Source organism: Schistocerca piceifrons, chromosome X (genome assembly GCF_021461385.2).
Source record: "Schistocerca piceifrons isolate TAMUIC-IGC-003096 chromosome X, iqSchPice1.1, whole genome shotgun sequence".
Taxonomy (NCBI): Eukaryota; Metazoa; Arthropoda; class Insecta; order Orthoptera; family Acrididae; genus Schistocerca; species Schistocerca piceifrons.
Genome location: NC_060149.1, coordinates 951,385,546 through 951,455,496, shown reverse-complemented (window position 1 = coordinate 951,455,496; position 69,951 = coordinate 951,385,546). Strand labels below are relative to the sequence as shown.

Sequence of the window (69,951 nt, the reverse complement as noted above, 5' to 3'; positions counted from 1 at the left end):
TTGAAATTATTCACAGTGCCATAGGGAGAACTGAGTTTATGTGTTTTATAGAGTCAGATACACGCTGTGGCACAGGGTGCTGTCCATTATTCTCCTGACTATGATGTCCAGGAATGGTAGTCTTCCTTCTTCTTTGGTCTCCATAGTGAATTTGATTTTGTGGCGTGTGGAGTTCAGATGTACAAAGAAGTCAAGAAGTTTGTCTCTTCCATGAGGCCAGATGATAAGTGTGTTATCCACATAACAGAAGAAGAAGAAGAAGAAGAAGAAGAAGAAGATGGATTTCCATTTGGATGACATCAGCGCCTCTTCCCCGAAGTGCACCGTAAACATATTCACAATCTCTGGTCAGAGTGGGCTGCCTATTGCGACTCCATCTGTTTGCGGGAGGGGGGTGTGCCACGAGTCAGTGAAGTGGGAAAGTTGACCAAGTAATATACGTGACGTGTCATACCTCGACCGATATTGAGAACAGAATAAATAATTCAGAGGCATTACTTTTCAGCACTCCCATGCATATTCTGTATGCAAGAAAAAGCTTATGGAGCAGGTTTCTCATTCAGAAATTCTATTTCAGTGTTGGTTGTTTACACGAAGTCCGTGTTAAGCATAATGGAAGAAGGAGAAATGTTTATAAGCATTCCAGATTTGGCAGTGGCAGGCTCATGGTCTGCTGAGACTCTGGTTTATTGTTTCACTATATTGCTGCTTGCATTGCTCAGAATCTCATTTTGTGCGAACATAAAATTGGTAGGTTCAGGAGGGCCATGCTAAATGCCTTGCAGGGCCTCAGTAGTGCCACCCAACTAGCACCTGAGAGGGCAGACAAGTGTTCTCTCATGCATACGTGATCCTGCAGTGAAGTTGTGTACATTTAGTCAGGAAGTGGGCTTGTATACAGTGAGACAAGTATCCACACAGACAATGTGATGGCATCTGGAGCAGCACAGACTGTCAAGCCCTTAATGCAGCTCTAGAGAGAGGTGAACTGACAGCGGTGCAACTGACAACAATGCCAGACACAGGAATGGCACTGTGTCATCGTATCAGATGAGTCTCGGTTCTGCAACATCGTCACAATTGATGTACTCGTGTGTGGAGGCTCTGATGCCAACAGACCTGGCCAGATTGTACCTGTCATTCTCATGCGGATCCAGCATGTGATGTTATGGTATGGGGTGCAACTGGATACATGTCACAACCTCTGGTTCACATAGCCAGTAATTTGGACAGCAGCCATTGCATTTATGTTTTGTTAAGGCCTATCGCTGTGCCCTATTCTCAAAGGCTCCGTGATGTTATCTTTTAACAAGATAATGCAAGACTACACATCACCTGAGCTGTACTGAGCTACCTCGATACAGAGAGTGTTCCACTGTTGCCGTATCCAGCATTTTCTTCAAATCTGTCACCTGTGTAGAACGTCTGTTCACTGGATGCCAAGAGATGGCTATGCCACCAGTCGCTAGCCACCAGTCGCCAGCCACTACAGTTGATGAACTCTGACATATGACATACAGTTGAGTAGCATGAAATGATGTACCCATGGCTGTAATCCAACCTCGATTTGATATCCAGTGTGATGAGAGCTGTTCTGCTGTTCCAGTTTCAATACTGAAATTCATATATTATTTTTATGCTATCCTAACCAGATTGGACTGTGGTGTCATACAGCATAAAATATCTTACAACATGTTGAATCAGTGATGAGAAGTGTAGAACAGCCAGCAGGGGAAAGATGTTGGCAATGAGACAGCTTTTATGTAGAACAGCAGTACAGTGTTTCACAGTGCATAATGCTTCCGCAGATTGAGAACAAAATGTGTGGTTTGCTTTCATCCATTTTCACAAACATAGCCTTGAAAAATAATGTTGACATTACTGTGCATTCACTCTGAGGCATATTGCACTCTGAGAATGTTCATCGAATTCAGTTACTTTGTATTATATTTCAGTAACAGTGACATAATAGCAAATTGGACTGTATGAGTTTTTATGGATTTTTTTTCCAGAGACACCCTACCATTTCTTCAGATTTATTTAATTTGGGTATAAATCCTTTCCAGCATATATGCTGTACACAAAATGTTGAACATAAAATGTAGCTATCTGCTGATTTAACATCTTGCTGAGTATACCAGTACAATGTTTTTTTGTAACAAATAGTTCAATGTATTTTACACACTTATAAACTTATTTATACATTTATAGTAATTTATACCATTACATTAATGTTGTACCTTAATGTTCTGGAAGACGATATTATAAGGAGCCTCATACTTTTCCTGGATGATAGAGTTGTCTATAATGAATTATTGCCTGAAAAAAATCTGCACAAATTTGAGTCAGATCATAACATTTCAAATTGGTCCAAAGATAGGCAACTGAGTTTAAGTTTTCAGAAATGTAAATTGGAGCACATCACAAAACAAATAAAAGACAGTATTGTATGACTACATTATCAAATAATCACAGTTTTAATTGGTCAACTCATACAAATATCTGGATGAAATGAAATGGTGACATAGACTCACTTGTAGGCAAAGCAGAATGCAGACTTCAATTCATTGGTAAGATACTGGAAAAAGTAATCAGTCTATAGAGGACATTGCTTACAAAATACTTGTGTGGCCCATTCTAGAATATTGCTTAAGTATGACCCATAACAAATAAGGCTAATGGCAGACATTGAATGTATACAAAATAGTGTAGCATGATTGATCATAGATTTATTTGATGCATGGGAGAGCATCAAGAAGCTACTACAAATTGGAAATGCCAGGCAAGTGAAGATAGATGCCAAATATATGACAAAACCCAACTTATGAAATTTCAGGAACCTGTATTAAGTGAGGTATTTAGGGATTATACAATAACCGCATATGTATCACTCCTATAGGGACCATGAAGGCAAGATTAATTACAACATGCACAGAACCATTTAAAGAATCATTCTTCCCACACTCCACATGAGCATTGAATGGGGAAAAACCATAATGTGTGGTACAACAATGTACTTTGTCGTACAACCCACAGTGGTTTATACAGTGTGCATGGAGACATGGAATCAGTTGACAGTAGCTGGGTAATGGTTCATATTGATTCCCATTTCCCTGTTGCTGTAGGTGATCTCATGCCTCTAATTATTTTTTCATTGCTATCTTAACTTGCATTCTTCAATTCAGTTTATTAACCCTTCTTATCTCTTTGTATTAGGGCAAATGTACAGTTAACTTTTAAGGAATTTGTATTTTCAATTTATCAACTGAAGTTTTGTTTTATATGCAGCAGCAATGTTACAAATTATTTGTTTCAGTTTCTTTAGAATAAATTGCTGTTTCACAGGTGCCTTGAAGAAAATAAAAGATCTCGAAAGTGTCTTAATGACAACCGATGGCTTCATGTTGACAAGACAGCTGGTTGCCTTGCAGAGGGCAGGGCTTGATGGTCTGAACATCAGCTTAGACACCCGGCAGTCCCAATGCTACAACCAGATCACGAGGAGGAAAGGCTGGGAGCATGTCATGGCTGGCATAGATCTAGCCTTGCAACTTGAATACGACCCTGTGAAGGTATTACTAGTGCAGCTGTCATCGCATGCAGACTTTCATAAGCAAAAGATATAAATCTGTTGTTAAGAATATCAATACAAGAATCACCATTTTAAAGCAGTACGCCCTCACCCTCGCCCCCATCACCGCTCCCACCCTCACCCCTGTCTCCACACTGCAGCTGTAAGTGAAGGAAGGTATATTAAGACAGAAGAAGTAAATTTTAGCTGACGATGCTAACAGTTTCATAGTTTATACAACATAAAAAAGTATGCCTTGCAAGTTTACCAATTAAATATCTTATATTTTCCTCCCAAGAGAGTCTTATGAGACTCAAGATCTTTACAGTTTCTCTTTTTTTCTTTTGTGTCTTTAGTTTAAAATAAGTTTCCTCTATTGTGGTGTTGTTTTGAAAAAATACTCGATTGTTTGGAAAAATTATTCTTAATTCTGTAGTCACACTTTTGTTGTGTCTAAGTACTACTGGTTTCAGTAGCAAGTACCAGCATCAGTTCATCTTATTATCAAAAATTTCTTTGCAAAATAAAAGCTGACCACTGTGGCCAAGCGGTTCTAGGTACTTCAGTCTGGAACCGTGCTGCTGCTACGGTCGCGGGTTCGAATCCTGCCTTAGGCAGGGATGTCCTTAGGTTAGTTAGGTTTAAGTAGTTCTAAGTCTGGGGGACTGATGACCTCAGACGTTAAGTCCCATACTGCTTAGAGCCATTTGAACCATTTTGCAAAATAAAAAGCTTCTGTACAACTGCAAACTAGACATACCATTTTCAGGGTGCAGTTCACATCTATTGAAAGCACAACAGTGACCTTTACTTTTAGTAGATAAGACACCTACTGGGGTAAGTGACTTGATGAGTACACACAAGAAGTTGTCATTTATTCCATATGTAGCTACCATGCAGACTCATATTTTGTATTAGTTTGTCCTTACTCTTCCAAAAGGTTAAACCTTGTCTCTGCAGCCACAGCTTCCTCTCTTCAGCAGTTGTCTTCATCTCCATGTGTGAAGAAAATCCCATTCATTGATCATGTTGTTTAAGTAGGATGTTCTCAGTCATCCCCTTGTTTTCTTACCTACGATCTTGCCTTCAGAAATGTTTTTTTAAAAGATTATCATCTCCAGTTAAGTGTCCAGTGTATTTTGCTTTCCCTGGCCTATAACTTTCAGTGGTTCTTTCTTCTCTCCTATTTCCTTTAATTTTTCTGTCAATGCAGCTAGTTCTTGTACTTCTCCTCCAGAACCACATTTCAGCAGGTTTGAGGTGAGCTTCCTTTGGCTTTTCTAATGTACAGATTTTGCATCTGTGTGTCAGAACACTCCACACAAAGGTCTTTACAAATATTTTCTTAATGTGGAAGCTGATATGTTTATTCAGTTGCAGCTTCTTCTTATTTTGGAAGGAACTCTTCACCTGTGCTTTTCTTTTCTTGAATGCCTTGAAATATTGATAGTTTTCTTGCAAAATGCTACTGAGATAGTGAATTTCAGTTCCTTTCTTGAGTTGCTCATTGCCTGTTCTTGTGTCAGTCCTACCTCCACCTCCTTTCTTGTCTGTAGCCATAACTTTTGTCTTCTTTGTATTCATTTTTAGCTTTAGTTTTACCACTTCTTGATTTAGGGCCTGAAACATTTTATTTAGTTCCTACTCTGATTTACTATTGCGATGTCGTCAGTCTGCAGTGTATATGCATGCAATTAAGTTTCCATATCGACATCATGCTCCAAAAACCACTTAACTGTGTGTGGCAGGGGGTACGTCTCATGCCACCAACTGATCCCCTCTGCCTTGTTCCACTTGTGAACAGTGCTTGGGAAGAGTGACTGTCAGTACGCTTCTGTATTATCTCTAACTTCTCAAATTTTCTTCTTATGATCATTTCGTGAATTGTATATGAGAGAAAGTATTATGTTGTCAGACTCTTCTCGGAAACTACTCTCTCGAAATTTGGGTAGTAAATCTTTCCGTGATGCACAACTGCTCTCTTATTGCATCTACCACTGGAGTTGCTGAGCATATCTGTAATGATGTCACAGCGACTAAATGATCCTGTGACAAAACACTCCGCACTTCATTGGATCTTCTTTCTCTCTTCTGTCAGTCCTACTGGGTAAGGACACAGGTAATTTACATTCACTTAAGATTCTTCCTGTGAATCTTAGTCTGGCATCTGCTTTTCTATTGCTGTTTTATGTGGTCATTCCACTTTAAGGTTGCTCTGGATAGTTACTTCTAGATATTTTATGGTAGATTCTGTTTCCAGCAATTTGTCATTAATAGTGTAGTTGTACAGTATTGGCAGTATTGGATTTCTTTTCCTGTGTGTGTGTGTGTGTGTGTGTGTGATATGTTACATTTATTTATGTGCAGGGTCAACTGCCAGAGCCTGCATCATTCACCAATCCTCTGCAGGTCATTGTGCAAATTGATACTGTCTTCTGTTGTTGCTACTTTCTGATGGACAAGTGTAGTACCTGTGAACAATATTAAGAAGCCTCTGACACTTTCTACTGGGTCATTTATATACATTGTAAATGTAATGGTCCTATCGCATTTCCTTGGAGTATTCCAGAAATTACCTTTTGATTCTTGTCATCTTTTCTTTGTTGTTGTTATTACTTCCTTGATGAACATATTATGGAAGTAAGGTGATAGAAGGCACCCGTCTCTCACTGCCCTTCTGGTTTTCCTTCTTTCATATCCAGTTCAGCACTCTGACTTTTGTATACACTCAAAATTAATCATCTGTCCTTCCACTTTGGACATTACTTTAAGGAATGATGATATAATGGTAATCTGTTTATTAAACAATATTTTAAAGATACACTATGCTTTCTGATCATATAGTGGCTTGATGATGGAATTTGATACTGAAATTAGTAATCATTAGACAAAATAAAAGTGAAGCTATAATAAAAGAAAGTAATATTTTGGATCATGTCAGTTGTTGTTCCAAACAACAGCACGTCAGGAATAGGTTCAAATGGCTCTGAGCACTATGCGACTTAACTTCTGAGGTCATCAGTCGCCTAGAACTTAGAACTAATTAAATCTAACTAACCTAAGGACATCACACACATCCATGCCCGAGGCAGGATTCGAACCTGCGAACGTAGCGGTCATTCGGTTCCAGACTGTAGCGCCTAGAACCGCACGGCCACTCCGGCTGTCCAGGAATAGGTACTAAATTATTTGTCCGCTGATGACCTCACAGCTTAGAACACTAAAACACAAATGTTAATTGTTTGTTATGTGCCCTGGTAGAGTTTACAACTGTTTACAGTTCACGATTGGCTGTTGGAGATTGGGCGTTAATCACATAGTGTATTTAGTGCACAGTGCAGAAAAAGGCAGTGTCCAGAAAAGTAAACAAGTGTAAAGGCAAAAGTTTCATGACAGGATATTGTGTCACCATACTTGGAAGACAATTATAGCCAAAGACAGAAATTTAAAAGAAACTGGCTCATTTGAGCTGCGGAGACCTAGTCGAGGATTCTTAGTAGATAATTGTTAGCACAGTAGAATTTACAAAGAGACAATGTCAGTTCGTGTGAGGGAAGGTTGATTGGTAAGTACCTATCAGCTTTCTCATAAAACTCACAATTTGAAGAATACACATCAAGGAAAAGGTAGAAGTCCAACAGTGTCAAATATAGACAATAATATGGATCATCCAACAATTTTGCAAAATCCCCAGTTGTACTTACTTTACTTACTTACTTACTTACTTACTAACTTACTCAGATTTGCTGTGTACCATACAAGGAACTGGTTTCCACTAGTTCACTCGATCAGCTGCCACGTTCTCACCTTCCTCTAAGTTTGTGTCCATGCATTGAAGATTCATTGCAAAAGTTCCAAGTGTTAGAAGGACTTGCTGTACATCTGTATCTGTCCATTGATTTCCACAACAGTGTTGATTTTGGGATTCTTCCACCTTACATGCGTAGAACATAACCTGCAATCTTCAGTCTTCTTTCAACAATAATTTTGTGCAGGCTGTTTAGACGTCGTATTCTCAGCACTTCATCGTTTGTAACTTGGTTGGGTTAACATCTTCAGAATTCATCTCTAGCATTGTTGGTGAAAAATATGGAGACTGTGTGCTGATTTTACTGACATTTTCCAAGTCTCACACATATAAACGATAAAGGAGTACAGTCAAAGCTTTGTTGACATATTACAGACCTAATTGCCATATGGACTGATTTTCCAGTTCTGCTGGTGATTTCTGCATCTGTGACCTCATTATTACATATAAAGCTACCGAGATATGGAAATCTGTCAACATCTTGTAGTATCTTCTATTGCACTGTAATCGGGGAAGAGACGAGTAATTTCCACTTACTTTGCACATTCTGTTTGCCTTATCTCTATTAATTTTCAGCCCTACACAATAGGGCATTTAATGAGAAAGCAGATAAAAATTAACTTGATGCCTTCCAAGGAGACGGTCTCTACTAAGTCTCTAGTCCTTCAAGTCTGACTATGTAAGTGTAGACCAGACATGGTTTAAATTCAGAGAAATAGTATCGACATCAATTATGAGATATATACCAAATAAATTGAAAGGATACCAAATAAATTAAAAGGGTGGTGCACAAAATATGTCAAAACTCAGCTGCGGAAGCAATGAAAAAAAGCATGTCAAAATTTAAAAGAATGCAAAATCTCCAAGATTAGTGATGTTTTACTGAAGCTCGAAACTTAGGGTGGGTTTCAGTGCAAGATGTGTTTAATAGTTCCCATAGTGAAACTTCGTTTTGAAATCTGGAAGAAAATCCAAAGAGGTTCTGGTTGCATGTGTAGTACACCAATGGCAAGACACAACCAATACCTTCACTGCGCAATAGCTGTGGTAATGTTACTGATGACAGTGCTACTAAAGCAGGGTTACTAAACACGGATTTCTGAAATTTCTTCACCAAAGACAACAAAGTAAATATTGCAGTATTCAAATCAAGAACAACTGCAACTGTGAGTAACTTAGTAGTAGCTCTCCTCAGTGTCATAAAGCAGTTATGTTTCTTTCAGAGAATGCTGATACAATAGCTCCATTAGAAATCATATATAGCCGCTCATTTGATAAAGATCCATACCTAGAGACTGAAAAGTTGCTCAGGTCACACCAATGCTCAAGAAAGAAAAGAGGAGTAATCTACTAAATAATGGACTCATATCACTAATGTTGATTTGCATTAGGATTTTGGAACATATATTGTGTTTGAATATTATGAATTATCTCAAAGATAATGATTCATTGATAAATAGCCAAGATAGATTCAGAAATATCGACCTTTTAAAACACAGCTAGCTCTTTAGCCACACAAAGTAATAAGTGCTGTCGACTGGGGATCTCAAATTGATTCCATATTTGTAGATTTCCAGAAGACTTTTTGAAACAGTTCCTCACAAGCATTTTCTAATCATATGGTGTATTGTCTCAGTTGTGCAACTGGATGTGTGGTTTCCTGTCAGAAAGGTCACAGTTCATAGTAATTGATGGAAAATCGTCAAGTAAAACAGAAGTGATATCTGACATTCCTCAAGGAAGTGTTATAGACCACCTGCTGTTGCTGATCTACGTTAACAATTTAAGAGAGGATCTGAGCAGTCCTCTTAGATGATGCTATCATTTACAGTCTTGCAAATCATTTACTGTCTTGTAAAGTGATCCGATGATCAAAATGAACTGCAAAATGATTTAGGCTACCTATCCATATGATGCAAAAAGTAGTAATAAAAATTGTTATGTCATCCGCATGAGTAGTAAAAGGCATCTACTAAATTTTGGTTACATGATAATTCACGCAGATCTAAAGGCTGTGAAGTCTACTGAATACTTAGGAATTACATTTACAGATAACTTAAATTGGAATGCTCATATAGATAATGCGGTGAGAAAGCAAACAAAAGACTGTGATTTAATAGTAAAACATTTAGAAGATTAGGATTACTAAAGAGACTATCTACAACTATACTTGTCTGTCCTCTTTTGGAGCATTCTGCATGGTGTGGGATCCTTACCAGATAGGACTGACAGAGGACATCATTTAAAAGTTCAAAGAAGGGCAGCTCATTTTGTATTATTGGGAAACAGGAAAGTGCATGCCACAGATATCGCATGTGAATTGGGGTGGCAGTCATTAAAGCAAAAGCATTTTGCTGGAGCAGGTTCTTAAAATTTCAATCATCAACTTTCTCCTCCGAATGTGAAAATATTTTGTTAGAGCCCTCTTATATAGAGAGAAATGATCTTGTAATAAAATAAGAGAAATCAGAGCTTGTACGGAAATATTGAAGTGTTTGGTTTTCCTCAAATGCTGTAGGGGAGTGGAATGGTAGATAAATAGGTTGAGGGTGGTTCTCTGAACCCTCTGCCAGCATTTAATTGTGAATTACAGACTAGTCATGCAGATATAGATAATGTAAATAGGCTTTCAATATTGCGCACTGATTCTCTAATGTTATACATTGCTCAAATACTTTCGTGGTGCTTTGGAGTGACCCCTTTAAAATAACACTTTACCAGTCTTCTTAATATGTATTTTGGTAACCAGGTTGATAAGAAGTTACAACAATACTCTCTTATTACTCCCCAGTTTTGGGTTTTATTAATGAACAAAATCGACACAGTGTTCCATATCAATTACTGGCTGAAGTTTCCTGCTGATGGAACCAATATGATTTTCTGTGTTTCTGAGCATACAGGTTGTGTACGCTGTTTGGAGTCTGGTGTATGCTGAATCAAATGTTTTTATTGTTGTGATCTTCCATCTGAAGATTGGTTTCATGGAGTTGCCCATGCTAGCCTATCCTGTGTGACCCTCTTCACCTCTGCATAACTACTGCAGCGTACAGTAATTTGAACTTGCTTACTGCAGTCAGTTTTTGGTCTCCTACAGTTGTTAACCCCATTATATTCACAGATGACCACATATTGTGGAAATTGCATACTGTAATGTAGGATGCAATAATAACGTATGGAAGGTTTCTGTTGAAAATTACAAATTATTTAGGAATAAAGGAGATGGCTCACCAAAAGGCAGAAGCACTGTCTCATCGATAGGCACACGAACAAAAGGTATGTAGAATGAGATTTTCACTGTGCAGTGGAGTGTGCACTGATATGAAACTTCCTGGCAGATAAACACCGTGTGCTGGACCAAGAGTCGAACTTGGGACCTTTGCCGTTCGTGGGCAAGTGCTCTACCATCTGAGCTATCCATGCACGACTCACGACCCGTCCTCACAGCTTTACTTCCACCAGTACCTCGCCTTCTACCTTCCAAACAAAGGTACGTTGCTTGGCGAGCTTCCAGAATGCACTTTCTTTTTCTAGCTGTAGGGAAAACATGCGTGCGCGCGCACGCGTGCGCGCACACTCACACACACACACACACACATTCTCACATGCGCATGCATGTCTCCTTATGCTGTGGTCGCTCAACTGCCAGCTCTTTACTGGCCCACGGTGAGTGTTCTGGAGTGAGGTGGGGCTTTAGAGTGGGGTAGGATGGGGTGGGTTGAGGCAATGTGAGAGATGGAGAGAGATGGGAGGGGTTTGGAGGGAAGCATTTAGTGGCTCGTGGGAGAGTGGGGAGCCATCTGTGGGCTAGTTAGGGGTGCAGGTAGAGGGGTCAGGCGACAGACAGCTGGGCACTCATAGACTAGGGTGTGACGTGAGATAACAGCACACAACTAGCTGATTTGGGGGGGGAGAGGGGGGGAGTGGCGTGTGTGTGGGGGGGGGGGGAGGCAGGGGGGCTGGGAGTTAACTTGGATTTAGGCCAGGAAGCAAAGGATGTGCTGTATGGCTACGAAAGTTGAGTATTCTTAAATAAGATCGGCTGGTGCCAATGTATTGGAAAGTAACTGGCACACAAAGTGCAATTGTGGCTCCTTTTTCTTTGTGAAAGAAGAAAAGAGAGAGAAATCGTCTCATTAGCGAAACAGTGGCAAGAGACTACTATTTCTTGTTACTTACACTGCTGCTTTCTTTGATAATGATCAACAAGAACCAAATAATAGACTGTGTATGAGAGAACATGTTCTGAACGAGAGTTTGTTTCATTCGTATAACATTTTATTCCATCATAGATGCTGCACTTACAGTTTCATATATGCATTGCAGCAGCAGACACAATAAAAGTAGCAATCAGCAGTGCTTAGTTTGTTGAATGGGTGAAAAATATGCCACTGTCCCAGTTCCACATATCCCCAAAATTTGATTCTGCCAAATTCTGTACTCTCTGATATTGAATGTTTAATCCAAAGATGAAAGTGAACACGTTTGATGCAGTATTGCTAATATTGTTTATTACTCATCTTGCTGAATGAAATGCATACCGTGTCCTTTCTGAAAGGTTTGCAGAAGTAATGCACACACACACACACACACACAAACACACACACACACACACACACACACACACACACACACACACATGCGCGCAAATGCAAATCACACATACATGACCACTGTCTCTGGCTGCTAGGGCCAGACTGGGAGCAACTGCGCATCATGGGAGAAACAACGGTCATGTGTGTGTGTGTGTGTGTGTGTGTTTTGTCCACTTTGGAAGAAGACTTTCTGATCGAAAGCTTACGTGTTTAGTAGTCTTTTTGTTGTGCTTGTCTGTGACCTAACATCTCCTGTATACTGTGAATAGCAATATATCTTTTTTATAATATGGTCATTATTCCAGCCTAGATTTTCTATTGTTGGTTTCCTTTTAAGACCTTATAAAGACAGTTACTGACAATTTCTTTTTTCTTATTGGAGAAAAGTAAAACCATATGGGGGCCAGAATTAGATTGTAGATGAATATGGAATAGAGTATTTTTATTCTCCCTGTATGCAGTGTCACACTTCATTTCTGGCAGCACCACCTTCTCAACACATGACTGTCCCCCACCACCTCACCATAGTCTTCAAGTTATATCCTATAGCACTTCTGTGTGGACAAATAGATGAAGGATGTAGTTTAAAACAGTATAACTAAACTTAAAAGTCAAACTGCCCTTTTATAGAGACTGCCATCATTATTTAAACATACTAAACAATATCAAAACAGTCAAAAGAAATTTTTTTTCAAAAGAGCAGAAAATTGTAGTGAAATTCATGAAAGGATTGTTTTAAATTGTTATATCTTAAATCAATAAGTATGTCAGCATTTCCCAGGATTTTCTGGCTTAATTAAGACTAGGTCATGCCACCACAGTGGTCATACAGTGGACTTGCCTTCAAGAGGACAACGGACCCGAGTCCCATCGGGCCACCAAAATTTGGCTTTTCCTCGATTTCCCTAAATGATTTAAGACAAATTCTGGGATGGTTCCTTTAAAAAAGATGACATTTGGCTGAGAAAGCTAATTTCTGTGGCAGGTCTGATGACACAGTGCTGGTGGAAGCACGAGTATTTCAGAGCACACCATTCATTGCACATTGTTAAACATAGGGCTCTGCTGCAGACAACCCCTGTATGTTCCCATGTTGACAACACTGTTGAATTACAATTTCTGTGGCTCAGGAGCATTGAGATTGGGCAGTGAATCAATAGAAATGTGTCATCTGGTTGAATCATTCATGTTTCGCATTACACCTGCTTGGCGGTTTTGTGCACATACACTGTCAACAGAGTGAATTGGTGCTTGAAAGGTGCACTTTGCTACGGACGTAGGCCAGTGGGAGCAATATTATGCTATGGAGGACATTCACCTGGTCTTCTGTGCGTCCTGTGGTAGTAACTGAAGGCTCCATAACAGCTTTGTTCTGTGTGAACATTATTGTGCACTGTCCGCACCCTGTCCCTAATGAAGGTGACGTGTTTCAACAATATGACTTTCAGTGTCACGAGGCCAGAATCAAATTCACCCCTTCTGAATCTGATGGAATACATCTGCGATGCTATCAGATACCAGTTCTGCACCCAGAAACCACTGATCTCCAATTTATGGGAATTACATGACCTGTGCTTAGACATGCGGTGCTGCATAATGCTGGGAACATACCTCACATAATGCTGGGAACATACCTGAAATTTGTTGAACTTGTCCCACACAAAATCACTGCTGTATTGTGTTCCAACAGTGGACAAACACATTATCAAACAGGAGGTCATAGTGTTTTGTCTCATCAGTTTATATATTCAATGCTTGAATGAAAGGTGTGCTCTTTTCCTTTTTTCTACCATTGCGTGTGTGTGTAAATAAGGATGTTCTACCATTTGGGCTTGTTTATATGAAGGCTGTCAGTGTTACCACCTGCACAGATACTGAATGCTCTTTTTGTGAAGACCTTTTATCTTGAGAACACTTTTAAAGTTGTTTCACAAATGGCAGCACAGTTTCAAGAAAGCTTCATAATTTAATGTAATAGTTAAAATAATACCTTCAGCAAAAGATGTGTGCGTTGGAGTGGGGAAAAAGATTGGAGATGTATGTAGTTTAATTTTCGTAAATTGTTAAGAAGGTTAACAGCTTGGCATGCTAAGATAAATTCCCACATTCTCTAAAAAGAGAGAAAAAGATTAATTTAACAGAATCAGTGAGGTATACAAATATAACAACAGACTTGTAGAACCATTATTTTGTAGGTTAGATTAGATTAGATTCAGCTTTTGTTCCAAGACCCAAAACATGAGATGATTCTCATGGGTGAGTAACATGCCAGAAAGTATAACATAAAAAATATAAAACATTTGAATACCCTGATCATTTGTCAGGAGATTGTCAAACTAGGTGAATACAATACAAACTGGAACAGTTAATATTTTCAGAATTGATACGCTGTCAGACTGAAACATTGTTATGCACTATTAATAAATTTATCAAACAAAAAGTACATAATCTTGACTGTTATGACAAAGTGCTCTCAGAACTGAAATCTAACAGACATTCTTATTTAAGCTGGCCTAACAGCCACTGTTAAGATATTCATCTATAGAGTAGGATGAGTTGCCTATCGAAAAGTCTTTCAAACTCTGTGTAAACCAAGCTTTATCTGATACCAAGTTTTTAATGGTGTCTTTCTTCCACAGATGAATTGTGTTTTAATGTGAGATTTTAATGAAGATGAAGTGTGCAGTTTTGTGGAGTTAACAAAAGAGTAAAATGTTGATGTAAGATTTATCGAGTACATGCCTTTCAGCGGCAACAAATGGAATGATGGGAAGATGGTCTCATTTAGTGAAATGCTCCAAATAATTAGAAAGCAGTGGCCTGGTTTTGATCCTCTTCCCAATGGGCCCAATGATACCTCAAAGGTACGTGAAGTATTACATATGAACATACATTGAAAATAATTTAATGTTTATGGCTTACTACCAATCACAAGAATACTTCACATCTGCTGGTGGTATGAGAGATGGACTGGTTTAGTTACATATTTCTCATCCCATTCAGTAAGTCTGTCCTGGCCTGGGTTTCTCTGCAGCTTTTCTGCAACTCTCCCCATTTCCTAAACCTTGACAATCCTTTTCTTACTTCCCTTTTCCTTCCCCTTCATTGTTTCTGCCAGAAGAAGAAGCCACTGGCTCCGAAAGCTAGCACATTTCCGTAACTTTAAGGGGAGTTAGAAGGGGAAAACATTCTTGTTCTTTTTTTCGGGTTTTTATCTGATTATAAAATTTGCAATTTTCCAAATAAAATGAAATGTATATTACTTATAAACTTGCGTGGGAAGTATTTTATTTTATTTTCTAAAATATAATCTACACCAGTTGAAAATGTTAAAACTTTTACATGCATTACTTCAAGACCTAATAAAATCGGTAATTTTTTATATACAGGGTAGTCCATTGATCGTGACCGGGGCAAATATCTCACGAAATAAGTGTCAAATGAAAAAACTACAAAGAACGAAATTTGTCTAGCTCGAAAGGGGAAACCAGCTGGCGCAATGGTTGGCCTGCTATAAGGCGCTGCCATAGATCAAATTGATATCAACTGTGTTTTTTTAAATAGGAACTTCATTTTTTATTACATATTCGTGTAATACGTAAAAAAATATGAATGTTTTACTTGGACCACTTTCTTCGCTTTGTGATAGATGGCACTGTAATAGTCACAAACATATGTCTCATAATTTTAGACGAACAGTTGGTAACAGGTAGGTTTTTTAAATTAAAATACAGATTGTAGGTACATTTGAACATTTTATTTCGGTTGTTCCAATGTGATACATGTACCTTTGTGAACTTATCATTTCTAAGAACGCATGCTGTTACGGCGTGATTACCTGTAAATACCACATTAATGCAATAAATGCTCAAAATGATGTCTGTCAACCTCAATGCCTTTGGCAATACATGTAATGACATTCCTCTCAACAGTGAGTAGTTCGCCTTCCGTAATGTTCGCACATGCATTGACAATGCACTGACGCATGTTGTCAGGCATTGTCGGTGGATCATGATAGCAAATATCCTTCAACTTTCCCCACAGAAAGAAATCTGGGGACGTCAGATCCGGTGAATGTGCGAGCCATGGTATGGTGCTTTGATGACCAATCCACCTGTCATGAAATATGCTATTCAATACTGCTTCAACCGCACGCAAACTATGTGCCGGACATCCATCATGTTGGAAATACATCGCCATTCTGTCATGCAGTGAAACATCTTGTAGTAACATTGGTAGAACATTACGCAGGAAATCAGCATACATTGCACCATTTAGATTGCCATCGATAAAATGGGGGCCAATTATCCTTCCTCCCTTAATGCCACACCATACATTAACCTGCCAAGGTCGCTGCTGTTCCACTTGTCACTGCCATTGTAGATTTTCCGTTGGCCAATAGTGCATATTATGGTGGTTTAGGTTACTGCTGTTGGTGAATGATGCTTCATCGCTAAATAGAACACATGCAAAAAATCTTTCATCGTCCCGTAATTTCTCTTGTGCCCTGTGGCGGAACTGTACATGACGTTCAATGTCATCGCCATGCAATTCCTGGTGCATAGAAATATGGTACGGGTGCAATCGATGTTGATGTAGCATTCTCAACACTGACGTTTTTGAGATTCCCAATTCTTGCGCAATTTGTCTGCTACTGATATGTGGATTAGCTGCCCCAGCAGCTAAAACACCTACTAGGGCATCATCATTTGTTGCAGGTCGTGGTTGGTGTTTCACATGAGGCTGGACACTTCCTGTTTCCTTAAATAATGTAACTATCCGGCGAATGGTCCGGACACTTCGATGATGTCATCCAGGATACCGAGCAGCATACATAGCACATGCCCCTTGGGCATTTTGATCACAATAGCCATACATCAACACGATATCGACCTTTTCCACAATTGGTAAACAGTCCATTTTAACACGGGTAATGTATCATGAAGCAAATCCCGTCCGCACTGGCGGAATGTTATGTGATACCACATACTTACATGTTTGTGACTATTACAGCAGCTGGCTGGAGTGGCCGAGCGGTGCTAGGCACTACAGTCTGGAAATGCGCGACCGCTACGGTCGCAGGTTCGAATCCTGCCTCGGGCATGGATGTGTGTGATGTCCTTAGGTTAGTTAGGTTTAAGTAGTTCTAAGTTCTAGGGGACTGATGACCTCAGAAGTTAAGTCCCATAGTGCTCAGAGCCATTTGAACCATTTTTGACTATTACAGCCCCATCTATCACAAAGCAAAAAAAGTGGTCCAGCTAAAACATTCATATTTCTTTACGTACTACATGAATATCTAATAAAAAAATGGGGATTCCTATTTTTAAAAAATGCAGTTGATATGAGTTTGACCTATGGCAGTGCCATCTAGCAGGCCAACCATAGCGCCATCTGATTTCTCCCTTCAAGCTAGACGAATTTCGTTCTTTGTAGTTTTTTCATTTGAGGCTTATTTCGTGAGATATTTGGCCCGGTCACTATCAATGGACCATCCTGTAGAAAGCTGTGGATTGCTGTGTTATGAAGGTTAAGTTATGTGTTTGTATTGGTAGCAGTGTCAAAAATAGGATCGTATCTTTTCATAGTATAAACATGCTTTGTATATCGAAGTGCTAACGTTTTTCCGAGGAAAAGTGACGAATAGACTGGTAAATTTCTCAAAAAGTATGACTCCAAAATGAAGTGTTTTTAAGAAATGTGGGTTTCATGGTAATAAATTTTTGAATAAAGAGAAACATTGTGTTCAGCATGTGGTGTGTGAAGTTACAGACAATGAAATACTGGCAAACTCATGAGTATCTAGCGAAACACCCATTAGTGCTTCGAAGATTAAAATGAAACATAGTGATAACACAGTTATCTCAAAACAAACCTCATGTAAACGGTAGGTTAGGTTATATTCTGATACATTTACACATCCTAATAGGGATGTTATGTGAATGTGTGTGCTGTATGTATGTGGAGGGCCAGTTAGTTTACATGAAGACATTGAGGTATCAAATGGACAAGCCAGGAAACTTATCATTAATTCTGCCAGTTGCAAATATACTCATTCATTTTGGAATTCTGATAAGTGTAAAGATAATTATTTTGAAATAAATGTTAGGTTGTTTTATGGATTGAGAGCTATTGGCAAAGGACACACTGCAGCAGAAACAATGTGTGTCATGATGTATATGCCACGCCCACTTTGTAAAATGGACAAGTATGCAGGATTTATTGGAGCTGCTGTGAAATCAGCTGCATGTGAGTCAATTAAGTGTGCTGCAAATGAAGCTGCTGAAATAAACGATGGTATGATTGACATATCAGTAGCTTTTGGGGCACTTGGTAGAAGCGCAGCTGCAGTTCTAAGAATTCTGTTGCTACAGTGACCAGTGTGGATACTGGAAAGCTAATAGATTTCCAGATTTTAACCAAACATTGTTATAAGTATAAATCAGGGAATGAAGAAGGGCATATCTGTGACAGAAATTATGAAGGACAACTAGTCGTACGGAGGCCTGTGCAGCTGTTGAAATTTATAATCGATCTGTAAACTAAAGGCGAGTGTGTTACACTAAGTTCCTAGGTTAGGCAGACTCAAATGCATATAACAGTGTAGTAGCCACTCAGCCTTATGGTGAGAAGCTTATCACAGAAATGGAACGTGTTGGTCATGTCCAGAAGAGGATGGGTACCAGATTGAGGAAGTTGAAACAAAGTTTGAGAGACAAGAAACTTTCAGGTGGTAAGACCATAAGAAGCAGGCTGACAGACAAAATGATTGATGAACTACAACAGTATTATGAGATTGCCATTAGAAATAATACTGAGGATTTGTTGAAAATGAAGCAGGCAGTATGGGCTACCTTCTTCCAGAGACTGTCAGCTGATGATAAACCAGTACACCATCTTTGCCCTCCTGGATCTGGTTCATGGTGCAATTACCGCAATGCCCAGTACTCAAACAGGTCATACAGCCATAAACATTCTATCCCAGCAGCAGTTGTGGATATCATAAAACCTGTTTACAGAGACCTGGCAATCCTGAATTATTGAAGTGTCTGCATTGTCAGACTCAAAATCCCAATGAGTCGTTCAATAATCTTATAGTGTCAGTGTCATCGTAACTGCCGTCTGCGTCACGTCTGCTGTGCAGTGAGCTACGCTAGTTTAAGTTTTAACTCTATTTTTCTTACTTGTCACTTCTTCTTCCGTGTGTTTTTGCTTTTAGGAAGCTTTAATTGTCGAGTGCTAGTAATAGTGTTCCATAGATTTTGTGTTTGTTTTGAATACAGTCAGAGAGAGTCCGTTTAGTCAGCCATAGTGCCAGTAGTGCTAGTGTTTGTTTTGAATACAGTCCAGAGACAGGTAGTGCTATTTTCATTGTTTTCTACAGGAAGTGTCTAGTAACCACAGTTTAGTCAACTATCAGCCGCCTTTAGTGAATTAGCAGTCCAGTTATAAGTTGATTAACTCTCTACAGTAAATTGATTTCTTAGTATGGATAGGATGTGTGACTGCTGTGTACGGACACAGGAGGAGCTGGCCACTGTTCGCGAACAGCTGAACGTGTTGATGGCCGCGGTTAGCCTTCTTCAGGCTGTTGCCTTGGAGTGTAGCGGCAGTGGGGAGTCTGGTGCGTTGCATGGTACACCCCAGGTGTTACATGCTTCACCCACTGACCCTTCTGTCGAAACATCTTTGTGGGTACCGGGTGCGGTTGGGCCACCCTCTTCCCAAGGGGAGTGGCGGGTTCAGCGGCATTCGCGGCGCACGAGGCGGAGGGTCAGTGTGGAGGCTGGCCGTGTGGCATCGCCCATTCTGCCTGTGAGTGGACATGTGGCCACTCCTTCAGCAAGATCCGAGCAGGCACATGGGGGGAGGGGTTTATTAGTTATTGGGAGCTCCAACGTTAGGCGGGTGATGGAGCCCCTTAGGGAAATAGCGGAAAGGTCGGGGAAGAAGGTCAGTGTTCACTCTGTCTGCTTGCCAGGGGTCTCATCCGAGATGTGGAGGAGGCCGTGCCGGCAGTGATAGAGAGCACTGGGTGCACCCGACTGCAAATTGTTGCTCATGTCGGCACCAATGACTCCTGCCGTCTGGGTTCAGAGGTCATCCTCAGTTCGTACAGGTGGTTAGCGGAGTTGGTGAAGGCGGAAAGCCTCGCGGGGTGGAATCTGAGCTAACTATTTGTAGTATCGTTCCCAGAACCGATAGTGGTCCTCTGGTTTGGAGCCGAGTGGAAGGCTTAAACCAGGGGCTCAGACGATTCTGTGGAGATTTGGGGTGCAAATTTCTCGACCTCCGCTATCGGGTGGAGAAAAGTAGGGTCCCCCTGAATAGGTCACGCGTGCACTACATGCAGGAAGCAGCTACAAGGGTAGCGGAGTATGTGTGGAGTGCACATGTGGGTTTTTTAGGTTAGAGAATTCCCTCCCTAGGCCCAACAAGACACCTCCTGAGATGCGGCAAGGTAGAAGTAGACAAAATGCAACAGGGAATAACAATATTAATGTGCTAATAGTAAACTGCAGGAGCATCTATAGAAAGGTCCCAGAACTGCTCTGATTAATAAACGGTCACAATGCCCACGTAGTACTAGGGACAGAAAGCTGTCTGAAACCAGATGTAAACATTAATAAATTCTAAACTCAGATTGGAATGTATACCTCAGAGACAGGCTGGACAGTGAAGGGGGAGGCATGTTTAAAGTGATAAGAAGTGCAATAGTATCAAAAGAAATTGACGGAGATCCGAAATGTGAAATAATTTGGGTGAAGGTCACGGTTAAAGCAGGCTCAGACATGGTAATTGGATGTCTCTATAGGCCCCCTGGCTCAGCAGCTGTTGTGGCTGAGCACCTGAAGGATAATTTGGAAAATATTTCGAGTAGATTTGCCCATCATGTTATAGTTCTGGGTGGAGATTTTAATTTGCCGGATATAGACTGGGAGATTCAAACTTTCATAACGGATGGCAGGGGCAAAGAATCCAGTGAAATTTTTTAAGAGCTTTATCTGAAAACTACCTTGAGCAGTTAAACAGAGAACCGACTCGTGGCGATAACATATTAGACCTTCTAGTGACAAACAGACCTGAATTATTTGAAACAGTTAACGCAGAACAGGGAATCAGCTATCATAAAGTGGTTACTGCATCAATGATTTCAGCCGTAAATAGAAATATTAAAAAAGGTACGAAGATTTTTCTGGTTAGCAAAAGTGACAAAAATCAGATTTCAGAGTACCTGACGGCTCAACACAAAAGTTTTGTTTTAAGTACAGATTGTGTTGAGGATCAGTGGACAAAGTTTAAGACCATCGTACAATATGCATTAGATGAGTATGTGCCAAGCAAGATCGTAAGAGATGGAAAAGAGCCAGCGTGGTACAACAACCGAGTTAGAAAACTGCTGCGGAAGCAAAGGGAACTTCACAGCAAACATAAACATAGCCAACACCTTGCAGACAAACAAAAATTACGTGAGGCGAAATGTAATGTGAGGAGGGCCATGCGAGGGGCGTTAAATGAATTCGAAAGTAAAGTTCTATGTACTGACTTGGCAGAAAATCCTAAGAAATTTTGCTCTTATGTCAAAGCGGTAGGTGGATCAAAACAAAATGTCCAGACACTCTGTGACCAAAAAGGTACTGAAACAGAGGATGATGGACTAAAGGCCGAAATACTAAATGTCTTTTTCCAAAGCTGTTTCACAGAGGAAGACTGCACTGTAGTTCCTTCTCTAGATTGTCACACAGATGACAAAATGGTAGATATTGAAATAGATGACAGAGGGATAAAGAAACAATAAAAATCACTCAAAAGAGGAAAGGCCGCTGGACCTTATGGGATACCAGTTCAGTTTTACACAGAGTATGCGAAGGAACTCGTCCCCCTTCTTGCAGCAGTGTACCGTAGGTCTCTACAAGAGCATAGCGTTCCAAAGAATTGGAAAAGGGCACAGGTCACCCCCTTTTTCAAGAAGGGACGTCGAACAGAAGTGCAGAACTATAGACCTATATCTCTAACGTCGATCAGTTGTAGAATTTTAGAACATGTATTATGTTCGAGTATTATGACTTTTCTGTAAACTAGAAATCTACTCTGTAGGAATCAGCATGGGTTTCGAAAAAGACGATCGTGTGAAACCCAGCTCGCGCTATTCGTCCACGAGACTCAGAGGGCCATAGACACGGGTTCCCAAATAGATGCTGTGTTTCTTGACATCCGCAAGGCGTTCGATACAGTTCCCCGCAATCGTTTAATGAACAAAGTAAGAGCATATGGACTATCAGACCAATTATGTGATTGGATTGAAGAGTTGCTAGATAACAGAACGCAGCATGTCATTCTCAATGGAGAGAAGTCTTCCGAAGTAAGAGTGATTTCAGGTGTGCTGCAGGGGCGTGTCGTAGGACAGTTGCTATTCACAACGTACATAAATGACCTTGTGAATGACATCGGAAGTTCACTGAGGCTTTTTGCGGAGGATGCTGTGGTATATCGAGAGGTTGCAACAATGGAAAATTGTACTGAAATGCAGGATGATCTGCAGCGAATTGATGCATGGTGCAGGGAATGGCAATTGAATCTCAATGTAGACAAGTGTAATGTGCTGCGAATACATAGAAAGAAAGATCCCATATCATTTAGCTACAATATAGCAGGTCAGCAATTGGAAGCAGTTAATTCCATAAATTATCTGGGAGTATGCATTAGGAGTGATTTAAAATGGAATGATCATATAAAGTTGATCGTCGGTAAATCAGATGCCAGACTGAGATTCGTTGGAAGAATCCTAAGGAAATGCAATCCGAAAACAAAGGAATTAGGTTACAGTACACTTGTTCGCCCACTGTTTGAATACTGCTCAGCAGTGTGGGATCCGTACCAGATAGGGTTGATAGAAGGGATAGACAAGATCCAACAGAGAGCAGCATGCTTCGTTATAGGATCATTTAGTAATCGCGAAAGCGTTACAGAGATGTTAGATAAACTCCAGTGGAAGACACTGCAGAAGAGATGCTCAGTAGCTCGGTATGGGCTTTTGTTGAAGTTTCGAGAACATACCTTCACCGAGGAGTCAAGCAGTATATTGCTCCTTCTTACGTATATCCCGCGAAGAGACCATGAGGATAAAATGAGAGAGATTAGAGCCCGCACAGAGGCATTCCGACAATCCTTCTTTCCACAAACAATACGAGACTGGAATAGAAGGGAGAACCAATAGAGGTACTCAAGGTACCCTACACCGTCAGGTGGCTTGAGGAGTATGGATGTAGATGTAGATGTAGACCAAAAAATGATTTTCTCGTAATGAAGACACTAAAGTGGGGGTCAGTTATGCTGTTATTGCTTTTAATGATGGCAACATTGGTAGCGTGAAAGTGCTACAACATATGGGAATTAATTCTGGAGCAAACTGCATCAGAGAATTTGAATGGATGGACAAGGTTTGCATTGGTAAAGCAAAGTATGCAGCACAGTTGGCCACTACGGAGTCCAGAAAGAAGAAAACAAGAAAAAACTTAAAAAAGATCAAGAGGATGATATACAGTATGGTGCAGGGTGCTTCTGAGTGATTAAAAATAAAATGTTAAGCATATATTGAGTTACAGTCTATTAAAACTTTAAAAACTCTTCCTGAAAATTTACATTTTCTCTTGCATTTTTCCCTAAATCTCAGAAACTACTTCGAGTAGCGAATTCAAATTTTCAGGGAGTAATAACATACGTATCCTGAGTCTTCTTAACTAAAAGAAAAACATAATGTTATGTATAAATAAAATTATTTAGAATAACATACAAAAAAGTACACAAAATTTTAAATGTGTAATTAAAAAATTGTATTTCCAAAAGCAGTGGCTGAAATGCAATTATTGTAAGACTCAGAACATATAGTTTAATGTGCTGTAAAAGTTTCTTGTCAATGGCTACAGTTGTTCCTGAAATACGGGGAAGTTAAGTCACTAAATTTAACATTGTCAGGATAGGGTGTTCAAACTCCCCTTAATGCACGTTTTCTCCTTCCTCCACTTGGTGAGCAACACATTTATAGTATTTTCACAACAGCAGTAGCTATTTTCTTACAATTTCTTTTAACAGGCATACCATGTCCTGGGCTTCAAGGGATGTGTGGGATTTATTACCTCAATGAGTGAACACTTCTGTGGCACGTGCAACCGTTTACGGATAACAGCTGATGGCAATTTGGAGGTGTGTCTCTTTGGGAATTCAGAGATATCTCTCAGGTGAGTGATGAAACATAGAATAATCGTGTCCAAGTGAAATTTCATGTGAGGAAACCATAAAATTACTAGAAGACTGACAGACTGATCAGTATTTTACGTTCAAGAGGTGAAATTCCAAAACTTCTTATAGACACATTCGTTCCTCTTGTCCTCACATTAGTCGTGGAGTCCGAGTGACCTTTCAGACCTTCAGGAACTTATCCCTCTTTCCTATCTCATGAAGGAACTGATAGTTCCAAATGCTGAGTATAGAATAATACTTTAAACTGTTTGCCATGCACATTAGGTATGTGGTTGGTATATGGAAGAGATAAACTGCAGTTAAATCCAGCAGGTATGAAATGAGTAATCTTTTCTTGAAGGTTTCAGCTTGCACCCTCCTCCCTCCCAGACATACAAACCAGATACCTCTAGCTAAATAATTTGTGAGTATATATAATTTGCCTCTGTCAACATCATGTTACACTAACCTATTTGTGAGATTAAATTAAAGGAAAGTAATCAGGACTGGAAATTATGTAAAGACATTTTTAGCTATGTCCCTTGGTTGTAATAAAGTTAACACAGTATTTCTGTCCATGTGATGGTAACTATGATTCGCCAGCCACCGTTGCCGAGCGGTTCTAGACGCTTCAGTCCAGAACCGCGCGACTGCTACGGTCGCAGGTTTGAATCCTGCCTTGGCTCAGATGTTAAGTCCCATAATGCCCAGAGCCCTTTGAACTGTGATTCATGATTATCAGAGTCTATATGTTCCAAATAAAAATTGGAACTTCATGTGTATAAATGTACAAATTATTAGACAATGGGACCAACAACTGACACTTTTAAATTGATGACTAGACTAAGAGATTAATAATAGGGAAAAAACTGCAAGATACTTGGCGATAAGTTTGTTTCAGGACAAGGTAAGGGGGGTAGGGGGTGGGAAGAATCAGCTCTCTCTTTGTGAGCATAACAGAAATCCTTTATCAACCGAAGGTAAAATAAGATATAAAAATACAGGGTCAAACAATTAATTTAAATATCTTAGAAACCAAATGACTAATGAAATTGGAAGCTAAGAAAAGTAAGTTTGTAGTAAGTAGGGTGAAACACAGAGGGCTGCAACATATTGCCATTGTTGTTTGACTTGTCTATCAAAGAAAAAAGAAATGGATCAAAACAAAATAAAAGTGAGAATGGAAATGTATCAGAAGCAGATAGGAATAAGCAAGGAACATATTCTTTAATAAATAAAAAAAAAAAAAAACTGACATGTGAGGCAGATGTTCCTACAATTTTATGTTCAAAGCACAGCAGTCTGTGAAAGCAAAATATTTATGACATTGAAAAAAGAAAATCAGTGAGTGAAAAGTGTGTGTAGGTGAACTGTGGTGAAAGACTGGATATTGGAACTTCTGTTAGGCTGCCCAGTATTAGTTAACTTGGTAGTAAAGGAGCAAGTTTGCAAGGGCAGATAACTGTTTGACTACGTAAAATAGAGTGGGAATATGGAAAAGCTAGTCCAAGATAGGATGAAAAAGATAACAGCAACTTAAAAAATGAATTGATAAGTTACCATGAACCCCATTCCAATCTAGTGAATGCAGTGGTTGACAATATCTTGTGACATTCGCCTATAAGGCTCAAACAATAATTGCTAAATAAAAATACAAAATGTTGACAAGACTGTATCTAAGCTGTCACTCTCTTCTGAAACAAGGGTGTTTAAACCAACAAACACGCAGGAAAGCAGGGACAACTCGCACACTAGAGAAGGTTGGGCAGTATCATTGAAGGAGTGAGCATAAACTGTGTGGAATATGTGTGGTACAAGTAATGATAGTTAAAAAAAAAAAAAAAAAAAAAAAAGAAGAAGAAGAGGAAAAATGTTTATCTGGAAATAAGGGAATAAAAATTTGCCACGTGAAGAGACAATATGGTACTGTGCTGATGAGTGTGTACAAGTGGTGATATACAATATACATTGATAAAGGAACTCTGCATTGGGCCCAGAAGACCACGCAATGCTCTTCGAGAGATGTCCTCTACTATATATCTATGGAGAGTTAGGGGGTCAGTATACAACTCTCCAGGCTGTTATCAACTTCCAGAAGTTGAAGACACTACTTCTCACTTGAGTAGCTCCTCAGCTGGAACTACAAGCAGTGTGTACCCTATTCCAGTCTGTCCACCGAGCAGAATTTCCCGGCTCTACAAGGAATTGAACCTGATCCCTTTCTATGGCACGCCTGTGGCATACTGACTGCATAGCTGTGGCAAGAGTCATAATATACACTTGTGAACAATTGAGTTATAACTATTCTGTTTATTGGGGAGAGAGTATGTATATTGCCACCGTGAATGAAATAGTTTAGTGTATCGTAACTGGAATGTATTCAGACCTCGTACTTGTGTGAGAGCGCAGTGTCTTAGACACTTGTAGTGTTTGTCTTAGCATGAACTAACCGGTGAGCCTTACTTTCTAGTATTTTTAATTATATATCATTACTGGTGCCTCTGGCACTTTTGTGTTGCAATAGCTTGCAATAGCAAACATTGAGTCAACCATGGCTTTTGGATTAGAAGTAGAGGTCAGCTGGGTTGACAGTGGGAATAGAGTGATGGGAAGTGGACAATAAGCAGTTATATTGAAGGGTGCATTATTTGATATGTTAAGGTTAATTACAAAACGTGGATTGGAGAATTTTTCACGTTGAGCAGAAGTAAGTTTACAGGACCAGATGTCAAATTACACATGATCAGTGTGAATCCCTATAGTCAGCATGAACACTGGCACACAGAATAATTTATAGGTAGCCTTGCTGTATATAAAAAATCAGATTTGTGCTGAACTGTCATGAACAAACTGTCACTTCTCTGGAATAAATAGACTCTGATTTGTTAATTACATCTGTGTAAATGAAAAATATAGGAAAACATAGATTGCTGCTTACTGTAAAGGAGACATGTTACATTGTAGACAGGCACAATTAAAAAGGCACTTACACAAAGCTTTCGGCCACAGCCTTCATCAGCAAAAGAGATACAGAGAAACACACACATTCATACACACAGGCAAGCACATGTCACACACATATGACTGTCAACTCCAGCAGCTTGCCCCTAGCTGCTGGACTTGGCAGTTTTTTTTTCTCTGTGTGTGCGTGCGTGCGTGCGTGCGCACACAGTGTGCTTGCTTGTGTGTTGTGCCTGTGTGCAACTTTATTTTCTTTACGGTAAATAGTGATCTATCTTTCCCTGCACTGTTGATATTCCTACCTGGAATTTACATTGTTTAATCAGTGTAAATAAGAAGGACACCGTTACATATATTCTGTCACTTGAAGACTAATACATGAAGTCAGTGGACATTATTTTTTATTGCAGAGGATCTTTGTCACCACTAATTATTAATTTTGTGTTCCAGTTAATTAGACATGCTTTCATCCTTTCCTGGATGTGCTCTTTTTGTTAAATCTTCCTTCAAAAGATCTGATTTACTTCAAATTAATAAACCTGAGTATTCTGAAAAAGGAGGTGCAGCTTACAGCTGCAGTGTGACAGTTGATCACAGGGTGATTTTATCACTGCCATATCGTGGGTACCCATGGCTCGAGACACTTATTCTATAAGGGTGTGTAGTCATTGGGCTTTCTTGTACCACAGTGTCAAAGGTGTACTGTGAGCAGATTTATTCAAGGAAAACACTACCACAATCAGCAGAGTGAACTGCTATGGGCAACAGGATATCATTGACAGGGGTTACCACTGACTAGCATGGCTTTAGCAGTGAACAGGTGGGCCACAATGTAGCAAATGACTCACCAACTCAGTGACAGTCAATAAACAGTAACCATTCATGCCACTGGGAACTGTCACCTCTTTGTGGGATACAAACATGCAATCTGCACACTGCTCGTCACAGTTACAAAGATTAGCATTGGTTCGGAACAGCACCAGGGAATGCTCAAAGCATGCAGGAAGGTTGTCTGTCTGATGATTAGCGGTACATATTGCCAAGGTGGCAGGGTGCAAAATAAGGAGTGATCAAAAAACTTCCATTTGAAGGCTGCATAGTTCAGATCAGTATGCCACACACACACACACACACACACACACACACACACACACACACACACATATCCATCCGCACATATACCCTGCTTGTGTCTGTATATGTGCGGATGAATATATGTGTGTGTGTGTGTGTGTGTGTGTGTGTGTGTGTGTGCGCGCGTGAGTGTATACCTGTCCTTTTTCTCCCCTAAGGTAAGTCTTTCCGCTCCCGGGGTTGGAATGACTCCTTACCCTCTCCCTTAAAAGCCACATCCTTTCGTCTTTCCCTCTCCTTCCCTCTTTCCTGATGAAGCAACTGTGGGTTGCGAAAGCTTGAATTTTGTGTGTGTGTTTGTTTGTGTGTCTATCAACATACCAATGCTTTCGTTTGGTATGTTACATCATCTTTGTTTTTAGATATGTTTTTCCCATTTGGAATGTTTCCCTGTATTATATTATATATCAGTGCTTTCCTCTCCCACAACTATCCTGCAGACCTTGTCCACAAACAGATCTCCCAAGCAATACATTCCTCCCCACCCAACAACAATGTTACTACCCCCAGACCACACAGAAGCATCCCCCTTTTCACCCAATATTATCCTGGCCTCGAATACGTCAACTAATTACTCTGCCACGGATATGAATTTTTCAAGTCAAGCCCTGAAGTGAGATCATCCCTTGACAATATTCTCCCCACACCACCCAGAGTTGCCTTTTGCTGACCCCCTAACCTCCGTAACATCCTTGTCAAACCCTACAATATTCCCAGACCACCTTCTCTACCCAGCGGTTCCTACCCCTGTAACCGACTCCGATGGAAAACCTGCCCCATGCATCCCCCCACAACCAAATACTCCTGCCCCGCTACTGGTATAACATACACAACTCAAGGCAGGGCCACATGTGAGACAACACGTCATTTATCAGCTGACATGCCTGCACTGCACAGCCTTTTACTTTGGTATGACGACAACTAAACTGGCTGAGCGCGTGAATGGGCACAGACGAACTGTCCGCCTAGGAGATGTCCAATACCCAGTAGCAGAGCATGCCCTCCAGCATAATTCTAAGGACCTAGGAACCTGCTACACCATATGTGCCATTTGGCTTCTCCCACCCAACACCAGTACCTCGGAACAGCGGAGATGGGAACTTGCACTCCAACACATCCTTTCATCCCGCCATCCCCCTGGACTGAACATATGTTAACCAACCTCACTCCCATTTACTCTTTAGTCTTCTCCTCTTTCCCTTTCCTCTTTAGCCATTCACGCATCTTTTCATCCTACACAGTTGCGTTTATCTTTATACTATGTGCCTCTTTACTTCTGTATTCATCCTCCTTGGTTTGAAGCTGGCACAGTAATTACAGCCACCTTGGCTTCCCTCTGACATCCATGCCTCCATCTTTGCTGCCCTTCCTGTTTACCTTTCCCCTGTTGCTTCATAACCTGGGTTGTGAATAACTGAATCCACTTTCCCTTCTTCCCCTTTTTTCCCCTCTCTCCTTCCTGATGAAGGAACGAAGTTCCGAAAGCTAGGATACGTCAATTTTCTGTTCTGTTTTGTGTATCTATCAGCTGTACTGAGCTGAGGTAAGTACTGGCCAGGCCCTCTATCTCTTTGTTAGCATTTGTTTCATATATATAAACACACACACACACACACACACACACACACACACACACACACACACACACACACACACACACACAGACAGGGTGATGCGTATTATCATTTAAAAGCCTCCAAAGCACTGTATATGACCCTGAGACAAGTAATTTAATACAAGACACATGGGATCACAAATGTTGGATACGATACAAATGTTGGGAAATGTGTCAAAAGCGAATGACAAATGTCACCAGATGATGGACCGTGCCATGCTTGCAGTGGTTGAGCCTCTCGGCCTGTCACACTTGATCATCCCAACCCAAGTCAAGTATTCGTATCATTGTGGCTACGGACACATGTGTGCGACTTTAGTGATGGTGTTCAGGATTTGAGTCTTGCATCTGGCAGGCAGTATTTTTTCATTGTGTTAAACAATTATGTATTTATATTGAAGTTTATTATTTTATTTACCGGTCTTGCAGTTTCCTTGATTTCTTGCAAAGTACAGTACAATGAAAACCTACCATATTGCATAACAAGTAGATGAGTATAAACTTCAGAATAGCATCATTGCCATTAAATGACCTATGTTTTCTTTACTAACTAATGTCTGTAAACAAAAAGAGAAGGGACAGAAGCGAAGAACACAAAATCAGAACTGCTTTTGCTTGATTACAGCAGGGACAATAATTTTGTAACATCTACATTTACAACAGATCATATTTACAAAATGTTTTCGAAATTTGCTCTGTTTGCTCAAATGAAAGTATTGCACTGCTCAATCATTCCTTTACACTCAGCCCCAACTGCTGCACATGCTGTGGGGTATGTCATCTGGTTACGTCATATGTTCAGTGTTTATCACCAATTTTTGGGGTATTTTGAAATGTATAAAAAGGCAAATGCAGAAAGTTATCACATTTTGCTGCACAATACCTGCATCACAGAAAAATAATGTATACAAACCTTCTCAGATTTGCCACTGAATAACTTTGTGCAAGCCTCACAAGATTTCACCAACACAACTGTTCGTCATCTTCAGGTAGTGGTGGGTCCTGTCATCACTGCTGCAAGATGTGACTGGTGATATTCGCACAGCAGAATTGAAATTTGTCAGGCTAGAAGCAAGAGTACGAATGTGTGGACAGGCACTCCCAGTTGGATGGAAATGCCATTCATAGTAGCCTTCTGCTTATGTGTTGTGGGCAATGACTGCACTTCTGGACACTCGTGTGGTTAAAAGCTGAATTAGCTCTCTGCAAGGAGCTGCATCAGGTCATACATCGGAGGATCTGGTTTCTACTGTTTTAATTTCATGGCAGTCAGTGCTGGATTCTGGGCAGTGCTTAGTCAAAATTCGATATTCCTGTTGGTAAGATTGCCCACCGTATGGATACATGCCTCATTCTTAAAAACACAATCCTAGAGTGATGATGCTGAGGATAAAATTTCAGTCCTCTTGGGAAACGTGTGGTGCCCTGTATTCAGGCAGTGCTCTGCTACCACTAATTTACTGGGTGGCATTTTTGTCAGCGCTGTTGAACACAGTGTTCTTGCACAATGTGAGGTGTCTGCCCTATATAAGATTTCCCATAATGGCATCAGATCTTATATATGATCTGTGTTTTCTAAGGTCAAGATTGTCTTTAACTGAACCCAAACAATTCCTTAGTTTTGCTGGTAGATGAAAAACACACTTGATTCTGTTTCTCTTAGCGATTCTTTCTATTTTTGAAAACATGCCACTGAAATATGGCAAGAAAGCCATTTGCAGTGCTTGTCTAAGTATCTTCATTTACATCCCTACATTGAACTTGCTTTGCTCAGAACACATTGCAAATCTGTTTACAAGAATAAACATTCTGCTGGAACACTGTTCTTAGGTGTTACAGTTCACCAGGCAGACTGTCGGTATCTGAGATCACGTGTGCTCTATGTGCCAGGGAGTGTAAGACACTACCACATTGTGCAGGGTGATGGCAACTTTTGGACCGCAAATATAACTCTGCGTGTATCAGTTTGCAGTAGAGACTATGCCCCAGTGTTCTGTCAGCTTTTCTTCTAACCGTGACATCCAGGAATGGTAAGCTGCTATCTTATTGTACTTCAACAGTGAACTGAATATTCAGATGGAGTGAGTGCAAATGCTGCAGGAACATAGGTAGTGTCTGTATTATGTGTGTATTATGTGGGCCACGCCACAAATGTCTCTTCAGCATTCTGTCAGAAGGAGGAATGTTGGATATTTACTAAGGGAAATAGAGGGTCTCCCATGGGAACACTGTCCACTTGATCAAAGTAGTTGGTGTTACATAAGAAATAGGATGAGGTATGCACATGTTTAATCAGCACCACAATTTCTTTCTCAAACTTGCTGCTAATAATCTCTAATGAGGGCTGCAGGGGCACTTTTGTAAGTAATGATATAACATTTGAGCTAACTAAAAGATCTGAAAGTTCTAGTTTAAGCATCTTCAGGTATTCTATGAAATCCTCTGAATTCTAAATATGATGGTCATAGTCATCCACATAATAAATTTCAAAGCTGTCACGTGGAAATTGCCAGTTGCATCTTGCAGCAGTGATGGTGGAAATCACCACCACCTGAAGATGCCAAAATGTTGTGTCACAGAAATATTGAGGGAGGGAGTTGCATAATGTTATCTGGTGGGGAACCCAAAGTGTTTTTGCAACAGATCTATCAGGCAAGCCTGAAAATTCACATATACTCCAAGCAGTAAGTACCTGTTGTAAAATGGTCACATTAGTGAGCTTGGCAATTAATTAACAGTTTATCAATAAATTCGGCTTCATTTTGCAAGAAATTGTGCTGTGTTCCACTACTCCCTCTTCAACAAAACTAATGTCGGTTTCTGCTCCACCTCTTCAGCCCAAGATCCTATGTATACTCTTGAGCATTTTTGTAAGATACCTGTTTATTTATAAAAATAAAAGTAACTTCTATCATGACTTTCCCATTCTTGTCCAGTGGGTTTGTTATCCTGCTGTTGCCTACTACAGACTACAAGATTACTGTTGAAGATTTCTGCAAAGTTTTTCTTCCTTTTTAGTGTACCAACATTTCACTGTGTGGTAATTGCCTGGTACTGTTTAACGGGTGTTTTAACTGTTGTGTCAGAGATGCAATACGAAGCAAATGCAGTGAGGATGACTTGCTTGCCATGATTGGGGCAGCAGTGAGAAGAAAGAAGTAACAACATGCAGGTAAGATACATTACAGCAAATGTAACTCTATAGATAGAAAGAAAATTTCTGCTTAACAAGTCATAGCAAACATAAGAGCAAAATAGAACGAAAAACAACAGTGATAGAACCTGTGTTTTTGTGTAAAATTGGATTTAATTTTTTATTTAGTATTCAGTCTGATTAATGCCCATTGGTCAACAATACATTTCAGCCCTAGAATTTGGTTCTGCAAGGTCCACCAGATAACCATATATGGCTGTTGTAACTCCTTTTTTGGACTTCAGAAGTTTTCCAGCAACAAATCTTTTTTTTTTCTTTCTTTCTTTCTTTTTTTTTCTTTTTAAAAGAGAAGCTAAAATGCAGAAAACATCATAAAGGAAACACTCACAGAAAAGCATCAGTGTCCTTGAAATAATGGAAACTCCAGTAGGAATATCAACAATGTTGGAAAAGACAGATTACTACTTACTGGTGAAGGCTGTGGCTGAAAGCTTTATGTAAGTGTCTTTTAATTCTGCCCATCTGCAGCCTAAGGTATCTTCTTTATGGTAAGCAACAGTCTGTCTTTTCCTTCATTATTCATTAGTGTTCTTTGTTTTTATTGCTGTTTAGCAAGCATCATGTGGTATATAAGGGATGCGAATAGCGTCAGATGTTGAATCATCACTCTGGAGGATATGAAGGTGCTGCATATTGGTGTGAGACAGCATTATCTGATAAGAGTTTGAAAGAAACCTCATTGTGGATGTCCATTTGGTCGCCTGGTTAAACCTTGCAACATCTGTATTTTTGGAGTATTTGGATCTGATAGTGGCCTGATGTTGGAAAGTAAGGGCATACTCAAAATCAATGTTCCAGTTGACTACATCAGACCACTACAAGGGAGCATCACTGTGTAGTGTACTGAGTACATTGTAACCTGTTCACGTCTGTGACTGCCATCTGAGAACAAGTACAGTAAACTCTCGTGCAGCTACACTTTTGGCTAGCTAGATTGACACTTGACAAGTTTCAATTTGCATGCACCTGGAGCCAAGCATTTGCTGGTGTTTTTTGGCAATCTAGTGCTAATCAATGCACTGGTGCCTGTCAAAAGTCCAAGTATTGTCAATTCGTGCGTGTGTTGGTTGAAGCTCTAGTGTGTTTCTTATTCGTATTGCATGGTTTCATGCCACTGCCATCTATTGGAACTCCTTGTAAGTACAGTACATACAGTATTGTTCTATGCAGCGCAACGTAGTCCTGTCGAAACTGACAATTAGAGTGCGCCGCCTAACACTTTCCACTTGTTGTCAGTACATCAAAGCTGGAGAGCCACCCACAAAAGTTGCTGCAGAGTAGGAGTACAATTACTGATCGGAAGACAAATCGATCAGGAATTGAAAAATTTTGTTCCATCCAAGCATTGGGCAGCGCAGTGAAATCTTGAAAAACAATGAGAAAAGGTGCACATCCTCAGTTAGAAGAGGCATTATTTTTGTGGCACGAATAAATAAGAGCCAAAGGTGTGTCAGTTTCAGGTCCTCTACTTTGTCAAAATGAGCTGATGAGCTGATTGAAGGAAAGAGGCAAGAATTCCTCGGAAGTAATGGCTGGCAGGATCGTTTCAAGAAGCGGCATGACATTCATGAAATTGCCATCAGTGCCAAATCATTATCTGGGGATGAAGCTGCTACGCTGATTTTAAGAAGAAACTGCACACAATCATTGACAAAGGAGGTTATACTGGCAATCAACTTTACAAATGTGATGAAACTGGGTTGAATTACAAAATGCAGCCAACGAAAACCCTTGCCTCTAAAGAAGAAGAAATGGCTTCCGGATACAAAAATATCAAATAAAGATTTACTGTCCTCGCTTGCAGTAATGCCACTGCCAATCATAAACTGTGTCTTACTTTAATTGGCAAATCCAAAACACCAAGAGCATTTAGACACCAACCAACCAGTTTGCCACTGAGGTACACGAATCAGTCTTAAGGCATGTACGAACAGTGCCATCTTCAGAGAGTGGTTCCAGGCAGAGTTTGTTCCAGCTGTAGTAAATTACATGGAAGGAAATGGACTTCCTCGAAAAGCGCTACTTCTTGTGGACAATGCTCCTTATCACCCAGGTGATCTGCAAGATGGGGATATCAAAGTTGTATTTCTCCCACAAAATGTCACATCTCTATGTCAACCGATGGACCAAGGTATTCTTGAGGCGATGGAAAAACATTACAGACGCAAGATGCTAGGTGATTGATGCTGCAGATGATTTTGTGGAAGTTCTTAAAAAATCGATGTTTTAAGTGTCATTCATTGATTGCTGAAGCTTGAAGTCTAATTCCTCCACTTCCTCTTGTTGGGTCTTGGAAAAAACTCTTAGATCGTAAGGCAACCTAAGTGGTGGGAAGGAGGAGGCAACACCGAAACTCAAGCTGACATAATTTTGGTGAATTTACTGGAGAAGCTGGTTGTAAAGACACACACTTCGAAGACATTGAAGAGTGGATGGAAAATGGCATTTTTTCATGTGCCTGAGGATGAAATCGTCCAAATTGTGACCGATCATAAAGTGTCAGAAGACTATGTTTCTGATGATGAATCAGAGAAAAATATTCCTCACACATTCTGTTACGAAGTGATCCAAACTGCCCTGGAGTACATCAGCCAATAGGAGGAGACGATTTATCCTGAAATAGTTTGATTTCAACGTTGGAGATGTATTGTTGCAAAAATAGTTTCTCAAGCAAAAAAACAAAACAAAAAAAAAAAAAGACATTTGTGACTTCGTTACCAAAAAATAAACTCTAATGAAGCATCCTAGAACTTCTATGTCCATAACTTAAAAAGTTTTTTTTTTTACTTTTCTTGAAAGTTCTTCTAGACAGACTTTTCGTTCCTTTGAGTTATCTCTAGATTTGTTTCATAATTTTGTTCAGTAGTTTATTTTTTATTCAAAAGAGTAGGTAATAAAATTAAAACTCCTGTTTTTTCCTGCTGCCAAATAAGGGAGATTTTTTCTGTAAGAATGCAAAATAAACGAGCTTTGTTATACAGCATTTAAAAACGTTGAGTTTTCAATCATAGTTTGGTGCCTTTTTAACATGTCAACACAATTTTTTCAGTAAAAAAGTGCAGGGTTATTTGCAACCATATCAGTAACGTTTTACATACCCTATGCACGTTTTACGATCGTATTTCGCAATATTGATGCAATTTGGAGTGTTCACATGTGAAAACAGGGGGACTTTGATTTATCTGAAATTTTCGTTATCGGAACTGGCCACCGTCCCGATCATTTCGGATAAACAGGAGTTCACTGTAATAGACTCCTTGCAACATGCTGTATCATACAGCTAGGAGCAGCCAGACTGTGGAATTGCCATCCTGCGCATAGGCTGCCATTAACACCCAAGCAAATGACTGCATGTGAAGTGGTGCCATGATCAAGAAGTACGGACTGCTAATGAATGGCGTCACATTATGTTCACTAATGAGTCCCAGTCCTGCACTGCTCCAAATGACTATCGTGGAGAAGTTTGACAGTGACCCGGGGAGATGGGGAGAGGTCCCATTCTTCCACATTTTGGGGGGGGGGGGGGTCACAAAGCAGTCCCATGGTGTGGGGAGCCATTGGGTATGACTTCAGGTCACGGCTTGTAATGGCCGAGGGAACTCTGATGGTACAGCAGTGTGTAATAGTATTGTGGTGCTATTTTTCAACAGGCCAGTGCTTGTCCACATGTAGTATGTGTCTCTTTAAATTGTCTGCGTGATGTTGTTATACTCCTGTGGCCAGCAAAATCCCCATATCTGTCCCCGATAGAACATTATGGGACCAACATGGACGTCAACTCCATCCCACTGCCTGTATCCATGATTGCAATGTCCAGTTACAACAGTTGTGGATCACCTTTCTCAGGAGGGTATGCAGCAGCTTTACGACATCCTCCCGCACTGTCCAGACCATACAGGGTGCATTGCTGTATTGATAAGTGGGCTCAAACTGATAAGTTCTGTATAAATTTGACTCTGTTTTGTTATCACTGAAATAACATCACATACGCTCTAAATTCGCTATGTTTCAATTTGTTTTCTCCCCACCTTCTGAGTGTCTCACTTTTTTTCAAGCAGTGTAATTTAAGACAGACATAAGAATATGAAAATGGGATGGCATATCACATTGCTATCCAACTATGCCCCTAAGAAAATAGTAAGATAATGGAGAAGAGCAGGTGCACTATTACACTGACTAGAACGTAAACTTAAAGATAGAATTATATTGTGTAACCTATACCGATGACATAATACTAATTGACAAAAACATCACTGGTGTGCTAAAGCAATTTGAAATATTAAGGGAGCAAGCTAGGAAAATTGGACTACTAATTTCACCTGGAGAAAAAATTCTTGGATGATACCAAAATGGCACTGGGTGAACTTATATAGGCAATGACATAGTATTCGGTGTTAAAGAGTTTAAATAGTTAGGTGAAAAACACCACTGAACATCATAATGAAAAGAAGGCCATAGAATCCAGACTTCAGAAAATACAAACTGTCTCTCAGTTAACTAAAAGTATTTTTCCTGGAACTCTAAAATCTAACATTCTACAACAGTGATCAAATTAGAATTTCTTTATGCATGAGAGAGACTCTTTGTCCAACACAAGACATGAAAACAGCAAACTGAATTAGAAGAATGTAAAATTGTAGTAAAAATCTTAGGTCCAAGAATAAAAGATGGAATACATCACACAGAACCCAGTGTGAAATCTCCAGGCAAATTCCTAAAAACTCTTGTTACAATGTGTCTCCAAAGAATCCAACTTGTGGGACGTACAGAAAGAATGTATCCAAACAGGTAGCTCATTGGATTCCCACATACTTGAAAAATAAGATCCAACTGATGAAAACAAACAGGAAGAGACCTTAAGGAATTGGAATCACCACATTTACAGTATTCTGATGTAGTGATGAGTCACACAGAGTGCAGTTTCACAGTAGCTTGATCGATGCTTGTACTTGTGTATGTAGTATATGCAAGTGTGTACAGCGTCTCTTCTGGTGTACTCACGATATGCTAATTTAGTGGCCGAGCAGTAAACCGGATCCCTACTCAGTTCCAGTGTGCTGTGCTAATTATTCTTCTTCACTTGACATTTATTCTTGGAGCTGCAAGAGAGGCCATTTTCCAGATAGTGCCACAAAAACAACAAATTCTCAGATATCAGTTTAACTTACACTCCTCAACATCATAGACAACATTTCACATTAATATGTTGCAGAACACTAGATTAGTGTTAAAATTGCCAGAGTAAACATTGTTCTCCATGTGACAGATTGTCACCCGACGTCCAAAATCGATAAATTTTATATCTCTGCACAGAGAAGCAGCTGGTTGCTCATTGTCATCTGTGATGCTAATCAATGGGTCGAGCTCGTTGCTGGCACAGCGCCACCTCAGAGTAAGTGGCCCCTCATCCCAGCAGGTGGCGATGTTTTAACACCCGTATAGCTCCCCAGACGTACCGCGTCTGTGGATAACTCCGTCTCTGCACAGAACTTCACACATTTCCTACACAGTGGGCCCTCGTGTCTTTTACACACAATAAATCTTCAAACTTATTTCATTGGCTAAGTTAAATTTCGAGTGTGACATGCTATTTCGTAAAAAAGAGTAAACGGTAGACATGGATGTTATTGTGACTCTTTCCTAAGGCAACAATTGTGTATTACACTTGTAGAAGTGCACTGCAACATAAAACAGTAGACCGTAAGTTCAAACAATGGAAACTCCAGGTTGGAATATCAGCAGTGTAGGAAAAGAAGAAGAAACTAATTACCATAAAGATGGCACGTTAAAATGCAGACAGGCACAGTTAAGACACTTACACATAAGCTTTTGGCCACAACCTTCATCAGAAAAAGTAATAGAAATACACACCATTCATTCACACAAGCAAGCACACCTCACACACACATGACCGCCGACTCCGACAGCTCAGATCAGAATGCTAGTCTGTAAGTTTGCTACACAATAAAATAATTATTCTGAGCTACAAGAAAAATGGATTCAAAGAACTAAACTGCTTGAAGAGAAAAAAGGGAAGGTCCCTGAAGCAACATAGTTTCACGAGTGTGCATACCAGTGGTAAATTATGAGAGTCGCAACTCTCTGAAATGGATACAAAGGCCACCAGATTGCATTAGCTTTGTTTGTGTCTCGGATTGTTACCGTGAATGGTAGGAGCGATAAGAGATGTGAAGAGTGTAAGATGTTGCGTGATCCCTGTGAAGGGCACAGATGCCCTGTACTTCTGTGAGTCAGCATTATCAGCACGTAACAAAATTTGAAGGGGCCTAATTGTGTGTCTCCATTTGCCAGGCTGATTGAATTATGCAATATTCAGATTTGTGAGACATTCAGATGTGGTAGTGGCCCCATGTTGGACTGCTTGGGAACGTAAGGGCGGCGTGCTTGTCAGCAAGCTTCCGGTTGACCGTGTCTGACGAGCTCATGGGAGAATTGCTGTAATGTACGCCGAGCACATTGTAACCCTTTGACACCTGCACCTGTCATGTGATCAGCAGTGAGTCACATTCTGCAAGACCCACGATGACAGTTGTCAGTGAGTATGACAACGACATAGGGAGAGGGCGTGTGGGGCAGCATCGGATATGACTTCAGGTCACTCGGACAGCACAGCAGTATGTCATGGACATCCTACAGCCTCATCTGCTACCTCCGTGTCCAACGGAGTTACAAGAGACAGAGCAGTGAAAACATATCCAGTTGTTGACTCACAAAACGGTTTTGAGGTGTGACGCATGTAGTCTTAAGTGAATCATTCATACAAAAAGAAAAGAAGAAGAAGCTAAAGTCAGAATGTGAAAAAATTGGAGAATGGAATAGATATTTGAAGACTTCACACTTGAAACTCCCAGTTTTCCTATTGTGAAAGTGCCTTTGTGACCATATGCATTTCACTGACGATAAACTTTTTTTTCCCCCCCTGGGTCTTGGCTCCATATTTTTTCATCCAGTTGAGTCAGAATACTTGCATAGTATTTGTGAGGTATTGTTTCAGTCTTGCAAGCTAATCTAAAATACAAATCCCTTTTGCATCCTAGAAAACAATGACCACTCTTTCTCTCCGATCAAGTCACCTTGGCTATTTTTGTGCAACTGCTGTTTCATTTCAGTCATCTCTCATCCACGGGAACAGATTGGTGCATAGAATCAGTTGTGTGTCAGATTGTCCCAAATTGTTTTTCACATTAGGTTGTAGTCAGGCTTCAACAGACATGCCACTCACTTTCTGGTACGGCCACGGCATCAACTGTTTTGCACATCTTTTTAATTACTGATCTTGCAATATCACACTGTGTTCTTTCTCAGCATTTTCATATTTGATTGTAATTCTAGGAAGTTGTTCATGAGTCATCTTACAGAGACATATGCCACATATGAATTCAGCCACCCATTCCTTAACTGTTGACTATGAAGAAACTCCCCCCATGAACCATGGACCTTACCGTTGGTGGGGAGGCTTGCGTGCCTCAGCGATACAGATGGCCGTACCGTAGGTGCAACCACAACGGAGGGGTATCTGTTGAGAGGCGAGACAAACATGTGGTTCCTGAAGAGGGGCAGCAGCCTTTTCAGTAGTTGCAGGGGCAAGCTTTCAGAGCCAGTAGCTCATTCTTCAGGCAGAAGGGTTGAAGTGGAAGGAAGAGGGGTGAAGGATAGGTCTAGGAAAAAGGGTATATTTTGAGAAAGTTATCCAGAACTGCAGATCAAGGGTGACTTTCCAAATGGGATGAGAAGGAAAGACTGATTCCACATCTACATACATACTCCACTAGCCACCATATGGTGCATGGCAGAAGGTACCCTGTCTCACTACAATAGTCTGAATAAAATTACTTGATAGTTGACATCAATCACTTGCTGCAACAATGTTGCCACATTGGCTGCCAGCTACCGTTTGGTTACAGGTGACAACAAACAAGCGGCTCACTTCACAAATTATGTTAAATGTTTAACACAGAGCAATTTTTCTAGTGGCTGGTGCAAGGTATGTCAGAAATGTTGGATACTCTGTCGACTATTGATTTAAAGTGACCAGTGACTGAACTGGGGAAGACGACCCCTTTTGTATCCCTGACTGTAAACTTGTGTCCTAACCCAGCCGAGAAAATTGTGGTCAACAGTCTGCAGCAGTACTAATATCATGATCACTTTGTTCATGGCGATTAAAGCTAACCCTTAAGGGTAAACTCAAGACAACAAAAACTCAATTTCAGGGCTGAAAGCAAATTGAAATTTCTCCATGTCATTTGTTACCTGTAACTATCTTTACACTAGTTGCACATGCTGCCATGTTAGAAACCAGTGAACTGTCCATGTGGGCACTTGGTCGTGGATTATAGATGACTGAGGCAGATTCCAAATGAAGAAATAATGACAGGAAGACAAATAAGACCAAATAGAACAGTCAAAACAATGATGAAAAATGATGCAGCAAAGTATTAAAAATAAAAAATATATATATTTAAAGCAATTAATTGAATGAAAATAATAATCACACTGTTTTGGTTAGATTTAGAAATAAAAATTTCGCTGTATTGATGAGATTCAAACCTATGACATGCTACACATTAGATTAATCTGCCAACCATTGTGCTATGCCACAGCACTGCATGAAGTATTTATATATGTGAATGTAGTGACCCAGTTGCAACTATGAATTGCAACCTTAAAAATTTCAGTTTCACGCAGTGTAGTGAAAAGCTTATCTAATGTAAGATGATCTCTGTGAATATGATAACTATATGTATGATACTGAATTACACCTTGTGCTGAGTTATTCGGTAGTGTTTGGTTAGTGCTATGAATGAAATGTGTGTCTTTCATTAGCATTGTTAATGTGTGTTGTTTTTGGTGTAGTTATTGCGTGTCATGAAATACATAATAAAAGTGTCGGGCTCATAATTCGGGATACAAATACATCAAGAAAGAATGCTGAACCAGGAATTGGAAGTGACTGGCCAATTTTGGTGGAGTTTGGCAACAGCAGACAGTTCAAGTGTGACGCTGACTACTCGTATTGGCGTTTGAAGTGCCAACTATCAAGTAATTTTAATTCGACTGTTGTCAGTTCCTTTCCCGTTCCATCTGCCAATCGAGTGAGGAAAAAGTGAATGTCTATATGCCTCTCTACGAGTCCTAATTTGTCGTCTCTTATCTTCGTGGTCCTTATGCATAATGTATGTTGGTGCAAGCAGAATTGTTCTGCAGTCAGCACAGTGTTCCTCAAAATCCCTCCAGGGATTCCCATTTGAGTTCCAGAAACATCTCCATAATACTTGTATGTTGTTGTTTCAACCTACTGTTAACAAATCTAGTATCCTGCCTCTGAATTACCTCAATGTCTGCTTTAATTCGACCCCTTGTGGATCCCAGACACTCAAACTGTACTCAAGAAGAGATCACACTAGCATCCTATATGTGATGTCCATCACAGCTGAGCCACACTGTAGTAAAATCCACCCAACAAACGAAAGATGATTATTCACCTTCCCTACCATGACCCTCACAAGTTTGTTCCATTTCATATCACATTGCAATGTTATGTCCAGATATTGAAACAATGTGACTTCTTCATTCATGACACTACTAATGCTGGATTCTGGCATTATGGATTTGTTTTTCCAACTCATCTGCAGTAACTTATATTTTTCTACATTTAGGGTTAGCTGTCATTTATCACACCAACTGGGAACTTTGTCCAAGTCATCTTTTATCCTCCTAAATCACTCAACGATGACACCTTCCATACACCACAACATCATCAGCAAAGAACCACAGATTACTGTCCACTTTGTCCATCAGATCAGTTATGCACATAGAAAATATGAGTAATAGCGCTCCTATCACACATCCCTGGAACGATCCTAATGATACCCTAGTCACTGATGGACACTCACCGTCGGGATAATGTAGTGGGTTCTATTACTTCAGAAGTCTTTGAGCCACTCACATGTCTGGGAACCTATTCCATTTGCTTGTACCTTTGTTAAAAGTCTGCAGTGAGGCACTATGTCAAATGCTTCTCGGAAATCAAGAAATATGGAATCTGGGTTTGTGAATTTTGTGATGGCAAAGTTAGAGGAGCAATGCATCTGCATTAAATTTTGCGTGAAACTCAAGAAAACCTTTACAGAGACACATCAAATGATGCAGGGAGCCTATAGCGATGAGTGCTTAAGCCATACTCGGTGTTACATATTATTCACACGTTTTAAAAATGGCTTTACAAAAGTCAAAAATGATCCTTGTTCAGGACGCTCTTAGATGTCCCCTGGTGATGCTTGTGTCAGGAACATCAACGAAATTGTGTGTGCCGGTCGAAGATTCACTGTCCAAGAGATTGTAGAAGAATGTAACATTTCAATTGGATCATGTTATGAAATGACACAGCATCTTGGAATGCATTGTGTTGCCGCCAAGTTCATTCCACGGCTCATGAGTCAAGACCAAAAAAACTTTTTGGATCTCACAAATGAGAATGAGATGTTCCTTGCGAGAATAGTATGACCCCTGCAGACTTCTTTTTATTTCCAAAGTTGAAAAGGATGAAGTTTCCAATGGTAGATGAGATAGAAGAAAATTCGCAGATGGCACTTTATGCGACCCAGCAAGAGGTGTGTCAAGACCGCTCCTGGAAGTGGAAATGATATTGGGAGCAGTGTATCAATTGTGGAGGAGAGTATTTCGAAGGAGACAATCCATAGTAACTAAAAGATAAGCATAGAAAATTTTGTGGACAAAGTTCTGGAATTTTTTGAACAGACGTCGTATGACAAAAGGGCATGCTGAGTTGCCCATGAGCGATGCTTTGTACTGATTTGTGGACATAAACTTATTGGTCTCTATGAAACTGATTAGATTCAAACCCAGAATATGTTCAAGAATTCTGCAGCAAACTGATGTTACGGGTATTGGTCTGTAATTTCGCGGGTCTGTTCTTTCGCCCTTCGTATATACAGGAGACGCCTCTGTATTTTTTTCCCGTTGCTTAGGTCTTTCTGCTGGGTGAGAGATTCACAATAAATACAAGCTAAGTAAGGGTCCAGTGCCATATAGCACTCTTTGTAAAACCAAATTGAGATTCCATCTGCAACTGGCGACTTATTTGTTTTTAATTATTTAAGGTGTCAGAGATGCTTACGAGGGTGGTTTGAAAAGTTCTTGAAACAGAATAGAAAAAAAGTACTTAGTCACTGAAACTTTGTTGTTTTTCAATGTACCCTGCTTGTAGATTAATTCACTTGGTCCAATAGTGTTCCAATACCTTGATCCCATCTCGACAATGATTTTCCTCCAGGCCTGCAAAATAGTTGTCAACTCAGGCTATCAATTCTTCATTTAAGTGAATCTTCATCCACAAAGAAAAATTTTCAGTTTAGGGAAGAGGCACGTGTGGCAACAATTCATACCTTAGTTTGTGTAATTTTACCATGGCGATGGCACATGCGTGCGAGCGTGCATTGGCTTGATGCTAGATGACTTTCTTCCTTATGAAACCTGGCCTTTTTTGCATATCTTTTGTTGCAATTTGTCCAGAAGGTTAGCATAGTACTCTCCAGTAATTGTTTGCCCAGTGGGGAGATAATGTACAAACAGAATCCCCTTCTCATCCCAGAACACTGATGCCATGATCTTCACCGCTGAAGGAATTTGGTGGTGCATCCCAGAACACTGACGCCATGTCCTTCCCCGCTGAAGGAGTTTGGCGGAGGAGATTCAGCATGTTTCCACTGCTTTGATTGTTGCTTTGTCTGTGGGGTATAGTAGTAAACCAAAGTTTCCTCGTGGTCACAAACCAGCACAAAAGATCTTGTTTGTTTCTCCTAAAACAGGCCAAACATTGTTGTGATATGTCCATTCTTATGCGTTTTTGACCCAGCGTAAAGAGTCGCGGCACCCATCTTGTGAATACCTTTCAGATGACATCTGGCAAGCGTGAGCAATTTAATGCACTCTAAATTTGTGATCCTCCTTGATCATTATGCGCACTTTTGCAATGATTTCTAGAGTAGTGACACATCTTGGCTGACCTATTCATGGATGATCATCATCTAAGCTCTCCTGACCAAATTTAAATTCATTTATCCACTTGGCAACAGTTGAAGACAAAGGAGCAGAGTCCCCTGGTGTATTCTGGAAATCGGCATGAATGTCGTTCGCTTTCATACCTTTCTTTATGAAGTACTTAATCACTGCTTGAATCTGGACCCGACCCCCCCCCCCTCGTCTTTGCAGATCACTACACAGGAACAGCAACAGAGCCGTGTCACTGCCACAGCTCTCTTCCAAGAGCACTGACATGGCACGTGTTTACAGGTAACAGTCCAACGAATATCATGTGAACAACTTGTGCTAGCGCTGGCCTCTTGTGGTGATTGTTGTTAGGTGTCTTTGTGCTATTGTTAAATGACGGTATGTTTATATGATTCTCTTGCATGAATGATTTCTTAAATGCAAAATTTAAAACATTTATCTCCTACTGCCACACCAGACTGGTCAAGTGACTTGATGGAAACCTTTGACTCACTTAGTGATTTTACATAGGACAATAATTTCCCCTGCTTCTCAGCCAGATCTTTTGCTGAGGTATGACAGTGGTAGTAACCTTTCCTTGTTGCCATTTGGCATTCTCTTTTGAACCAAGAGTGCAGTAGCTTTTCCTTCCTCAGTATTTTCCGAATTTCATTGTTAAACCACAGTGGCTCTTTTGCATACTTAATTCGTTTACTAGGTACAGACTTGTTGAGAGTGCAATTCACGATCTGTTTAAGCTTTGACCATAATCTCTCTACGTCCATCTTAATGGAAGTAACTGATGTCAGTTCTGTCTAAGTGAGATGCTAACATCTGCTTATCTGCTCTTTCTGGCATGAACATTTTCCTAGCATTCTTGACTGATTTATTAATTTTTGTAACCTTAGTTGTTATGATGTTATCATGATTATTAATCCCCATCTCTATGCTGAAGTCATTGATGATATCTGGCCTGTTTGTAACTACAAGGTCTAAGATATTTCCATTGCATGTGGCGTGCCAAACTAGGTGCTCAAGACAATTTTCGAAAACCACATTCAAAAGTGCTTCACAAGATTGACTGCACCCCCTGCAATGAAGCCATAGGCTACCATCTATACTCAGTAGGCTAAATTCACCTCCAACTAGTATTGCATGATCTAGGTATTTACGTGCTACTGTCTGTAGACTTTCTTTGAATGGCTCCAAAACTGTCATAGCAGAACCGGGTGGCTGATTAAAACATCCATTAATTAACGTGATTTCACGTAGACTTGTTATACTTCACTGTCACAATCAGCTTTGACCTCAATAGAGACAATGGACACTCCCTCTCCTACAGTGTCTAACCTGCCTTTCCGATATATATTCCATTAATCACTAAATATGTCAGAGCTTTCTACTCTGGGTTTCAGCCAGCTCTCAGTCGCTGAGAATAATTTGAGTGCGAGACTTTCCTGGATGGCAGTAAATTCGGAAACTGTGTTACAAGTACTTTGACAACTGATAAAATTTTGACAATCTACACTGGAGTGAATTCAAAAGATAAACCTCAACCAACATTGAATGTATCTTGGTGATAAAGAGCCCAAATAAATAAATTGATGATTTTATTCCATTTCATCTGATTGAATGAAACACACACAGCATAACTACTCAGAAAACAACTATAGTGCTGATTACATTTACTATCATACATGTAGCACTCTGAGAACATTTCACCTTGTCATAGTAGTCCTGTGTTTTGGAACTAGGCAGTGCTTCATTTCACAAAGCGAAAGGAATGGCTTCTGTAAAAAAAAAAGGTTGCTGGTGTTTTTAACACTATCATTCAATTTAGTTCCTATTGTGAACTTTGCAGCTAGGATATGTAAATGCTCTGAGACTGCTATTGATAATATCTTTATGAACAAATGTAGGGGAAAAAAGTCATATCACAAAACCAATAGTAAATGGACTATCTGATCACGACGTGCAGCATCTTGTGTTAAATGTTGAAACTTGTCAGGATAAAAAAATATTAAATCTGAGTACAGGAGGATAATAAATAAGCCAGAAATTGAGGAATTCAGGAAATTCCTCAAAGACATGAGCTGGAGAGATGTTTACCTGACTCAAATGGAAAATACAAAGCATTTATTAATAAAGTTACCTCCTCATTCGAAAATTGTTTTCCTCTAAAGGTAACTCAAATCACACAGAAGTCAAAAGATAAACCATGGATTACACAAGGAATAAAGATATCATGTGGGGCAAAAAGGAGACTGTATCTACTATCTAGGAACATTTCTGATATTAGCATTGTAATGCATTACAAAGAATACTGCAAAATGTTGAATCAAGTAATCCAGAAATCGAAGTAGCTTTATTAAGAGAAAAAGATAATTGTATCGGGCAACAAAATAAGAACTGTATGGGATATAGTGAAGACAGAGAGAAGTGGGGTCAAAAAGGAAGTGGAACAGATAGTTCTAAAAGTAAATGAGACTTTGGTAACAAGTGCATGTAGTGTTGTAAATCTCTTAAGCAAGACTTAATTTTTGTTACTGACGGCTCGGGGTTATCAGGTTCGGTGAATGGTGCAATGGAGTATCTGGGACCAGTCTTTGAAGAACATCGTGTAGAACCTATTTGAGGAACTTTGAATTCCAACCATTGCTTCTCAGTATACTTACTCCTTAATGAAATTTGTTGTAAGTTATATATCTATATTTCCAACAAATAGCTCAATACATATTATCAATACTAGGAATAAGAACAATCTACATAAAGACCTAAAATCACTTATGTTGGTCCAAAAGGGGGTCCAATATTCAGGAACACACATTTTCAATAAATTACCAGCAACCATTAAAAACTTGGTTTCAGATAAAGCACAGTTTAAACAGAGTTTGAATGACTTTTTGATAGGCAATGCCTTCTACTCTATAGATGACTAACCTAACAGAGACTGTTAGGCCAGCTTAAGTAAAAATATGTTAGATTTAAGTTTTGACAGCACTTGTTTGCAACAGACAATATTAGGTATTTTGTGTATGATAAATTTATTAATAGTGCATAACAATGTTTCATTCTGACAGTGTATTCTGTAAATATTAGCTTTTCCAGTTTACTGTATTGTATTCACCTATTTTGACAATCTCGTGACAAATGATCAGGGTAGTATTCATTATATTAAAATGTTTTGTGTTATACATTCTGACATGTTCCACACCCTCGAGAATCATCTCATTTTTTTGGTGTATGTAACGAAAACTGAATCAAATCAAATCCAATAACCATCTCTCGTCATGTAATAACTTCACTTCTTCTTCTTCCCTTGTCGTCTCCTGTTTTTCCAGTACTCGTCCATCTCCTCCTCATAAATTCTATTCGTGTTGTTCTCAATCCCCTATTTCTTCTGCATCGAAAGCCTTTTATTTTTATTTATTTATTTTTTTTATCGAGGTGAGTCTTTACGGACTGCGTGGTAACAACCGACTTCACTCTAGTGCCAGGTCTTGTTCTTGCTCCAGCTTTGACTTCCTGCCAGTATCTTCTGAGCCCCTCCAAGAAGTGCCTTTTTATGCCCTTCAGATAATGGTCCTCACTGTCTTTCAGATGTTGATGCCATGTTAAAACCTTGGTAGTTGGTCACCAATCTTCTAAATTTGTTCCTTTCAGGAATTTCTCTCTGAGATACCAATCTGCTTAAGATCTTTTTCACATTCTTTGAACCATCTCGGCCTCGTTTTCTTACATAGGATGAAACTCCGTATTCTTTTTGTTATTCAATCACCGTCCATTTTCATGAGATGACCATAAAATAACAATCATTTCTTCGTAATGGATGCTGTGATAGGTTCTGTCTTGCTGCACGAGTCCTCATTTGCTCTCATTCGCCATTGTCCATCGACCCATCTATTACCTTAGGATTTTCCTTAATATCCTACACTCACGCTTTTCCAGCCGCTCAGCTTGACCTTGCCTATTCGTGGTCAAAGTTTTGGATGCTTATAAGCCCTCAGGTTTTACAACTGTATTATAATGTTGGAACTTGGCCCATATACTCATAGACTTTTTGTTATAAGTATTCTTTGTCAGTTGGTATGCTTGGTCTAACTTCCTCATCCCGACAGTTGCTTCTTCTTTTAATCCATTCTCCTGGTGGATGACTTCACCGAGATACCTGAAATTCTTAACTCATCCGATTTTTTCCCAGGTTGGTTATCATCCATTCAGGTCCGTCACAGATGTTCGTCATATATTTTGTCTTTTGAATAGAGATCTGGAGTCTAACTTTTTTCAGCAATTTCTGACAGCCTATTTATCTTGTTGACTGCTGACTCTATGTTGTTAGCAAAAATGGCCAGGTCAGCCACAAAATCTAAGCAGTCAATGCACACCCCTTTGTTCTTAGGACCAAGTCTGAACCACTCTTCATTTGTTTCTTCTTGGGCTAATAACTTTCTCCACTCTCGAATGACCTTTTCCAAGACACAATTGAAAAGGAGAGGGATAGTCCATCTCCTCGTCTTATGTCTGTTCTGATTGTAAAGGGTTCAGATACCTCACCCATAAATTTAATTTTTGACACTGTGTTAGCAAGAGTTTGTTTGATCAGCTTTCTTGATGTATTATCCACCCCAAACTTTTCCAAAATATTCATTAATGCCTGTCAGTCGATGGAGTCATATACTTTCTGAAAATCAACAAACAAGACCACATAGTTATTTCTTCCAATTTTTTTTGTACCTGATGATGTTCTTCAGGTTAAATATCTGTTCTGCGCAAGAATCGCCCTTTCGGAAACAAGCTTGATAGTCCCCAGTCAGTTGGTTACAATAATCTTCTATTCTATTCTGTATCACTTTGGAGAGAATCTTATATGGAACAGATACTAATGAGGTACCCCTATAGTTATTGACATTCTATATATCACCTTTTTTGTGTAGACGATGGATTAAAACTGACTGCCATTCAGTTGGTATCATCCAAGCTCTCCAGATCTCCTCAAAAAGTTGGACTAGTATATCTAGAGTTTCATTATTTGCCAGCTTCAGTAGTTCCACCACTATTGAATCCTCTCCAGCTGCCTTATTATTCTTAAAGTTGTTGATGATATCTTTGGTCTCCTCTTTACTAGATGGAGATGAGGGGTAGTTTGTGGATTGGGGCACATACAGGGAATCTTTCTTTCGGTTCATCACAATTAAGTAGGTTTTCAAAGTAACGAGACATTATCTTGCAGTTTTCTTTGTTGGTCAGGCCAAGTGTGGTGTGCGTACTGTAAGACCTTCAGTACACACACCATCAGATTATTTGACTTGTTGCTCTAACGAAGTAAGCGAGTGTCAGCAATATGTCTCGTGGTCTTATCATGGCGTGTTTATCTTCTGCCATTAGGTCAGACGATAGAAATGCCACTTGCACGCTTAGAGTAGCAGATTGACGGTGACCAACTTTAAACAGCACTTGATTAATTTTCAAATACATTTATTAAAATAATAACAAATATAAAAATTACTTAACTTGGTTCTGGATGCTATTTACAATTGACAATCTGAAGTTCCTTTGGTATTGGTACGTTAATCTTATTCTCACATATATCTCGGATACTTGACAAAAGTGTCTATACATTTATCTTCATGGCTATGTACAGGAAAATGGTAATCTTATTAGGCGCAGACTGAATCTTGACTATGGACTGGTACAGACAATTGTAGAACTCGTACAGACTGGTACAGACTAATGCAGACTGGTACAGACTAATGCAGACAAATGCAGACTGACTGATCGAAGGTCTTAACATTTGTTATAATACCTCGCACGTTCATGTATCACTGCGCGAGTGTGATGCGCGAGGAGAAAGTGTTCTATGTTAGCAGCAATCTCATTGGCTGCGTTACATATTAATACGCGGATCGGCGGAAGCAGAATTTGGTCCGTCTCTATGGCAGCGCCATCTCGTAGTGCGGAGATGGACGAGCGCTGCGCCTGCGCTGTTGTGCTTAGCGGGGCGCACTCTAGTGGGAAATTTGTGTACGCGCTGAATACGCGGAACTATGTACACAACACTGAGCTTTCCATTTTCGTCTCTAAAACAAAAACTAGGGGCTTGGTATCCTTTCAAATTCGATTTGAACGTCTGATAGAAGTCTCTGACATTGTTTATCTGGAAACGCTGATCAATCTGTTCTAACTGCTGTTTCTCTGCAATTGCTTAGCCCTTCGTAGAGTTCTGGCTGCATATTTTCGAACTTCATGGAATACATCAAAATCATCAGGTCTCCTGGTAGAGTTCCACTTTTTCCATGCACTTGCTGTTTGGGCCACCACCTCACCACAAACCTCATTCCACCATGTATGATTCCTCTTTTTAGCTGTCAGGATTGTAGTATTAGCTGCTTGTTGGATCATGGAGGCAATGTCTGCCCATTTATGGGATTCAACTGTCAGTTACTGGTGGCATTGTTCCAATATGTTTTGATTGATTTTGAGCTTCGCAATATCATATTTATGAATTTTATTTCCGGTTTTCACGGTCTTAGTGAGAGGGATGAAATTAATTTTGATCTTGGAGAGGTGATGATCCTTTTAAATTCAGTATTTTATCTGTAAAAAGGTTTCTTTCTATTATTTCTGATTGTTTGATGTTGTTTCTTTCTTATTTCTGTAATCCATGCTATCATTGATTCCTTCTTCCAGAACTACACATTCAGTAGAGGTCTCTCAAAAAAGATTAATCTTCTTTTAGCCATTACTTCTGATATTTTCTCAAAATTTTTGTATATCTCATTACTTCTCATTTTCCAGCCATCTGTAGCTTGTATTGCAACCATTATGTTCTAATAATGCTCCTTTGAGGAACCTCTGTTCTGTCCAGCTTATAGTTCATCATTAGGCATCCTCATCCATATAAACATCCTGGTCTTACCACTGTGGGATAGTGTTTTAGTTTTGTTTTCTTAGTTGTACATCTCTTGTTGTAAATATCCTTTGTCAAACGATTTGCTCTCTCCAGTTTGCCGACTCTTGCATCTACTGTTAATTCCTCTAGTCCATTTTGTTGTACAGTTTGTCCAATATATTTAAATTTACTTAATAATGCTATTTTACATTTTTGTTTTTCTAAGAATGTTGATGCATTGTTTGAAATTGTCATCAATGTTGGTTTTTCGGCTGAAATTTTGGGACCAGCTCTCTTTGCTACTTCTTCCAAAAGATTTCTTTCAATAACTGTCTGTCAGATTTTTTGAAAGTATATCAGAATCATCTGCAGAAGCCAGGCAGTTTACCTTAATTCCATTTGTTTTTCGTCCTAAAATTATTGGTTCAATTTTGTGATTTTTTTTTCTCCAAATTCCAGATACTTTCTATTTTTTCTAGAATGCAGTGTTACAGTAAAGGTGATAAACTATCCCCTTGTCTAACACCAGTTTTTATTTCAAATGGTTGAGATGCTTCTCCCATAAATTTAGCTTTAGTCATCCTATTTGCTAGTGTTTTGAGGATTATGTTTGCTTTAACATAAAATTCTTTGATGATTTTACATATAATTTCTTTGCCTATCAAATCAAATGTTTTCTTGAAACCAATACGTGATACTATTATAGGTATGGTGATTAACAGTATGTGGAGAATTATCGATTTTCTAATAAACATCTGTTCTGTGCAGTTTTTTTATTTGTTTCTGCCTATGGCTGCTATATCTCTTTAGTTAGAATATTTTCTCTCTGTGTATTTGATTATAGTCTAAGTCTGAATATTTTTATAAGTACATTTATTGCTGTAGCAATGAGTAAAATAAATTGTATTGCACTGCCTGTAGCATGTAGCACCATTTTGACCGTTAGTCCTCTTGCTGTACAAAAAGTAGCTTTGATGATTACTTAATGCAAGTACTTTGTAAGAGCTGTGGAATGGTTAGTATCTGTTTATATTTTCCTGATTAATTCAAGCTCGTCAATGCACATCCTGTGTTAAGGAAATATTTGCACTGAATTTACTGTGTGTTAAATATAAGCAGTGGATCTATTGGGGTAGTCTTTTTGGTAGAAATATGTCAAGGTGAACAAAACAGGAGATGGTGAAGGAAGAGAGGGAAAAGATCAACATTTGCTTCTCATCAGCAATATAACTGGGTTGCAACATTCAGTGAAAATTATCTGTGACAGGAAGTTGTCAGAAATACATTTTTTGAAGAAACTTTATGTTTGTATAAGCATTTATTAAATTTAAAAAGTTGGATTTCATCTGTTAATACAAAAGATAATGTTTTGCATTGCAGGCATGATGAACCTGTCAAAGATGAAGAATCGGCCAATGATTCTTATTGGAGGATAACAGTATGTATAACTTAAACTTGAGATTCTTGAAAATAAAGCTAGTCAGTATTTCTTAACAGTACTGATTTAAATACATCTAAAAGATCGCTGTTACCTAAATGAAAGTTGACGAGCAAAGTCTTAGTGGACATTTGTATAAAATTGTCATAGGTGTTATTTACAAGAAGAGTAAATAGTTTCAATAGGAATGTGGTGAGACATTTAACAAATGTCATGACCACACATTAATAGGACCTTATAACACTACCATTATGATATTAGTATGCTTTTACGTAAATAACAGAAACCCTGTCTCTATGTTGCCATGTATAACCCTCTTACTAAAATTTAGTTTAGTTTCCAAATAAAATGCACTATGGAAGGATAGTCCTGTTTATAGGAAAAGATAATCAATAGAGTTATCCTTCTTACTGGATTTACCGTGTGTTGCGTCTAATGGATAAGTAAATTGGACTATTCACTTCTTTTCCTAAGATCTTACCCAGTGGTTAGATAGAAACACAGTATGAATAATAATATACTGAAGCTAGGACAACTCATTTCCAAGTTCATTTAGTGGTTTAAAACATGTACTTAATGGTCACCAACCTATCCTGGCAATGAAATAGTGAAGTATTGGAGAAGCAGAAATGTGAATTTTGCCTACTTTCTTGCTACTGTTTAGTTTGGCTCTTCAAATAAATTACCCCACTTAAACAATTTTGGGCTACATCTTTATGCATTATGTTTTTAAAAAAGAAAAAGCCCAGTAGATAACTTCAAGGAAGGTAAAAAAAATTAGCCGGGGTGGGGGGGACAACCTTTAGAAAAGCACTTTCCATAATCAAGAAACTTAAATACTTAGACACTAAAGCACACACTTTTTAACTGAACATTTCACTTAAAGAAAACCTCTTTCTTGGTGGAACTTACTTTCAAAAGCTATTATTCTTTGAATTAGCCATCTAACAGGTTCTAGTAACTTGGCTTCACTCTGATTGAATTTTATGTTAGCAAACTATAACACTTTGGTATAGTTAAGAAAACATTTTTATTATTTACGCTACAGCAATATAAATGGTGCCTCTTTATTTTAACTTGGCACTTCACTCTGATTGAATTTTATGTAAGCAAACTATAACACTTTGCAATAGTTAAGAAAACATTTTTATTATTTACACTAAAGCAATTTAAATGGTGCCTCTTTATATTAACTTGGCATTTCATAAGTCTGTTAAACAGGACACTCAGATTAATCAAACACCAGGAAGGATCCCTATACAGATGTATGATTAGGATGAAATGACAGGGTGAGCCAGTTTCCATAAAGTTCAAGAATGATTATTAAAACACAGTTTAAATTAATGGTTCATGCTGTACAAAGGTAAAAATAGAAAAAAATCGTATCTGGTGGCTGTAGGCTTGGGTGTGGCGAACAGTTATGACGGCTACACTACCCACACTACGGCCTGCAAGTTTCTTGCTGTATGGGCTCAATTTCTCTTCTTGGCTTCATTCAGTTTTACATACAGTAGCTCAACAACTCGCAGCTATGCTGTAAGCTGTTTGCAGTCTTCAACCGAGGCATTTTTATGAAAATTTGCAGGCAAAGCTTCTGCTCCACAAAGGAGTTACCTCAATCACTGCTGCCTACAGACTGTGTGACTTACTTCCCGCACTTGCTCAAGGTAGCATGCCAATTCGCCTTTCGCACCTTTTGCACTCCCCACAGCTACTTTCGTTTCAAACAAAAGCACACTGGCTTTTACATAACACCTATTTCTTACATTGTTCCTAAGCATGACCATTTCTTAAATTGTCAAATTTACATCAACATGAACAATTTATACACACAAGTATTTTTAAATACAAAATGTTATCAAAACATTATTTAGACCCTTGGTATCCTTTGTAGAGGACTTGGGCAGGTTTGTCCCATCCTAGAACACATTATTTTGTTACTTCCCTTCAGATATTCCGTTTAGCTACATCTGCAATAATTCCCAATGTTCTGCCTTTTGAGGTGTCCAGTGCGGGTTGCTCTCCACTTCCTAGGTGTATTGTATCGAGTTAGCTCCCAGGAGCCGCTCAAAGCCAAACTCTTAGAAGAGTCACTCTTCCTGTACTTAAGTTGGCATTGTGACTTATGTATTCATTATCGATGCAATTTCTGTGTTTCATGGTCAATGTGAAGGGTCAAGGGATACAGTAAACGTGCACTGGTGCATCGGAATCTAATACTGGTCTCCCAGGAGGCGCTCAAACCACAAACTCTTAGCAGATTCACTCTTCTTGTACTTAAGGTGGCATTGTCTCATTTGTATTCAATCCCGATGCAATTTCTGTGTTTCATGGGCAATGTGAAGGTCCACGTAATACAGTAAACCAGCACTGGTGCATCGGAATCTAATACTGGTCTCCCAGGAGGCGCTCAAACCACAAACTCTTAGCAGATTCACTCTTCTTGTACTTAAGGTGGCATTGTCTCATTTGTATTCAATCCCGATGCAATTTCTGTGCTTCATGGTCAATGTGAAGGTCCAAAGGATACAGTAAAACAACACTGGTGCATCGGAATCTAATACTGGTCTCCCATGAGCCGCTCAAACCACAATACCCTTAGAAGATTCACTCTTCTTGTACTTAAGTCAGCATTGTGCAATAAGTATTCAATCCCGATGCGATTTCTGTGTTTCATGGTCAATGTGAAGGTCCAAGGGATACAGTAAACCTGCACTGGTGCATCGGAATCTAATACTGGTCTCCCAGGAGCCACTCAAACCACAAACTCTTAGAAAATTCACTCTTCTTGTACTTAAGTCGGCATTGTCCCTTTTGTATTCAATCCCGATGCAATTTCTGTATTTCATGGTCAATGTGAAGGTCAAAGGGATACATTTATCGTGCACTGGTGCATCGGAATCTAATACTGGTCTCCCAGGAGCCGCTCAAAGCACAAACTCCTAGAAGAATCATTCTTTTTGTACTTAAGTCAACATTGTACCTTTTGTATTCAATCCCGATGCAATTTCTGTGTTTCATGGTCAATGTGAAGGTCAAAATGATACAGTCAACCTGCACGGGTGCATCGGAATTTAATACTGGTCTCCCAGGAGCCGCTCAAAGCATAAAATCATAGAAGATTCACTCTTCTTGTACTTAAGTCGGCATTGTGCGTTTTGTGTTCAATCCCGATGCGATTTCTGTGTTTCATGGTCAATGTGAACGTCCAAGGGATACAGTAAACCTGCACTGGTGCATCGGAATCTAATACTGGTCTCTCAGGAGCCGCTCAAACCACAAACTCTTAGAAAATTCACCTTCTTCTACTTAAGTCGGCATTGTCCCTTTTGTATTCAATCCCGATGCAATCTCTGTGTTTCATAGTCAATGTGAAGGTCCAAATGATACAGTCAACGTGCACTGGTGCATCGCAATCTAATACTGGTCTCCCAGGAGCCGCTCAAAGCACAAACTCTTAGAAGATTCACTCTTCCTGTACTTAAGTCGGCATTGTGACTTATGTATTCAATCCCGATGCAATTTCTGTGTTTCATGGTCAGTGTGAAGGGTCAAGGGATACAGTAAACGTGCACTGGTGCATCGGAATCTAATACTGGTCAGCCAGGAGCCGCTCAGACCATAAATTCTTAGAAGATTCACTCTTCTTGTACTTAAGTCGGCATTGTGCTTTTGTATTCAATCCCGATGCAATCTCTGTGTTTCATAGTCAATGTGAAGGTCCAAATGATACAGTCAACGTGCACTGGTGCATCGCAATCTAATACTGGTCTCCCAGGAGCCGCTCAAAGCACAAACTCTTAGAAGATTCACTCTTCCTGTACTTAAGTCGGCATTGTGACTTATGTATTCAATCCCGATGCAATTTCTGTGTTTCATGGTCAGTGTGAAGGGTCAAGGGATACAGTAAACGTGCACTGGTGCATCGGAATCTAATACTGGTCTCCCAGGAGGCGCTCAAACCACAAACTCTTAGCAGATTCACTCTTCTTGTACTTAAGGTGGCATTGTCTCATTTGTATTCAATCCCGATGCAATTTCTGTGTTTCATGGGCAATGTGAAGGTCCACGTAATACAGTAAACCAGCACTGGTGCATTGGAATCTAATACTGGTCTCCCAGGAGGTGCTCAAAGCACAAACTCTTAGAAGATTCACTCTTCTTGTACTTAAGTCAGCATTGTGCAATAAGTATTCAATCCCGATGCAATTTCTGTGTTTCATGGTCAATGTGAAGGTGCAAGGGATACAGTAAACCTGCACTGGTGCATTGGAATCTAATACTGGTCTCCCAGGAGCCGCTCAAACCACAATCTGTTAGAAAATTCACTCTTCTTGTACTTAAGTCGGGATTGTCCATTTTGTATTCAATCCCGATGCAATTTCTGTGTTTCATGGTCAATGTGAAGGTGCAAGGGATAGAGTAAACCTGCACTGGTGCATCGGAATCTAATACAGGTCTCCCAGGAGACACTCAAAACACAAACACTCCGAAGATTCACACTTCTTGAGGTTAAGTTTGCATTGTGAGTTTTGTATTCAATCCCGATGCAATTTCTGTGTTTCATGGTCAATGTGAAGGTCCAAGAGATACAGTAAACCTGCACTGGTGCATCGGAATCCAATACTGGTCTCCCAAGAGCCGCTCAAACCACAAACTCTTAGAAAATTTACTCTTCTTGTACTTATGTCGGCATTGTCCCTTTTGTATTCAATCCCGATGCAATTCCTGTGTTTCATGGTCAATGTGAACGCCAAAGGGATACAGTAAACCTGCACTGGTGCATCAGAATCTCATACTGTTCTCCCAGGAGCCGCTCAAAGCACAAACTCCGAGATGAATCATTCTTCTTGTACTTAAGTCAGCATTGTACACTTTGTATTCAATCCCGACGCAATATCTGTGTTTCATGGTCAACGTGAAGGTCCAAATGATACAGTCAACCTGTCCTGGTGCATCGGAATCTAATACTGGTCTCCCGGGAGCCGCTCAAAGCATAAGCTCTTATAAGATTCGTTCTTCTTGTACTTAAGTCGGTTTTGTGCACTTTGTATTAAATCCCGATGCAATTTCTATGTTTCATGGTCAATGAGAATGTCCAAGGGATACAGTAAACCTGCACTTGTTCATCGGAATCTAATACTGGTCTCCCATGAGCCGCCCAAACCACAAAATCTTGGAAGATTCACTATTCTTGTACTTAAGTCGGCATTCAGCTTTTGTATGCAATCCCGATGCGATTTCTGTGTTTCATCGTCAATGTGCAGGTCCAAGAGATACAGTAAACCTGCACAGGTGCATCGGACTCTAATACTGGTCTCTCAGGAGCCGCTCAAACCACATACTCTTAGAAAATTCACCTTCTTGTACTGAAGTCGGCATTGTCCATTTTGTATTCAACCCCGATGCAATTTCTGTGTTTCATGGTCAATGTGAAGGTCATAGGGATACAGTAAACGTGCACTGGTGCATCGGAATCTAATACAGGTCTTCCAGGACACGCTCAAAACACAAACTCTTCGAAGATTCACACTTTTTGATGTTGAGTTGGCACTGTGAGTTTTGTATTCAATCCCGATGCAATTTCTGTGTTTCATGGTCAATGTGGATGTTCAAGGGATACAGTAAACCTGCACTGGTGCATCGAAATCTAATACTGGTCAGCCAGGAGCCGCTGAAACCACAACCTCTTACAAGATTAACTCTTCTTGTACTTAAGTCGGCATTGTGCTTTTGTATTCAATCCCGATGCAATCTCTGTGTTCATAGTCAATGTGAAGGTCCAAATGATACAGTCAACGTGCACTGGTGCATCGCAATCTAATACTGGTCTCCCAGGAGCCGCTCGAAGTACTAACTCTTAGAAGATTCACCCTTCTTGTACTTAAGGTGGCATTGTCTCATTTGTATTCAATCCCGATGCAATTTCTGTGTTTCATGGGCAATGTGAAGGTCCACGTAATACAGTAAACCAGCACTGGTGCATCGGAATCTAATACTGGTCTCCCAGGAGGCGCTCAAACCACAAACTCTTAGCAGATTCACTCTTCTTGTACTTAAGGTGGCATTGTCTCATTTGTATTCAATCCCGATGCAATTTCTGTGCTTCATGGTCAATGTGAAGGTCCAAAGGATACAGTAAAACAACACTGGTGCATCGGAATCTAATACTGGTCTCCCATGAGCCGCTCAAACCACAATACCCTTAGAAGATTCACTCTTCTTGTACTTAAGTCAGCATTGTGCAATAAGTATTCAATCCCGATGCGATTTCTGTGTTTCATGGTCAATGTGAAGGTCCAAGGGATACAGTAAACCTGCACTGGTGCATCGGAATCTAATACTGGTCTCCCAGGAGCCGCTCAAACCACAAACTCTTAGAAAATTCACTCTTCTTGTACTTAAGTCGGCATTGTCCCTTTTGTATTCAATCCCGATGCAATTTCTGTATTTCATGGTCAATGTGAAGGTCAAAGGGATACATTTATCGTGCACTGGTGCATCGGAATCTAATACTGGTCTCCCAGGAGCCGCTCAAAGCACAAACTCCTAGAAGAATCATTCTTTTTGTACTTAAGTCAACATTGTACCTTTTGTATTCAATCCCGATGCAATTTCTGTGTTTCATGGTCAATGTGAAGGTCAAAATGATACAGTCAACCTGCACGGGTGCATCGGAATTTAATACTGGTCTCCCAGGAGCCGCTCAAAGCATAAAATCATAGAAGATTCACTCTTCTTGTACTTAAGTCGGCATTGTGCGTTTTGTGTTCAATCCCGATGCGATTTCTGTGTTTCATGGTCAATGTGAACGTCCAAGGGATACAATAAACCTGCACTGGTGCATCGGAATCTAATACTGGTCTCTCAGGAGCCGCTCAAACCACAAACTCTTAGAAAATTCACCTTCTTCTACTTAAGTCGGCATTTTCCCTTTTGTATTCAATCCCGATGCAATCTCTGTGTTTCATAGTCAATGTGAAGGTCCAAATGATACAGTCAACGTGCACTGGTGCATCGCAATCTAATACTGGTCTCCCAGGAGCCGCTCAAAGCACAAACTCTTAGAAGATTCACTCTTCCTGTACTTAAGTCGGCATTGTGACTTATGTATTCAATCCCGATGCAATTTCTGTGTTTCATGGTCAGTGTGAAGGGTCAAGGGATACAGTAAACGTGCACTGGTGCATCGGAATCTAATACTGGTCAGCCAGGAGCCGCTCAGACCATAAATTCTTAGAAGATTCACTCTTCTTGTACTTAAGTCGGCATTGTGCTTTTGTATTCAATCCCGATGCAATCTCTGTGTTTCATAGTCAATGTGAAGGTCCAAATGATACAGTCAACGTGCACTGGTGCATCGCAATCTAATACTGGTCTCCCAGGAGCCGCTCAAAGCACAAACTCTTAGAAGATTCACTCTTCCTGTACTTAAGTCGGCATTGTGACTTATGTATTCAATCCCGATGCAATTTCTGTGTTTCATGGTCAGTGTGAAGGGTCAAGGGATACAGTAAACGTGCACTGGTGCATCGGAATCTAATACTGGTCTCCCAGGAGGCGCTCAAACCACAAACTCTTAGCAGATTCACTCTTCTTGTACTTAAGGTGGCATTGTCTCATTTGTATTCAATCCCGATGCAATTTCTGTGTTTCATGGGCAATGTGAAGGTCCACGTAATACAGTAAACCAGCACTGGTGCATTGGAATCTAATACTGGTCTCCCAGGAGGTGCTCAAAGCACAAACTCTTAGAAGATTCACTCTTCTTGTACTTAAGTTGGCATTGTGCCTTATGTATTCAATTCCGATGCAATTTCTGTGCTTCATGGTCATTGTGAAGGTCCAAGGGACACAGAAAAAGAACACTGGTGCATCGGAATCTAATACTGGTCTCCCATGAGCCGCTCATACGACAAAGCCCTTAGAAGATTCACTCTTCTTGTACTTAAGTCAGCATTGTGCAATAAGTATTCAATCCCGATGCAATTTCTGTGTTTCATGGTCAATGTGAAGGTCCAAGGGACACAGTAAACCTGCACTGGTGCATTGGAATCTAATACTGGTCTCCCAGGAGCCGCTCAAACCACAATCTGTTAGAAAATTCACTCTTCTTGTACTTAAGTCGGGATTGTCCATTTTGTATTCAATCCCGATGCAATTTCTGTGTTTCATGGTCAATGTGAAGGTGCAAGGGATAGAGTAAACCTGCACTGGTGCATCGGAATCTAATACAGGTCTCCCAGGAGACACTCAAAACACAAACACTCCGAAGATTCACACTTCTTGAGGTTAAGTTTGCATTGTGAGTTTTGTATTCAATCCCGATGCAATTTCTGTGTTTCATGGTCAATGTGAAGGTCCAAGAGATACAGTAAACCTGCACTGGTGCATCGGAATCCAATACTGGTCTCCCAAGAGCCGCTCAAACCACAAACTCTTAGAAAATTTACTCTTCTTGTACTTATGTCGGCATTGTCCCTTTTGTATTCAATCCCGATGCAATTCCTGTGTTTCATGGTCAATGTGAACGCCAAAGGGATACAGTAAACCTGCACTGGTGCATCAGAATCTCATACTGTTCTCCCAGGAGCCGCTCAAAGCACAAACTCCGAGATGAATCATTCTTCTTGTACTTAAGTCAGCATTGTACACTTTGTATTCAATCCCGACGCAATATCTGTGTTTCATGGTCAACGTGAAGGTCCAAATGATACAGTCAACCTGTCCTGGTGCATCGGAATCTAATACTGGTCTCCCGGGAGCCGCTCAAAGCATAAGCTCTTATAAGATTCGTTCTTCTTGTACTTAAGTCGGTTTTGTGCACTTTGTATTAAATCCCGATGCAATTTCTATGTTTCATGGTCAATGAGAATGTCCAAGGGATACAGTAAACCTGCACTTGTTCATCGGAATCTAATACTGGTCTCCCATGAGCCGCCCAAACCACAAAATCTTGGAAGATTCACTATTCTTGTACTTAAGTCGGCATTCAGCTTTTGTATGCAATCCCGATGCGATTTCTGTGTTTCATCGTCAATGTGCAGGTCCAAGAGATACAGTAAACCTGCACAGGTGCATCGGACTCTAATACTGGTCTCTCAGGAGCCGCTCAAACCACATACTCTTAGAAAATTCACCTTCTTGTACTGAAGTCGGCATTGTCCATTTTGTATTCAACCCCGATGCAATTTCTGTGTTTCATGGTCAATGTGAAGGTCATAGGGATACAGTAAACGTGCACTGGTGCATCGGAATCTAATACAGGTCTTCCAGGACACGCTCAAAACACAAACTCTTCGAAGATTCACACTTTTTGATGTTGAGTTGGCACTGTGAGTTTTGTATTCAATCCCGATGCAATTTCTGTGTTTCATGGTCAATGTGGATGTTCAAGGGATACAGTAAACCCGCACTGGTGCATCGAAATCTAATACTGGTCAGCCAGGAGCCGCTGAAACCACAACCTCTTACAAGATTAACTCTTCTTGTACTTAAGTCGGCATTGTGCTTTTGTATTCAATCCCGATGCAATCTCTGTGTTCATAGTCAATGTGAAGGTCCAAATGATACAGTCAACGTGCACTGGTGCATCGCAATCTAATACTGGTCTCCCAGGAGCCGCTCGAAGTACTAACTCTTAGAAGATTCACCCTTCTTGTACTTAAGTCGGCATTGTCCCTTTTGTATTCATCTCGATGCAATATCTGTGTTTCATGCTCAATGTGAAGGTCCAAGGGATACAGTAAACCAGCACTGGTGCATCAGAATCTAATATTGGTCTTCCAGGAGCCGCTCAAATCATAAACTCTTAGAAGATTCACTCTTCTTGTACTTAAGTCGGTATTGTGCATTTTGTATTCAATCCCCATGCAATTTCTATGTTTCATGGTCAATGAGAATGTCCAAGGGATACAGTAAACCTGCAGTGGTTCATCGGAATCTAATACTGGGCTCCCAGGAGCCGCTCAAACCACAAACTCTTAGGAGATTCACTCTTCTTGTACTTAAGTCGGCATTGTGCCTTTTGTATTCAATCCCGATGCGATTTCTGTGTTTCATGGTCAATGTGAAGGTCCAAAGGATACAGTAAACCTGCACTGGTGCATCGGAATCTAATACTGGACTCCCATGAGCCGCTCAAACCACAAAACCTTTAGAAGAATCACTCTTCTTGTACTTAAGTCAGCATTGTGCAATAAGTATTCAATCCCGATGCGATTTCTGTGTTTCATGGTCAATGTGATTGTCCAAGGGATACAGTAAACCTGCACTGGTGCATCGGAATCTAATACTGGTCTCCCAGGAGCCGCTCGAACCACAAACTCTTAGAAAATTCACTTTTCTTGTACTTAAGTCGGCATTGTCCCTTTTGTATCAATCCCGATGCAATTTCTGTGTTTCATGGTCAATGTGAAGGTCAAAGGGATACATTTATCGTGCACTGGTGCATCGGAATCTAATACTGGTCTCCCAGGAGCCGCTCAAACCACAAACTCTTAGAAAATTCACTCTTATTGTACTTAAGTCAGCATTGTGCCTTTTATATTCAATTCCGATGCAATTTCTGTGTTGCATGGTCAATGTGAAGGTCCAAATGATACAGTCAACCTGCATTGGTGCATCGGAATCTAATACTGGTGTCCCAGGAGCCGCCCAAAGCATAAACTCTTAGAAGATTCACTCTTCTTGTACTTAAGTCGGCATTGTGCCTTTTGTATTCAATCCTGATGCGATTTCTGTGTTTCATGGTCAATGTGAAGGTCCAAGGGATACAGTAAACCTGCACTGGTGCATCGGAATCTAATACTGGTCTCTCAGGAGCCGCTCAAACCACAAACTCTTTTAAAATTCACCTTCTTGTACTTAAGTCGGCATTGTCCCTTTTGTATTCAATCCCGATGCAATTTCTGTATTTCATGGTCAATGTGAAGGTTAAAGCGATACAGTAAACGTGCACTGGTGCATCGGAATCTAATACTGGTCTCCCAGGAGCCGCTTGAACCACAAACTCTTAGAAAATTCACTCTTCTTGTACTTCAGTTGGCATTGTGCATTTTGTATTCAATCCCGATGCGATATGTGTGTTTCAAGGACAATGTGAAGGTCCAAGGGATACGGTAAACCTGCACTGGTGCGTCGGAATCTCATACTGGTCTCCCAGGAGCGGCTCAAAGCACAAACTCCGAGAAGAATCATTCTTCTTGTACTAAAGTCAGAATTGTACCTTTTGCATTCAATCCCGATGCAATTTCTGTGTTTCATGGTCAATGTGAAGGTCCAAATGATACAGTTAACCTGCACTGGTGCATCAGAATCTAATGTTGGTCTCCCAGGAGCCGCTCAAAGCATAAACTCTTAGATGATTCACTCTTCTTGTACTTAAGTTGGCATTGTGCCTTATGTATTCAATTCCGATGCAATTTCTGTGCTTCATGGTCATTGTGAAGGTCCAAGGGACACAGAAAAAGAACACTGGTGCATCGGAATCTAATACTGGTCTCCCATGAGCCGCTCATACGACAAAGCCCTTAGAAGATTCACTCTTCTTGTACTTAAGTCAGCATTGTGCAATAAGTATTCAATCCCGATGCAATTTCTGTGTTTCATGGTCAATGTGAAGGTCCAAGGGACACAGTAAACCTGCACTGGTGCATTGGAATCTAATACTGGTCTCCCAGGAGCCGCTCAAACCACAATCTGTTAGAAAATTCACTCTTCTTGTACTTAAGTCGGGATTGTCCATTTTGTATTCAATCCCGATGCAATTTCTGTGTTTCATGGTCAATGTGAAGGTGCAAGGGATAGAGTAAACCTGCACTGGTGCATCGGAATCTAATACAGGTCTCCCAGGAGACACTCAAAACACAAACACTCCGAAGATTCACACTTCTTGAGGTTAAGTTTGCATTGTGAGTTTTGTATTCAATCCCGATGCAATTTCTGTGTTTCATGGTCAATGTGAAGGTCCAAGAGATACAGTAAACCTGCACTGGTGCATCGGAATCCAATACTGGTCTCCCAAGAGCCGCTCAAACCACAAACTCTTAGAAAATTTACTCTTCTTGTACTTATGTCGGCATTGTCCCTTTTGTATTCAATCCCGATGCAATTCCTGTGTTTCATGGTCAATGTGAACGCCAAAGGGATACAGTAAACCTGCACTGGTGCATCAGAATCTCATACTGTTCTCCCAGGAGCCGCTCAAAGCACAAACTCCGAGATGAATCATTCTTCTTGTACTTAAGTCAGCATTGTACACTTTGTATTCAATCCCGACGCAATATCTGTGTTTCATGGTCAACGTGAAGGTCCAAATGATACAGTCAACCTGTCCTGGTGCATCGGAATCTAATACTGGTCTCCCGGGAGCCGCTCAAAGCATAAGCTCTTATAAGATTCGTTCTTCTTGTACTTAAGTCGGTTTTGTGCACTTTGTATTAAATCCCGATGCAATTTCTATGTTTCATGGTCAATGAGAATGTCCAAGGGATACAGTAAACCTGCACTTGTTCATCGGAATCTAATACTGGTCTCCCATGAGCCGCCCAAACCACAAAATCTTGGAAGATTCACTATTCTTGTACTTAAGTCGGCATTCAGCTTTTGTATGCAATCCCGATGCGATTTCTGTGTTTCATCGTCAATGTGCAGGTCCAAGAGATACAGTAAACCTGCACAGGTGCATCGGACTCTAATACTGGTCTCTCAGGAGCCGCTCAAACCACATACTCTTAGAAAATTCACCTTCTTGTACTGAAGTCGGCATTGTCCATTTTGTATTCAACCCCGATGCAATTTCTGTGTTTCATGGTCAATGTGAAGGTCATAGGGATACAGTAAACGTGCACTGGTGCATCGGAATCTAATACAGGTCTTCCAGGACACGCTCAAAACACAAACTCTTCGAAGATTCACACTTTTTGATGTTGAGTTGGCACTGTGAGTTTTGTATTCAATCCCGATGCAATTTCTGTGTTTCATGGTCAATGTGGATGTTCAAGGGATACAGTAAACCCGCACTGGTGCATCGAAATCTAATACTGGTCAGCCAGGAGCCGCTGAAACCACAACCTCTTACAAGATTAACTCTTCTTGTACTTAAGTCGGCATTGTGCTTTTGTATTCAATCCCGATGCAATCTCTGTGTTCATAGTCAATGTGAAGGTCCAAATGATACAGTCAACGTGCACTGGTGCATCGCAATCTAATACTGGTCTCCCAGGAGCCGCTCGAAGTACTAACTCTTAGAAGATTCACCCTTCTTGTACTTAAGTCGGCATTGTCCCTTTTGTATTCATCTCGATGCAATATCTGTGTTTCATGCTCAATGTGAAGGTCCAAGGGATACAGTAAACCAGCACTGGTGCATCAGAATCTAATATTGGTCTTCCAGGAGCCGCTCAAATCATAAACTCTTAGAAGATTCACTCTTCTTGTACTTAAGTCGGTATTGTGCATTTTGTATTCAATCCCCATGCAATTTCTATGTTTCATGGTCAATGAGAATGTCCAAGGGATACAGTAAACCTGCAGTGGTTCATCGGAATCTAATACTGGGCTCCCAGGAGCCGCTCAAACCACAAACTCTTAGGAGATTCACTCTTCTTGTACTTAAGTCGGCATTGTGCCTTTTGTATTCAATCCCGATGCGATTTCTGTGTTTCATGGTCAATGTGAAGGTCCAAAGGATACAGTAAACCTGCACTGGTGCATCGGAATCTAATACTGGACTCCCATGAGCCGCTCAAACCACAAAACCTTTAGAAGAATCACTCTTCTTGTACTTAAGTCAGCATTGTGCAATAAGTATTCAATCCCGATGCGATTTCTGTGTTTCATGGTCAATGTGATTGTCCAAGGGATACAGTAAACCTGCACTGGTGCATCGGAATCTAATACTGGTCTCCCAGGAGCCGCTCGAACCACAAACTCTTAGAAAATTCACTTTTCTTGTACTTAAGTCGGCATTGTCCCTTTTGTATCAATCCCGATGCAATTTCTGTGTTTCATGGTCAATGTGAAGGTCAAAGGGATACATTTATCGTGCACTGGTGCATCGGAATCTAATACTGGTCTCCCAGGAGCCGCTCAAACCACAAACTCTTAGAAAATTCACTCTTATTGTACTTAAGTCAGCATTGTGCCTTTTATATTCAATTCCGATGCAATTTCTGTGTTGCATGGTCAATGTGAAGGTCCAAATGATACAGTCAACCTGCATTGGTGCATCGGAATCTAATACTGGTGTCCCAGGAGCCGCCCAAAGCATAAACTCTTAGAAGATTCACTCTTCTTGTACTTAAGTCGGCATTGTGCCTTTTGTATTCAATCCTGATGCGATTTCTGTGTTTCATGGTCAATGTGAAGGTCCAAGGGATACAGTAAACCTGCACTGGTGCATCGGAATCTAATACTGGTCTCTCAGGAGCCGCTCAAACCACAAACTCTTTTAAAATTCACCTTCTTGTACTTAAGTCGGCATTGTCCCTTTTGTATTCAATCCCGATGCAATTTCTGTATTTCATGGTCAATGTGAAGGTTAAAGCGATACAGTAAACGTGCACTGGTGCATCGGAATCTAATACTGGTCTCCCAGGAGCCGCTTGAACCACAAACTCTTAGAAAATTCACTCTTCTTGTACTTCAGTTGGCATTGTGCATTTTGTATTCAATCCCGATGCGATATGTGTGTTTCAAGGACAATGTGAAGGTCCAAGGGATACGGTAAACCTGCACTGGTGCGTCGGAATCTCATACTGGTCTCCCAGGAGCGGCTCAAAGCACAAACTCCGAGAAGAATCATTCTTCTTGTACTAAAGTCAGAATTGTACCTTTTGCATTCAATCCCGATGCAATTTCTGTGTTTCATGGTCAATGTGAAGGTCCAAATGATACAGTTAACCTGCACTGGTGCATCAGAATCTAATGTTGGTCTCCCAGGAGCCGCTCAAAGCATAAACTCTTAGATGATTCACTCTTCTTGTACTTAAGTCGGTATTGTGCATTTTGTATTCAATCCCGATGCAATTTCTATGTTTCATGGTCTATAAGAATGTCCGAGGGATACAGTAAACCTGCAGTGGTTCATCGGAATCTAATACTGGTCTCCCATGAGCCGCCTAAACCACAAACTCTTAGAAGATTCACTCTTCTTGTACTTAAGTCGGCATTGTGCCTTTTGTATTCAATCCCGATGCGATTTCTGTGTTTCATGGTCAATGTGAAGGTCCAAGGGATAGAGTTAACCTGCACTGGTGCATCGGAATCTAATACAGGTCTCCCAGGAGACACTCAAAACACAAACTCTCCGAAGATTCAGACTTCTTGAGGTTAAGTTTGCATTGTGAGTTTTGTATTCGATCCCGATGGAATTTCTGTGTTTCATGGTCAATGTGAAGGTCAAAGGGATACATTTATGGTGCACTGGTGCATCGGAATCTAATACTGGTCTCCCAGTTGCCGCTCAAAGCATAAACTCTTATAAGATTCATTCTTCTTGTACTTAAGTCGGTGTTGTGCATTTTGTATTCAATCCCAATGCAATTTCTATGTTTCATGGGCAATGAGAATGTCCAAGGGATACAGTAAACCTGCACTGGTTCATCGGAATCTAATACTGGTCTCCCATGAGCAGCCCAAACCACAAACTCTTAGAAGATTCACTCTTCTTGTACTTAAGTCGGCATTCAGCCCTTTGTATGCAATCCCGATGCGATTTCTGTGTTTCATGGTCAATGTGAAGGTCCAAGGGATACAGTAAACCTGCACTGGTGCATCGGAATCTAATACTGGTCTCTCAGGAGCCGCTCAAACCACATACTCTTAGAAAATTCACCTTCTTGTACTGAAGTCGGCATTGTCCTTTTGTATTCAATCCCGATGCAATTTCTGTGTTTCATGGTCAATGTGAAGGTCATAGGGATACAGTAAACGTGCACTGGTGCATCGGAATCTAATACAGGTCTTCCAGGACACGCTCAAAGCACAAACTCTTCGAAGATTCACACTTTTTGAGGTTAAGTTGGCATTGTGAGTTTTGTATTCAATCCCGAAGCAATTTCTGTGTTTCATGGTCAATGTGAATGTTCATGGGATACAGTAAACCTGCACTGATGCATCGAAATCTAATACTGGTCAGCCAGGAGCCGCTCAAACCACAACCTCTTAGAAGATTCACTCTTCTTGTACTTAAGTCGGTATTGTGCATTTTGTATTCAATCCCGATGCGATTTCTGTGTTTCATGGTCAATGTGAAGGTCCAAGGGATAGAGTAAATCTGCACTGCTGCTTCGGAATCTTTATACTGGTCTCCCAGGAGCCTCTCAAACCACAAACTCTTAGAAAATTCATTCTTCTTGTACTTAAGTTGGCATTGTGCATTTTGTATTCAATCCCGATGCGATATGTGTGTTTCATGGACAATGTGAAGGTGCAAGGGAAACAGTAAACCTGC

General features: G+C 40.2%; 1 protein-coding gene across 1 annotated transcript; it reads left to right on the top strand.

The window, feature by feature from the left end:
• Window positions 1-14,709: 14,709 nt before the first annotated feature.
• LOC124721151 (molybdenum cofactor biosynthesis protein 1-like) lies at window positions 14,710-33,083 on the top strand. Its single transcript, XM_047245971.1, has 3 exons — window positions 14,710-14,835; window positions 24,065-24,210; window positions 33,008-33,083. The coding sequence occupies exons 1-3, from the start codon at window positions 14,710-14,712 to the stop codon at window positions 33,081-33,083; spliced, it is 348 nt and encodes a 115-aa protein (XP_047101927.1).
• Window positions 33,084-69,951: the final 36,868 nt, after the last annotated feature.

What these genes read in the sequence shown, in the direction of transcription:
- LOC124721151 (XM_047245971.1), top strand. Translation starts at nt 14,710, where the DNA reads ATGCCTTTCAGCGGCAACAAATGGAATGATGGGAAGATGGTCTCATTT. An exon ending in GGCCCAATGATACCTCAAAG is followed by an intron (nt 14,836 to 24,064) that starts GTACGTGAAGTA and finishes TTCTTTTAACAG; the next exon opens with GCATACCATGTCCTGGGCTT. An exon ending in AATTCAGAGATATCTCTCAG is followed by an intron (nt 24,211 to 33,007) that starts GTGAGTGATGAA and finishes CTGTTGTGTCAG; the next exon opens with AGATGCAATACGAAGCAAAT.